This window comes from Amphibalanus amphitrite, unplaced genomic scaffold (assembly GCF_019059575.1).
Source record: "Amphibalanus amphitrite isolate SeventyFive unplaced genomic scaffold, NRLGWU_Aamphi_draft 000828F_arrow, whole genome shotgun sequence".
Classification (NCBI taxonomy): domain Eukaryota; kingdom Metazoa; phylum Arthropoda; class Thecostraca; order Balanomorpha; family Balanidae; genus Amphibalanus; species Amphibalanus amphitrite.
The window spans coordinates 58296-130044 of record NW_024882322.1 but is presented as its reverse complement, the minus strand read 5'-3'; the positions used below and the strand labels follow the sequence as shown (position 1 = coordinate 130044).

At 46.8% G+C, this 71749-nt stretch overlaps 3 protein-coding genes and 1 long non-coding RNA gene across 6 annotated transcripts in view; 2 read left to right on the top strand and 2 right to left on the bottom strand.

Annotated features, from left to right (window-relative positions):
* The window catches only part of LOC122366756 (39S ribosomal protein L40, mitochondrial-like), a 4998-nt gene extending 3857 nt beyond the window's left edge, over positions 1–1141 (top strand). The window contains exons 6-7 of the mRNA XM_043339312.1: positions 323–409; positions 829–1141. Coding sequence (XP_043195247.1) covers positions 323–409; positions 829–942 — 201 coding nt within the window. The 3' untranslated portion in view covers positions 943–1141. The remainder of the gene's footprint in view (positions 1–322; positions 410–828) is intronic.
* A 14975-nt stretch (positions 1142–16116) lies between these two features.
* Positions 16117–17959, top strand: LOC122366755 (neuroparsin-A-like). The gene is made up of 3 exons (XM_043339311.1): positions 16117–16304; positions 16554–16656; positions 17149–17959. Exons 1-3 carry the CDS (start codon positions 16246–16248, stop codon positions 17293–17295), a joined length of 309 nt encoding a protein of 102 aa, XP_043195246.1. The 5' UTR covers positions 16117–16245; the 3' UTR covers positions 17296–17959.
* Positions 17960–37726: 19767 nt separating this feature from the next.
* Positions 37727–40513, bottom strand: LOC122366742. The gene is made up of 2 exons (XR_006253938.1): positions 40358–40513; positions 37727–38565 (listed from the first exon to the last, which is right to left on the bottom strand). It is a non-coding gene; the product is annotated as an uncharacterized LOC122366742 (long non-coding RNA).
* A 10904-nt stretch (positions 40514–51417) lies between these two features.
* Positions 51418–71228, bottom strand: LOC122366743. 3 transcript variants are annotated; one of them, XM_043339284.1, is made up of 4 exons: positions 70780–71228; positions 57421–58103; positions 56969–57054; positions 51418–52119 (listed from the first exon to the last, which is right to left on the bottom strand). In XM_043339284.1, the coding sequence occupies exons 2-4, from the start codon at positions 58038–58040 to the stop codon at positions 51812–51814; spliced, it is 1014 nt and encodes a 337-aa protein (XP_043195219.1). In that variant the 5' UTR covers positions 58041–58103; positions 70780–71228; the 3' UTR covers positions 51418–51811. The 3 variants fall into 3 exon arrangements, with proteins under 3 accessions (XP_043195219.1, XP_043195217.1, XP_043195218.1); XM_043339282.1 differs by having other exon boundaries at positions 70995–71043; XM_043339283.1 differs by lacking the exon at positions 70780–71228 and adding an exon at positions 59757–59847.
* Between the last annotated feature and the right edge of the window lie 521 nt (positions 71229–71749).

Below are 71749 nucleotides of genomic sequence, written 5' to 3'. Positions count from 1 at the left end.
AGCGTCATTGTCAATCCAGTGCTGCAATGGAAGCTGGTCGGTGGGATGTGATATTTCAATATGTTTAAGCCACCTGAAGATAATTTAATATCATGTATAACAAGAGCATAAGTTGCTTATTTTCGGAGCTGCATAAAAAATGACTGCTTATGTAGCTTATTTTGACATCAATAAAACAATAAACACATAGAAGACGTTTGGTACCATCCTCTTCTTTCCCTAAAGAATATAATAGTTAGATACTTAGCAGTAAATCTACAAGCTAGGTATAGGTATGTTTAACGTTGGTGTGCCCTAACCTATTGGCCTTGTGTCTCTGCAGGTGTTACGGCGGATCCAGGAATCCCGAGCCAAGGCGCTCAGGGAACTCCGAGCAGAGTCGTTCCAGCTCTACTGCGCTGCCATCGAGGTCAGTGCGCTTGGACCTCCTGTCCCGCCGTGATTGCAGCCTCGAACGGCCCGCTCCGGACCCTGTATCTTTGTGTATGTGTCTGTATAGTGTGTAGCCTATGTCCATTGTTCATGTGCCAATGTTGTCTGTGTCTATGCCCCCTGGCTGTGTGTCTGTGTCCGTGTATCTTTGTTCGGTATGTCCGTGTCCATGTTGCCGCTGCCGCTACCAGCTCATCAACCTGTCGGTGTTCGATTTATTGTACACATGCGCCCGCGTTCTAAGCCCGTGTGTCTGTGTTGGTGCATCTCTGTCTTTGTGTGCCTGTTTCCGACCTTGCATGTGTTCCTATGTCCGTATCCTTCGTATGTGTGTTTCTAAGCGTTTGTTTCGTTCACGTGTACCCGTCTGGTAACCTCCCCGCTATCCGTCCCCAGGAGGACCCTGGGCTGGTGCCGTGGGCACACAGCGGACCCACGCTGACGCCACCGATCGACGGCTACGACGCGCCCGACGGCGACTATGTGGACACGACTCGACGCTGGGAGTGACCGTCGACTCAGGCTAGTTCGGGGAGCCAGCGGGACCGTCGACTCAGGCTAGTTCGGGGAGAGAGGGGGACCGTCGACTCAGGCTAGTTCGGGAGAGAGGGGGAGCGGCGGCCCCGCGGAGCCGACCGGGCCGTGCTGTACCGTGTGCCGTGAGCGGTGGTGTGACATTATGATTGTGAATACAGTGGAATGTGGATCATTGTGGTGTCTTGGGGAACATTGTGGACCAATGAAATGTCGCGATGGACATAATGTGGATGAGCAGGGGACATATCTTCATGTGAAGAATTTCAAACATTAGCTACTCCACGTTTTTTGTGCTAGATTCTTGTTCTGAAACTACCACAGGGTAAAATATTGGAATTATTTGAACGGTGAATCTTGGTTTTCGTAAATAAGAAACGCCATGTATCTATTTTGAACAGGCCCCAGCAATCCCTAAGGTTAGCTTGCATTCATTCCGGCCTTCATTTTGGTATGGACCAGGAAGTAAACATCGTACATCACTTCGTAAACCGTATTCAATCACCCAGGAAGTTAAAGGAAGACTGCCACCTTCAAAAAGTTTTCTCAGATCGGCCTATGATTTATTCCCTGGACAAAACAAAATTTTAGAATTCACCTGACAAAGTATCATCACGTGAATCGCGAAAAAATTGTCGATTTTCATACAATTATCAATCGGTTAATGTCTAGCGACAATGTTTACACATCACTAGACTTCAAGGTCATAAGATTATTAAGGCCTGGCTACACTATGCGTTTTCTTCGTGCGTTTTTTGCGTGTTTGCGTGTTTTGCGTGATATCGTTCTAGAAAAAAGAACGATATTACGTGTTTGTGACGTTTTTCACCTTAAATTTTAGTTACATAAGAGTTATATTAGCTTTTGTATATAACCAAAGTAAAAATTATATTGTTTATAACTTTTTTCCTAGAACGATATTACGCAAAACACGCAAACCTGCAAAAACGCACGCAGAAAACGCATAGTGTAGCCAGGCCTTTACATTTTATTTGAAAAAGTAAGGTATTTTATAATTTACTAATATATGATTTCATGAGAAATTGGCCATGTTTAATTTATTTTGCATTTAAGTACGTAAAACATTAAAAAAATCATGGCTCATTTGGAATGGGTCTGGCCCATGTTAAACCCCATTTCCCACACTTTTTTGGAAAAATGAACTACTGAATATATAAGTTTAACTTTTATTTTGACACTCCAAAATTCTTCTCTGATCTCGAAACAATCAAAGTTTTGGCATATATTTACCAAAAGATAAGAAAATTCATGTTTCAAAGTTATCGATAAACAGTAGAGATGTCGGTTTTCTTGGACTAAAAAAATGGCATCAAACTGAACTTTGGTCTCCGATTTCTCACAAACGGGTTCGAATTTCGGAAAACCGACTTCAGTCTGGGACATAGGTGGCTCAGCTATAGTGAAAGCCGTTTTGTGGAAAAAAGGTGGCAGTCTACCTTTAACCTTCCAGGCGGTGGGGGGGGGGCAATTTTTTGCCCCCCCTTTAGTTTTTTCGATATATCTCGAGAACCGCTGCGCCGATCGTCACCAAACTTTCAGTACCCTCCCGGGAGCAGCTAGCGCACATGGTGACCAAAAATTTTTCCAAAGGCTATGATAGGTTGGCCGCTAATGACGTCAGAGTGACGTCATTTTTGCCATTTTCAACCCAAAAAAAGGTTTCGCGGGAAGAGCTGTCAGGCCTACAGCTTTAGAAATACAGAAAAATGTTTCAGACATAAAAGGTGTAAAATTAAAAGGTCTACAAAACTGCTATTTCGGTTTTTCGAATTTTTTGGATTTTGACCCCCAAAAATAAAAAAATATATTTTTTGAATATAATAGCCAAAAAATCCAAAAAGTTTTTTGAATTTCGAAAAAAACCGGAATATATGTGATAGCCCCTACCGCCTTCTATCTACATACCAAATTTGAGATCGATACCTCTTTTTTTGGCCAAGTTATAGCGAAAAAACTGTTCAAAATTGATGACGTCAAATTTTCAAACTCAATTTTTAGCAATTCTAGACCTCGTAGCGCAAAACAAAGACCACCATTAGACTCCCCGTGACGAGCTGCATCGAATCGATACCCATTTTATGCATAAATATCAACTTTGAAATTTGACCTTTTTTGACCTGACCTTGACCTGACCTCCACCAGAAAGTGACCCAAACCGTACCTGATGGTCTTATAACCAACACCATTGAGTTGGAAATGAAAAACTGGTCATAAAACATGCATCGCATAACCTTAGTAAAGTTGGGCTCATGTGGTGACCCTTGGTGACCTTTGGTGACCTGACCTGTGACCTGACCTGGTATGACCAGTGACCTCTAATAGCAACATATGTACTAGACAACTGACGCCTTATCGCTGATTTTCGACAAAATGCGTTTTACTCGGTGTTATGGCGCTTTCCCTAGAAGCCCCGTGAACGGTGAAACATTTTATCTTTGACCTGACCTGTGACGTCATCGGTGACCCCGAGGTCAATGAAATTTGGTTTCCCTCGACAAATTTGACAGGGCTATCGAACGTCGTTTGAATTTTCCGGATCCGTCCAGTAGTTTCGGAGATACGGGGGAGGGGCAAAAAAGTGCCCCCCCCCCCACCGCGCGGAAGGTGGCTGGTAGGCCCACCGCCTGCCGGGTTAACGTTGCTCAAACAGCATTGACTGATAGGGTAACCTGCTGCTTAGTTGTGTGCTGATTGTTCCGTTGATATTGTAGTGCAAGCGTAGCCCTCCACGCGCCACGAAAGCTTACTAAGCCGAAATCTTTTTATTCATCCCGCTGCCTGGTTTCTCAAGTTTGCGGTGTCGTCCAAGGCTAAAACTTGCACCTCTGATCTTGACCGACATTGCCTTCTCGCTGGTTGCATCCGCTTGGTGACAGCGCTAGCAGTTCGTAAACGTCATAAACATCCGCGTGAGAAGTTTTTGAGCTCCTGTAAGCAAATATGCGCCTAAATCCAGGATTTTCTTGCTGGCTGGCTAAGCAAAACCACTCCTGCTGGCTGTGAGGATACTTGCCGACGCTGATGTCTCGATGCGAGGCACTACGTTCATAGAGGTCGCGCACATCGCGAAATGCTGAAAAACAACCCCGGTATCCGAGACCACGGACAATTACCTATCACCGAGGTAGGTACCGTATCCTTCGTCTGCCGTGCCGTCATATAATTACTTTTGCGCTGGCGGTGGTTTGTAGTAGTTATAGCGCTGTATTGAATCGACGGCTGGTTTAACCCTCGCCCGTATTGGTGTTTTTCCAGCCGCGAACGTGTAACGTGTCCGTTGGACCCCCCCCTTGCCGTTTCGCCCCTGCTCGAGCTAGAGCTTCGCGGAAAAAAACGAGCGTGTTGCCCGTGACGAGAGGAAGCCGATGGTACCCAATTTTAAGGTCCTAGGTCATTGGTTGACCTTGCAGGTCAGGTCAATGACCCAAAGGTCGGGAAAATCGGGACCTGTTAGAACGTCGTAAAGTGTGGCTGCTATGGGGTTTTCGGGGTGCTGATCACGAATATCATGTTAGTTTTGATCAAGATGATGTCTTCATGCATTTAGGCCAGGTCGGGTCAGGTCAGGTCAGGTCAACCAGTAAGGGTATTCGTAGTAGGTGGCAACCGCCTCTAACAGCTTCGTAACATGTTACGAAGGCACCAAAACTACTTCGTAAATGTTCATATGGTTGCTAAATTCGAATTCAGCTCCAAAAATTGGTCTAGAAACATGTAAAACTCGAAAAAGTGAACCGAGGTCATCAAAGGTCAATGACCTAACCTGACCTTCAGGTGACCTTGACACCCACCCTAATGCATGGGGGCAACATCTTATCACATGTTTGAACGCTTGAAACCACGAAAAGACTGAAAACGCGCGGCTAATGCGAGCCGACATACGCCGAATCGCGATTCCGGCCAAACATGGTCTCGAAAAGTAGGTCACAGGTCAAAGGTCATTAGGGTCAGGGTCATGAAGTTTTCAGGGTAGGTGTAAAATTGATGAACGCGAGGGTACTGAAAGTTTCGTCGCGATCGGCCGCTTTTTACGCGAGTTATTTGCGAAAAACCATGGGGGGGGTCCGTTCGACCCCCCCCCCCCCCCTATACGGGCGAGGGTAAACCATCGCATATATCGGGGTCGGGGTGTGTGGGTCGGTAAACCCCCCTCACGTTTTCGCAAATAGCTCGCAAAAAACGGCCTATTACGACGAAACTTTAGTGACCTCCAGTTAAAGGTAGTGTGCCAGCTTTCCTGGACCATATGGAGTTAATGACCCGGATAAGGAGAACCGGATTTTTAGAACTTATCCATACCTTCAAAACTTATGGAAACGTCTTAAATTCTTCAAATTTTGAGTACCCCAGTGCGAAATTCGCCCCGACGGGTTGTCGGTCGTACCCCAACCACATTTCACACCACTATGAACAATAAATGCACACACTAAAATCGCTATTACCGATAGGCTCATCCAATCAAGTTTCGATAAACCCGTTCATCATCATCTCCTGCGGTTTCGAACACGCCTGTTAGGTGGCTTCTGATGCTCGTCGAGGTCGGAATTTCCAAATACGCGTGGTGCGTCGGGCCGCGCGCTCTGACTTCGGCCAAGAAAAATGCGTCAGCTGATCATTGTCATTTCTGCCACTTGCGTGTGGTGTAATGGGGTCATAACTTAAGAGACGGCTGTTTCATATCAATTATTTTACATAAAATCATATTTCAAACCACAAATTAATGTTCGACAGCCAAATTTAAGAAACAATACCAATACAGGCTTACAGTTTAAGGCTCGACATTGTGTTGTCTACAATTAGACAGCTGATAACTCATTCCCGTACGTCGTATGGTCGTAACACTATAATGACCTTTGCTTATTGTCACAAGTGCGCCGCATTCGCGATTGTTGCCCGACGCCTGTTTGCAGGTGAGCCCACTACAGTTGTTATACATATCTAAAAACCGATAAACTTTTAGGCGAAAAAGGCACTATTCCAGGCCCATTTTTGATTTTTTTTTGCGATATTAGGTAAAAACAGAAGCTTCTTATCCTAGGAAAAATAAAACGGGAAATCTTTCAAAGGTGGCACACTACCTTTAATGAATTTTAAACATGCTCTAAATATTTATGACTGACCCCAATGACCTTTCACCCTCGCCGGACCTATTGGTTTTCTGCATATGCCGGCCGAGGGGGTAGACCCACCCCCTCCCTTCTAATTGAACTAGAGCCTCGCGAAAAAGCGAGCGTGTGTGCCGTTACGAGTCGCAGCGATCGGTACCTGATTTTAACCCTCCCCGGCATAGGCCATCTTGCGTCCTTCGACAAGCACAAAGGGTGATACGACAAAGGGTGATACGACCCGTCGACCCCCCTCGCGTTTGACCCCTAATTGAGCTAGAGCCTCGCGGAAAAACCCATCGTGTAGGTCGTCACGAGACGAAGCAAACAGTACCCGGTTTTAACGTCATAGGTCACATGGTGAACTCTGAGGTCAGGTCAATGACCCAAAAGTCGGGAAAATTGGGACCTGTTAGAACGTCGTAAAGTGTGGTTGCCATGGGTTTTTCGGGGTGCTGATACGCATATTATGTTAGTTTTGATCACAGATGATGTCTTCATGCATTTAGGCCAGGTCGGGTCACGTCAGGTCAGGTCAACCAGTAGAGGTCCTGCCGGGTACGGTACCTATTCGTAGTAGATGTCAACCGCTTCTGACAGCTTCGTAGCATGTTACGAAGGCACCAAAACTACTTCGTAAATGTTCAAATGGTTGCTCCAAAAACTAGCCTAGAAACATGTTGAAAAACTCGAAAAAGTGAACCGAGGTCATCAAAGGTCAATGACCTGACCTGACCTGACCTGACCTTCAGGTGACCTTGACCTCACCCTAATGCAGGGGACCAATATCATATTACGCATATTTGAACACTTGAAACCACGAAAAGACTGCAAACGCTCGGCTAATGCGAGCCGACATACGCCGAATCGCGGTTCCGGCCAAACATGGTCCCGAAAAGTAGGTCACAGGTCAAAGGTCATTTGGGCCAGGGTCATGACATTTTCAGGGTAGGTTTCAAATTGATCATCGCGAGAATACTGAAAGTTTCGTCGCGATCGGTCGCTTTTTACGCGAGTTATTTGCGAAAAATCTTTGTGGGATTGCGATTCGGCATGTCAGCGCACATTATCCGTGCGTTTCTAGACTTTTTGTGATTATAATCGTGCCAGTACCTATTTGAAATGCTGTTTGTCCCAAGCATTATAGTGACTATCAAGGTCACTTGAAGCTTAGGTCAAAGCATTGACCTTTGGTGACCTCGGGTGACTGTTTCGAATTTTATGACTTTTGAGGGTAGGTCTTCTAGCTGATTTTAAATTAAGCGTCCATTTGAATATTTGAGGATTAGTTTTGGTGCATTTGCAGCATATTAGGAAGCTGTCAGTAGTGCAGGCGGACACCTACTTTTTGATGGGACGCCTACCGGTTGACCTGTCCTTAGACCTGACTCTCGAAATTACCAGAAGTTTAGTCTTTTCATGATTATCGGCGCTCTTCCGAACGCCATTTACCGCGTATATTTGTCGCTATATGTCCTAGAAGCCTATTAGGTGTTCAAACACCCCTCGAGCGGCGAGCTCCTGTTGAACGGCAGGGGTAAGCTACTATTGATCCCGTCAATGAAATGGCACTGGAGCTGTCTCGTAATGGTTTAAGATATTGACGATCTTTCCAGCGCCGATTGTCGATTGTTGCAATGCAAGGTGGTCCCGGGGCAGAGTTGATATAGGGGTGATTACGCCCCCCCCCCCCCCCAACACACACACACCACTTGATGTGTTCATATCTTCGGACCTGCGCTGGTCAGGTCATCTCCCAACATACATGGCTGGGCTCAATCACACCGCTACAGCTCCTGACGGGTTCGATTTTGGACGCAGTACATTGTTCGCGTGCCATCCATTGACGTCACCGATCAGAATATTTATTTGAAGAAATGCTCTCACATGTTCACCTCGCGGCACCGCTCGTACCCAGCTGTTGCCAATGTTTTCCGCGCAGGGTTGCGGGGCTGGCCCGCTGCGTGGGTGATCGCGCGGCCGTCGCCGAGGGTAAACCATCGATAGGAATGTCCAGCGAGGCCCGTTTTACAAGATAGAGATGATCTTATCGCTACCGCGAAGGAGCCCTGGTATCTCTTAGTGGTTCAGCAACTATTATAGGCATCAATATTTAGTTAATGTCAGTGGGGCAGGACTGGCCTTCAGCGAATCCGAAATCGAAATGCCAATGCATTTATTCTTCATCAAATGTTGTGTTGAATGCATACATTTACTGCTAGACTTTAACTGATTACGTGCGACAATAATTCATGCTATTGTCGCCCACTCATCCGAATTTTTCGTCCAAGGACGCACATGGAGGTTGTCGGTTTACCGTCAAGAAAAACAGGACTTTGCATTAAAGACCAGAATATTTTTTTTTTGCGGGAGACCCGTTCTGTCCCACGGTGACATACCCTGACCCACCGTGCACCACCCTGTCCCTCAGTGACCGGTCTGTCCCACGGTACCTTACCCTATCCCACGGTGACCCGTTCTGTCCCACGGTACCTTACCCTGTCCCATGGTGACCCGTTCTGTCCCACGATGACCCGTTCTGTCCCACGGTACCCTACGCTGTCCCACGTTGACCCGTTCTATCCTCTACTAATGACCACCGGCTTGGTTGGCGGCGGCGCGGCCAGGGCCGTTGTCGGGCCGGGTGACCTGTTACCAGCCAGCCGACAACCGCTGTGGCGGCGCGGGTCTGGCGGTGACGCCGCCGGCCGCCACAGGCGCCCCTTCGAGATGGATAGCCGCTGACGACTATTCCCGTATCTCCCAGCGAGCCAAACATACAACCCGCACGCACACTGCACGTGAGACGAGCTGGCGAGGGTCGGGAGGGCTCTTTTTCACATAGCCTGTTATTGAAATTTCTCTATAATTTGTCTGTGTTTTAAATGTTTTTGATATCAGTTTTGGTTGTTTGGTTGGGAGACACTAGCCATCGGATATAAAATGCCTGTGTCAGATGGAAATGTGTCTTACTTCTCATGGACGTACCTATACCAACTCATTCCTTTTACTCTGTTTTCCAGAAATTTGGAATGGGAGACAAATGCTATAAATGGACAAAAGACAAGTCATGGAAACAGAATTCGATCTGTCGATTTGTAGAAAAAAAAAAATGCATATGGATCACTTATTTTACCTGCCCAAGAGATTTAGGTACTGGGACCCGCAGTTGCTTCTGTACACGAACCCCAACTCTAGCCGTCTGTCCTGTCCAGTAACAACCGAAAGCATTGATATCGACTGCCGGTCCCTGTACAACAGCTGCTGAGGTTTTCTGTGCGTGCCCTGTGGCAGCTTATCGTTGTTCCCTGTGAGGGTGCTGGGACAATTTACTCAGGGTCGCTGTACAGTAGCAACTGCGGGTCCCCGTACCTGCTCTTGGTCAGGAAAAACTGAATTATCCTATGTCTTTTTCTACAAATTTTAAGAAGTTGACCAGCGAATAATGCCATAGTTGAAGTTTTTTCTGTCGTCTCCCGACAGTATAAATTAAAACACCGTTTACCTTTAAACCTTCTCTCATCTTAACGCCGCACCGCTCTGTCCCCTGCCCCACCGGTTCGGCCGCGGCCGCGGCCGAGACCCCGATGTTCTGATGATCGTGCAGGCTGGATGGCGCCCATCCTGTTCTCGCCCCTGCTCGCCTCCCGAGAAGTGTTTGTCGGGGAGTTGCCACCCCAGTGGCTCCATCACCCTCCGCCTGATGCAACAGCAGAATCACGATCACGAAAAATAAACGACCATTTCTCAGAGAGATATTGAGCTCATCCCCATGATCGCCATCATCCAGCATTCCTATTGCTACCAGCGCCATGAAATCACGATAAACCTGCGTCCTATTGGGGCCGCCTGGACGCCCAACAGCCGCCCCCTCACCCCTTTAGGTTAGTTTGACGTGTCTTGAGAGAAGCGCAATGGTAGTGCACTGACATTCAGGGTGATTGTGTCAAACTTCATTGGAGGAAAACGGTTCTCGCAAAACTACTCTATATTTTGCTAGATTTTCCCCTCTGGAGTTCGAACCCTTTTAGGTCTAATCTGAGCGCATCTTAACCCGCGCCGGGCCGGTGCTCTGAGATTCCGCGCCGGGCCGGGGGGTGTCTGAACACCCCCCCCCCTTCTAACTCGGCTCCTGGGCCACGTAGCGACACGCGGTAAGCGGCAATCGAAAGAACGTCCAAAATAAGGACGAAAACACTTCGGTCATTTTTTTGGTCAGGTCAAAGGTCAGGTCACCAGATGTCACCAAAGGTCAAATGTCCACTATTTCAACATTTCAGAAACTGCCAACGGCTATCTCGGGAACCGATAGAGCTACAGCGCCGCGGAAAAGCGCATTCGATAGCCCTTTTACAGACCTTTCTGAGTTATGTTCTCAGATTTGACCTCAGGTCAACGGTTTAGCCTTCAGAGGGCAAAAACTCCAAAAATAGCCGTTTTTACGAAAAACGTTTTTTCGACAATAACTTTTGACTCAAAAGAGTCATGACATTACTGTTGCCACCATCGTGTTCCTCTCGTCGAGACGCGTCGAATGAACTATAATTTGACCTTGAAAGGTCAACTTGAAAATTTGACCTTAGGTCAAGGTCATGACCTGCCCGGAAAAGGTCATGTTGCATATCAGTCGATCCGCAACGTCGAGCCGAACACATCTAAGGCGTTTTCAGCGCTCTAGCACGTCTCTAGCAGAAGTTATTAGCGAAAAACTGTTAGATTCTGTTCGTGACCTGAGATGACCTCGGGGACATAACGAGGGGTCACAGTTGCCATTTTCCGGTTCAGTGTGTCCATTTTACCTACATCTCGATGTTTGAGAGTGTCTAGAATAGCGTTCGTGCAAAACAGACGATTTTCAATTTTCTCCCATTGACTTATAATGGAAAGGTCGCAAAATTGACCTGACCTTAGGTCACCGATATCAAAATTCTGAGATATACACTTTATAGATAATGTTGCTCTTATGTTTCAAGGCAATCGATCAATCGGTGTAGCTATGACGAGCATTCTTATTTTTTCTGAGGTTAGGTCACTTGGCGTGACCTGGTGACCTGACCTAAGGTGACCCAGGTCTGAAATTTTCACAACATGTGCGGAAAAGATGCACAAACAGGTGTGCCAAAAACGGCGGCGCTCCGCGCCGCCGTTTTTGAGATATCTGCGAAAAACCGCAGGGGGGGTGTGTTCAAACACCCCCGGCCCGGCGCGGGTTAAGTGAAAGAGACGCAACAATTGCCGTTCTTCACTGCGCTATTATGTCCATTACGGCCAAAGAGTTTTATGCCGTTTCGTCTAGATGTCGAAATCGGGAAAACTTGACCTTTGATAAGCGCTGGTGACCTGACGTTTGTCCTGACATCCCCCAGTAGGGCCTAGGAAGAGGGTAAGACAGTCTATCTCGAGGTAAAACGGTGTTTAGATGGAACTTTTGAAATTAACTGATTACGGAGCGAGCGAAGCGAGCGGAGTCTTTCCTTAGATTAACGGAAATTTCTGAGTATGAGCGGCCGGCCGGCCGTGCGGACGCTTTTGCGAGGCTTATATCTCAGCAACCACTTGACCGATTTACACGCGGTAATTTTTGTAGGGTAGCTTCATTCCTTCTACCAAGTATTGGACTATTCCCGATGCATGTGGGTGACCCCTTATGCACGTGCCACGTGCAAAACGAAGAGGTGTCAGTTTTGTAATTGTTGCAATATCTCGGTAACTACTTGGCCGATTGCGCTGAAAGTTGGCATGTAGGTAGGCACCCACTAGGCACTGCATATCCATGTGCCAGAGTTGGGGTGCTGCTGCACGTGCGCACGTGCAGGGGTCGTTTCCAGATCTCGAGAACGGCTGGACCGATGGCGCTCAAATTTGGTACACGGTTAGGGACCAGTTAGTAGGGTGCCGTGCACAAGTCAGTTGGGACCCATTTTGCACGTGCGCACGTGCAGGGTGCCGCTCCCAGATCTCGAGAACGGCTGGGCCGATTGTGCTCAAATTTGGCACATCGCTAGAAACCGGTCAGTAGGGTGCCGTGCACAAGTCAGTTGGAGGTACCCCCTCGAAATTTCGCACGTGCAAGACTCACCCCCTCGCTCGCTCCGTTAGTCGCCCCAAAAGGCGCTATACTGGTATTTATGTTGTGTGCATACTGCATACCTACCTTTATGTTGCATACCTAACTAAAGCTTTCTGACTGACATAGAATTGGACATCTTGACTGATTATTGAACCGACATACCAATTAATTGCATAATTAATCAATCAGGCTATATATTAGTCCTATGCGATTCAAACTGAGTTTTAAAAGGACCCTCCCACCTTCAAAAAAGTTAATGAATTGGCAGAAAAGTGGTGTCCAGTGGTTCAGAAAGATCCAACATGAATATCTACCAAGTTTCACCGAAAAATGTTCGCTGGCTTTCAAGATATTAGACTTTTACTTTTGTTTACTCTTTGGGACCTCCGCAGTTCCTACGACGTCCTCCAGAGGCGGATCCAGCTCAGAGTTTTTTTTTTTGGGGGGTGAGGGGGCAAACCATAACAATTTATCGATTCTTTCCATGCATCGTCCATAGGCGTAATGTTAAAATTATGCCGTTTTGGAGGGGCAAATGCCCATTTTGCCCCCCCCCCCCTGGATCCGCCACTGACGTCCTCTATGATTTGGAAGCAATAATTGACATCCAGTGCGGCAGATGTTGCGCGCAAAGCAGCATATACCGCCAGCAGGGACTATCACATATATTCCGGTTTTTTCGAAATTCTTTTTTGGAAATTTTTTTAGGTTTTCTAAAAAGATCTTTTTTTTTACTTTGGGGGGTTAAACTCTCAAAATTTCGAAAATCCGAGATAGCAGTTTTGTAGCGCCGACTTTTCGCTACACAGCCTCATAAAGAACTTTAAAATTGCTTGTTAACTGTAGAATTGGTGAGCGTTTCAAGATGTCATGTTTTTTGCTCATTTTTACTCGAACATGACCTCAGTTTGACCTCAATAACTCCTGACCTGAGGTGACCTGTGACTTGAAATTTTGTGTGAAGGTGTCAAATTGATGCCCGGTAAGGTAACCAAAATTTGGCGGCGCTGCGCGCCGCCGTTTTCTCGCTATTTAAGAAAAACCATAGGGGGGGGGGCCAAAATGGCCCCCCATCAGGGCGTGGGCTTATGTTAAGCTGAGATGGCCTCTGTAAACGATCAAATAGATTTGAAAATAGGTGCCAATATTTTATGGAAAATATTAGTTTTAAGTCCGCAGTGACGAGTCAAGTATTCAGGACTGGCGCAAGCATGTAGAACTTCGTTTTTTAACCCGCGCCCGTCTGGGGGTCCTGGATTTCCACGCCCTGCTGGGGGGGGGGGTGTTTGAACACCCCCCTTCTAACTCGGCTCTTGGGCCACGTAGCGATACGCGGAAGGCGGCGTTCGAAAGAGCGCCAAAAATAATGACGAAATCACTTCGGTCACTTTTTGGTCAGGTTGAGAGGTCATTGAAGGCAAAATTTCGCCGATTTTCAGGTCGAATGTCGACAATTTCCAGGAAGCCAACGCATAACTCGAGAACCAATAGAGCTAAAGCGCCGCGGAAAAGTGCATTCGATAGCCCTATTAACGCCCTTTCTAAGTAATTTTCTCAGATTTGACCTAACGTCAACGGTTTTGCCTGCAGGGGGCAAAAACTGCAAAAATAGCCGATTTTTTTAAACAGTTTTTCTGCAATAATTTTTGACCGAAGCCTTGTACAAGCTTACTTTTACCGGCATCGTGTTCCTCTCGTCAAGACGCATCGAATGAACTATAACTTGACCTTGAAAGGTCAACTTGAAAAATTGACCTCAGGTCAAGGTCATGACCTGACCGGAATAGGTCATGTTGCATATCAGTCGATCCGTATCGTCGAGCTGAACACATCTAAGGCGTTTTCATCGCTCTAGCGTGCCTCTATCAAAAGTTATTTGCGAAAAACTGTTAGACACATTCGTGACCTGAGATGACCTCAGGGGCATAAATAGGGGCCACGGACACCATTTTCATGTTCAGTGTGTTTAAACCACTTGTAATTCAGTGTTTGGGAGTGTTTATAATGTCTTTCGTCCAAAAGAGGCGCATTTCAATTTTTTTCCCATTGACTTACCTATAACCCGCGCCCTGCTGGGGGGGTGTTTGAACACCCCCCCTTGTGGTTTTTCGCGAATATCTCAAAAACGGCGGCGCGGAGCGCCGCCGTTTTTGGTACACCTTATCATACATCAATTCTACACATGTTGTGAAAATTTCAGACCAAGGTCATTCAAGGTCAGGTCACCAGGTCACTTGAAGTGACCTCACCTCATAAAAACTTTCAATGTCTGTCATAGCTACACCGAGTGACCGATCGCTTTGAAACTTTCAGCGATTGCTAAGAGCGATAGCATGTACAAAATGTATATCTCAGAATTTTGATATCGATGACCTAAGGTCAGGTCAATTTTGCGACCTCCCCATTATAAGTCAATGTGAGAAAATTGAAATGCGCCTCTTTTGGATGAAAGACATTATAAACACTCCCAAACACCGAATTACAAGTGGTTTAGACACACTGAACTTGAAAATGGTGTCCGTGACCCTTGTTTATGCCCTGAGGTCATCTTAGGTCACGAATGGTATCTAACAGTTTTTCGCAAATAACTTTTGATAGAGGCATGCTAGAGCGATGAAAACGCCTTAGATGTGTTCAGCTCGACGATACGGATCGACTGATATGCAACATGACCCTTTCCGGTCAGGTCATGACCTTGACCTGAGGTCAAATTTTCAAGTTGACCTTTCAAGGTCAAGTTATGGTTCATTCGATGCGTCTTGACGAGAGGAACACGATGCCGGTAAAAGTAAGCTCGTAAAATGCTTGGGTCAAAAGTTATTGCAGAAAAACTGTTTCCGAAAAAATCAGCTATTTTTGCAGTTTTTGCCCCCTGCAGGCAAAACCGTTGACGTTAGGTCAAATCTGAGAGAATTACTCAGAAAGGGCGTTAATAGGGCTATCGAATGCGCTTTTCCGCGGCGCTGTAGCTCTATTGGTTCTCGAGTTATGCGTTGGCTTCTTGGAAATTTTCGACATTCGACCTGGAAATCGGCGAAATTTTGCCTTCAATGACCTCTGGTGACCTGACCTTTGACCTGACCAAAAAATTGACCGAAGTGATTTCGTCATTATTTTTTACGCTCTTTCGAACGCCGCCTTCCGCGTATCGCTACGTGGCCCAGGAGCCGAGTTACAAGGGGGGGGGGTGTTCAAACACCCCCCCCCAGCAGGGCGTGGAAATCCAGGACCCCCAGCAGGGCGCGGGATAATATGGGGAGGTCGCAAAATTGACCTGACCTTAGGTCACCGATATGAAAATTCTGAGATAAACATTTTATAGATACTGTTACCCATATCAATCGCTGAAAGTGTCAAAGCGATCGGTCACTCAGTGTAGCTATGACAGACATTGAAACTTTTTATGAGGTGAGGTCACTTCAAGTGACCTGGTGACCTGACCTTGAATGACCTTGGTCTGAAATTTTCACAACATGTGTAGAATTGATGTATGAGCGCCGCCGTTTTTGAGACATTCGCGAAAAACCACAAAGGGGGTGTTCAAACACCCCCTCCCCCCCCCCAGCAGGGCGCGGGTTAATGCATATAACTCAGAGGTATAAACATAGGTATTGTCAGTTCCATGGTCTGTCATCATCAACAAAGCGCAGTACTATTGCAGGGCATTGGAGCACCGCATGTTCTCTAGGAAGAGCGAAAAGTCCCGCTGGTTTTTTCCGTCGCTTCAACTCAACAGTTTGCCATGAATGACGCTTTTGCCAAAGCCACCTTGGACTCACCCCTGGCCGGCGCGAGCAAAACATGTTTGCGGCGGCGCGGGGCTGTCGGTCGGGCCCACAAATTCTGTGGCCGTGTAATCTGAGTGGTCATCTGCAGCGGCCGGCGCGCGCCGTCACCGCGCGAACTTTGCCCCGTGCCGCTCCGAGCGGTCACCAATGGGAGCCGGCCGGCGGTGGGGGCGCGGGCGGGGGCGGGGGCGGGCCGCGGCCGCGCAGGTTAAAACGGACCGGCCACTGGCCACTGTATCAGTTGTCCTGTGCTGCGTGCGTCGGCTCGTGAGAACGATCGGTCCGTGAATCCAAAATGCAGATCTCCACTAAGTACCTGTTTGCCTGCTTGCTGGCCCTGGTTTTCCTCTGCAGGTAAGCACATCTCAAAGCCATCGATCATGTTTAGTTTTCTCATTGGCAATTTCATGGACTGCGCTGGAATTTTATTGTATCACGGACTCCTTGAAGCAGCGTAATTGTAATTTATCCGTAATCGGCGCAGTCCTTCCCTCGCATCTGAAGAGTGCTGGAGGTTTCACGCCTTGTGCTGGCCACCCTCTGTCATACGTGGCCGCCGAGCTCTCCGCCAGTCGTCAGCATGGTGTACTGTCTCTGCTTCAGGGCGTCATCGGCAGCCTCCGCCTGTTACGGCATTAGAAACGTCAACCCCAAAGACTGTTCGTACGGCGTTATCGAGTACTGCGGGAAATACATCTGCGCAAAGGTAAGCGACGGCAACGTGCTCCACCAACTCTTTGGGGTGAAAAGACGTGCTTAGTTTCTTTTACCATAATGTAATTTACCATCGTAGACTCATCATGCTACAAGGGAATAATCAGAAAAGTTTTGCGTCTGCCTATCCTAGATCTGGCGCCGATCTAGAATGTTCCTCAGTCTGGGCCGTGTTACAAAACCGGGCCGGCGGCTGGACAGTTGCACACATCGCGTGCTGCACGGCGCGCCTGGCTTTCCACTGTTGATACGCTGGGTTCACACCGTGGCTGTCAGGGTCGGCGTCCGTCCAGCCCCGAAATTCTGAGCGGAGTCCGCCGTGGCAGGGATACTCTAGGGCCGTGGTATTCCGCGGCCGTTAAATATTGACTGGGGTGACGCTGGAGCTGGAGTATTTCCACCAGTGACCCTCGTTAGCAGCTCGACCAACCGAGCCTTGAGCCCTGAAACTCAGCGACTGACGTTCGCCTTCCTCCACCCACAGGGTACCGGCGCAAAGTGCAGCAACAACCGCAACAGCCCGTTCCGCTGTGGCACCGGCAACTTCTGCTTGTGCGGCCGCTGTCAGGGCTGCTCACTTCACAACGTGAGCGACTGCTACCAGGAGACAACCAACTGCTTCAGCAAGTGATGCAGCCGACTGGTGGAAAATCTCCGGTCGGCGCGGCGGCGAGGCGGGGTAGCAGGCAGCCAGCGCGGGACAAGATGAGCTCGCGCCTTTACTGATCTCAGCACGGCGGCAGACCGCTGCCGGCAACTGCAGCGGCGGCGGCCGCAGCACACGGGCCGACCCGGATGACCAAAGCGCGGCGCAGGTGTTCGCCGTGTCGGTACTGGCCCACCGGCCAGCTGGCAGCCTTAAAGACGACTGTGTCTCTGTGGAATGTCTTATTGGTGCGTCGACTACATTCCACTGTTTTTCTGTGGTATTTTGTCCTTTATTGTACTTCTCTAGCGCTCATAAGCCATTGAGCGCAGAGAACGTCGGGACAGCCCCGTCCCGTGGACGAGAATATCTTTATTTATTTGTGATATTGTTGGTCTAGCTGTTGCACAACAAAGATGCTGTTGACATGACAAATATACAAATGAAATCGTTTTAATTGACGTTGTATTCTCTCTCACCGAAAATAGGGCAAAAGCGGATGTAAGAAAAATGCAAGGTTCGGGATCTGGACCTCTATAGACTTCGGTGTTGCTGTATAGGTACCCGCTACTTACGAGTATACATAAACCGTATTCGCTCTACACGCACATTGTGCATAACATCGATACAGAAATATACTCAATACACAGACGTCTGTGGCTTAGAATTATTTACCCAGTCTATTCAATATAACGTTTAGTGTCTATTAATTCGCACGGGGACCGTAAGGCAAGTTGCAGCCTTGGCGATGGCTACATTCATTTTTTTTGCATTCATGCCCGACTCAACGCTGATAACTTACCTGCAGCAAATGAATGATACTGCAGTACCTATAGAACGGATGGAATTAAGTATGAAAGATAGGCATGTCAACTCAGATGTGTACAGGACGCTTCAAGGGCAATGTCAGCTATCGTTAGCATACAGATGCAACAGACAAAGCAGACACAGGTCTCGCACATTAGGTTAAACAGAAAATGCAGAGTTCAAAAGTGCACCAGCATGCAGTCACCGATGCGATCTCACATTTCATGACATTTCACCTATGACATTTTGCCGATGTTTGGTGAAGCGCTTGGAGACTTCCGACCAGCAACAGTGCAGCGCGTCATTGCAGAAGATGGCTGTTAGTGCAGCGGCGGCTATATCGTAGCTGCAACCGCGGCTGACGCAACCGTGCTAAACATGGCGCGACACACGCACCCACGGCATGTGCGGCGTACATACATACACTCGCCCTCACAGTGCCATCACAGTACTGAAGATCTCGGGCTTGCGGTCTCAGCTGTACTTATGAATATGGTTCAACTGTAGATGGTGCAGTGTTTCCCACGGTTCGCTTCTTTTCAGTGCTTGAAGGCGTCACCCTAACTGTCCGTGTCGAAATAACCCGTTACGCCAGGCGAGTGCGCGGCCATAATGTGCGGCTATAGCACACACTGGCATGACGTTAAATGGAATCATAAGCGTGCATCGTCTGCAGGGGAATTAGCGGTCATACATATGGAATAGCCACAAATAAGAGAACGGCTAAAAACTTTTCCGATTTGTTGCGAATAGTAGCCGGAGGCTGGCTGTTTCGCATGGCTCGGAAATTTGTCAAGGCTGATTGAGCCGGCATGTAATGGGCTAATCGGAAAACATTAATTACGGAGCGAGCGAAGCGAGCGTAGTCTTTCCTTAGATTAACGGAAATTTCTGAGTATGAGCGGCCGGCCGGCCGGCCGTACGGACGCTTTTGCGAGGCTTATATCTCAGCAACCACTTGACCGATTTACACGCGGTAATTTTTGTAGGGTAGCTTCATTCCTTCTACCAAGTATTGGACTATTCCCGATGCATGTGGGTGACCCCTTATGCACGTGCCACGTGCAAAACGAAGAGGTGTCAGTTTTGTAATTGTTGCAATACCTCGGTAACTACTTGGCCGATTGCGCTGAAAGTTGGCATGTAGGTAGGCACCCACTAGGCACTGCATATCCATGTGCCAGAGTTGGGGTGCTGCTGCACGTGCGCACGTGCAGGGGTCGTTTCCAGATCTCGAGAACTGCTGGACCGATGACGCTCAAATTTGGTACACAGTTAGGGACCAGTTAGTAGGGTGCCGTGCACAAGTCAGTTGGGACCCATTTTGCACGTGCGCACGTGCAGGGTGCCGCTCCCAGATCTCGAGAACGGCTGTGCCGATTGCGCTCAAATTTGGCACATCGCTAGAGACCGGTTAGTAGGGTGCCGTGCACAAGTCAGTTGGAGGTACCCCCTCGAAATTTCGCACGTGCAAGACTCACCCCCTCACTCGCTCCGTTAGTCGCCCCAACAGGCGCTATACTGGTGAGGAAAAGTTAAAGGCTTTATCATCGTTTGTTTTCACCATAAAGCTTGAATAAAACTTACTTTCATGTCTTTAAAACATCATCATTTATTTCACGATTCACAGCCTTTGGACTTTCTTCCAAAGGACGGCTTCCCACTCCAGTGGCGTAGACCCAACTGAAGGAGAAATCACTGAGTTGAGCGAACAAAGCGTGCTATTATCAACCCAATCACATGGATTTGAAGGGTTCTGACGTGCTGATAAAGACGAATGCTCAGGATGGGGATGTCGAAGGCACATTCAGTGAATCTTCACCAATGAGGATATAATGTGCTTTCAGAGTTACGGCATTTGTAGATATGTTCACTATTCTAGGGATTAACATATTTGACCAGAAGCAGTTACAGCTTACGTGTATAGTTCACTCACAAGTCACAGTTTGTCATTTATGAGGAAATGATTCAGTAGAGCTAAGTTGGGTAGTACTTCGTAACTGCTGTTCAAAAGTAGCTCAACTCCAGGCTCAACTCATCTATATCTGGGCTTATCTTTGAACCAATAATTCAACTACTTCCATAGTGAGGACGGTCGACGGACATGCGACCTTGTTTGCAGTTTCACCTGCAGTAGGTACCGTAATACCCTCCCGGCTCGGGGTGACCGATCGGAGATCCTTGTGACCCACAAGGTCCGATTAAATGCAAAGTCCCTTTATCAGCACACATATCAAAACCCTGCAGTGGTGGAGGTCACGCGTCAAGCGATCATTCGGTCTCGTCTTTCTGAACCGGGATTTTGACATCACCGTTTCATGTCCAATGTACGTTTGACGGCGCTACCGCGAAGCGTCCTCGAATGCAGCGAGATATGGGTAACGTTCCCGTCGTGATTTAGTTCGGTGCCCTGCCGCCGCTGTCATCTCCCCCGCGCGTGACCGGGGCGCGGGTTCGCGGCACGGACCGCTGGTTTTTCCTTCTCGCTGTTACCAGGCGGCTGCTGCCGGCCACCACGGGCAGCTGCCGCCACCGGCCACGTCAAACGACCCTGTTGGCATGGGGTGTAAATCCTCTGTCCCTGACTGTGGGGGCCGACCTTAGGCTGACCTCTGCCGCGGCGACAACAGGCACGAAACAGGCCAACGAGCTCGGTCCTTCAGAGAGCGGCGCCCGTCCCGCCCCTGGCAGAACAATGTGTATATCATTTTCTGACTGCAGCACCCCCTAATGACCATGTTTTGGGGGCTCTACGGATCGTATCGACCGACCTCTGTACTCATTTCCGTCAATTAGCCTGACTTACGTCGAGAAAAACATGTGCAGCGTATGGGAGAACGCTGCAACCAACATGAAATCATCGCACGATGGATTCGTCATTGATTACCATTGGTTTTCTCCTCAGTGAGCGCATGGATGAACTGTCAGTGGAATACACAAAAACAATCTACCATAAACCAGTGCAGGCATGTAATTTAAGATCTAAAACGAATCAAGAGATAGTCAATGCAATGAAAGGATGGTGAGCGTAATATACGTTTTGACCAGGCGCGGGTAAATTTCACGCTAGAAGCTTTTTGATGATATACATGCAATAGTACACATTCAGGCTCAAGGCAACAGTGGTCTTCCCTTGAAAAGGCTTAGTGTACCTACATACACGCAGGCGAGAGAAAAGGTTAAAAATGCGTGTGATAAGACATCCATAAGCCTTGAAAGCCATGGAGCTAATATTGCTTTATTCCAACGTGATATTGATACTTTATTTTGTTAGGTTAAATGATTTTTTTATACTGCAAACCAAAGTAATGTAAGCACAGCCGGCTTGTTCAGGAATCCGCCGGCGGAGCGCATTTAGACCGGCTCTGTTTGGCCACTGTCCCGCAGCACATGGCTGCCTTGCGGTACAGCCTACCTAGCAAGGTGCCATTGCCAGCGCGGCGGCTGCTCGATGGCTGGCAAACAACGCCGCGCTATTATATAGAATCAATGAAGGCATGATTGGGAAACGAGTTTTTTTAATTTTATAATTAATTCATTTAATGTATTCTCCAATGGCAGCGTTACACCACATGTGACATATAATTGAAATATTTGGCATCATTGCCAATATGAACAATGAACAATGAACATGGTTTTACTTAGATATATCTAAAGGACGGTTATCTTATATGACATCGGCTACCCATTACCGACACCTATATTTATCTCACATGCGAACACACTTTCGTTGGGCTCACCGAGGCACTAAGAACATCCTGAACACATTGTAGGACTTACAGGTAATAGGTGCTATGTTACTGAAGTGCTACTGTAATCATTGTTAATTATAAATGTTTATTTTTTACAACAGCTGTGAACTCGTTCTGAGAAAAAGACTCCATGCTCCCGGACACTGGTTGGTAGCAGCATATGGTGTCAGAGTATGACAATATGTAAACAATGATACCCGCTGCAGGAAACACATGAGGACACTGTTTAGTGTTTTGCGGTCGAACACGAGCACCAGGGGACCCCAGGCGTGAGTACTGATTCTGATTATGGCCGAGCCACGCGCTTATATCATCACTGTCTCTTCTTTCGCTCCGAACCGACTCCGGGATTTTACCCTTTATGTGAGGGAACCCACAGCGAACCTCGGCCGCGGGCAAAAACACCTCCACTGGCAAACAACGTCACAACGTGCACAGCAGGACGTAAAGGCAGATAATGGACTGACAGTGTCGGCATCGGAGTGGCGCACCAATCAGAGCTGCTTCAGTAGATATGTGAGCTGCGCTCAATAAGTAGTGAGTCCGAGACTGAGCGGCGGTAGTGGTAGTATTATTTCCGTCAGCTCCAGGCGGAGTAGCTCACCTCACCGTCCCACTCCGGTGGTCGATGTCCCGGCGCGGCCCGCCCCGCCAGTGTCTTCAATGAATGGGCCGGCGGCTCGCTGTTTATCCGGCTGTCAATCACCCCCGAACTCGATCACAGAACGTGCCGCCGGCCTTGTGCCAGGTTCAGCGGGACCGAACAATCCCTGTCACCTTCAGAGGACGGCACGGCATGGCACCGCAGCAGTTTGGGATCAGGGGTGGGGGACTTTAATGCAGGAACGACGGTAGCAACTTCTCATGGACGAGCGATACCCGAGGGTGCTCTAAAGTTGTTTGGTGCCAATTTGCAAGAGCTTCTCAATTTCTGTGTTGAAGAATTCAATGGAAAAATATGTCCCTGTAGTATATGAAATGGATCGCTCTCATGTTACATCTCGTACCTGATGGAAAGTATTCCTAAATCACATCTATATTATGTTGTTGACTTGGATGTTATTAACGATGATTAAGGCCCATGCTATATAAACTGTTTCATTCGCTCACAGTCCCCAGCCTCGATTGACCTGCATTCAGTTGCCAGTTGCCCGGTGCCACCACCCCCTCCCCGAGCCCGTTCCTCGGTGGCGGCGGCGGTATCATTAATCCCAACGGTGCCGGCCGGCCCATTCACTCTCTGCAAGGCGCGCAGCCGCTCGGAAAGAAACACAAACATTTCGCCGAAACGTCGGCCCAGCTTGTTATATCAGCGACACCATATTTACCGCAGACCGGCGCTTCGGCCTGTGATGGCCCGCCGGTCCCGGTCCGCACGTTCCTGTTGCCATGGGCGCCGTCCGGCCGGCCGCGCCGCTATGTCGGTCGTTCGGGGGATGTTCGGCCCTTCGAGCCTTGTACAGCACTTAGGGCGATATTCGGTCGTTTAGGCAATGTTCGGCCGTTTGGGCGATATTCGGTAGCTCGCTCTTAGCCGTTTGAGCGCTTTTGGGCCGTGTGAAAACTGTTTGGCTCATACTCGTGCGCTTTTCGTTCGCTTGAGCCGTTTCAGACATGCGCTGTGTGCAGTGTGAGATAAAGTGTGCAATGCGCACTGTGCATACGCACGGCACACTCGGTGTTAGATCATACATATGTAGCATTATGAGGATAATACGCATTGCACCACAATTTCACATTCAATAAATACGCGTTCTAATTCAAAACCAGAAATGCTCTTTCCTCTATGTTTTGGTCATAAATGGCCACTATTTAAATTTTAAATAGCGGCCATTTCAGTTTTGAATTTTTAAATTTTAAATGGCCGCTGTTTTAAAAGTTTTAAAATTTAAATGGCCGCTTAATTAACGTTTACTCATGCCGAAGCATAACTTTGACTGTTCGAACTGGAGGCCATGGCTCGGAGCTCGAACCTTGACGAAGCCGCTCGTTTGAAGTCGTCCTGGCGACACACTTCAACAATTATTTTGCATATAGGCAGTACCTACCTGATAATGAACTTCAAAGGGAACATAAAAAATGACTGTAAAGAGCTAATGATACCATTCGGGCTGTTTCTGTTAACGTGTCTTCAATCATCGAACATGCAAAAGCTAGAATGAAAACAAGGAGCAATGAGCTGTGATATTGCATGGCACGCCACCAATGAACAGTCCTGTAGAGCTAAACCAGATTTTTCCAGATCTGAGGTCCTGCCAAATGTAAGATGTTCGAACCAAACAGTTCTAAATCCTGGACCCTGATCCGAGCTCTGCACGTCGTTCCAGGATTTAATTCCAGAGGAATCCAGTGTTCTGTGACATGTAATCCATGTAACCTGTAAACTAAAGTTGTCGAGCGACGCTATGCGAGAAGGTGGAGGAGACAGGGCACGCAGGCCGATAACACGATGGTGATAACCCTAATGACTGTGCACGGTGCAAGTCGGTAGCTATAAGGTATCGCTAGACGCTAACAGTCACGGGACTTGCAAGTTGAGGCTGCCGAATGAAAATGCAAGTGAAGTAAGAACACATTGGGTATGTAGTATGTACCATCAATGATGAGCATGAGTCGCTAAGTCATGAGTGGAAAGAGTTGTTTGGTAAATAGATGTTCCTATAGTTGAATTCAACATGAAATCAGGTATATTCTATATCATTCATATGGTCATAGCAGAAAGCAAAAATAAATGAGATAGCCACTTGTGCTTGCCTCCTCGCCTGCAAATGTGATTTCCTAATCCCAAAACAAATGATTATGCATACCTAAATACCTAAACAACAATTTCCAAGCTACCCCTCCCCACAATCCAATCACTTCAAATGAGGTAGCTCCCTACATCTAGCCTAAAGCCCTACCTCTTCATATCTGTCGCTATAGTTCGTTTTTTTTTTTTCAAAAGGACGCTGGCTCCAAGTATGTTTTTCCAACAAGCACGTGTTTTAGCCGCCAAAACGAGCAAAAACTGAACCTGAGAAAATCGAACGTCGACTAATTTTAACATGTGATTTCTTCCCGATAATTTCCATATGTGCGTTTTGGAACCAGATATGGGAACAGTGGTGACGTCATGCTGTCGAACATGTATTGCAATGTAACGCATAACTATCATGGACGGACCCGCTTACTCGATTATGCTCGGCAACAGTGAAAAAACTAAGTTTCACCCAAATTCGTTGACACTTGTACCATTGCACGGACATTTAGGTGCCTGCTGCCACCAGTGACGTCATCATAGTATGTTCATTTTTAAGAAACAATTTCCAGCTACTTACCGTGAACAATTTGAAATCGATTATTTTTTCGGTAAGAAATTCTTGGCCAGACACTGAAGCTGCCAAAACTCACGTGAAAGCTTCGATATTACACTTTGAGCCAGCGTCCTTTTGAAAAAAAAAAGCGAACTATAGCTGGATGGATATCTGAGTTTCGGGTCGATGGATAAGCTATGGAGGATGTTTTTACACTCCTAAGATTTTCGAATATGTGTAAACAAATTAGCACTGGAATAAGCATCGTATGGCGTGTAACTTACTACTTTTATTGCAACGAACTTGAATAAAGAGGCAAGTTGAACCTCCGTTATAATTATATTCGGCCCCTCAGTTCGATAAGTTCGTTATTAAAACTTGACTTTTCGGAGCATAGTCTTGAAATTTGTGTTCCAAAAATGTTTCTAAGTGCTTATGGGAATTTCTGAAAGAAAAAGGATTGTTTTGAAATATATTGAACAACACTGAAACATTGAAAAGTAGGAAAATAGTAACTATAACCGTTTACATATATGCTTTAAATATCTCGAGGAAAAGGTCATGCTTATTCGATTTTTGGCAATCCGATGTTGCTTATACTTTGCTAGAGACAGATCCTCATTAAGTCATGCTCTGCCAACAGGTGTTTACATTGTGACGTCAAACGCGGAGATTCCAGCCTCAAAACACGGGCATAACTTGTTTCTGCGCCTTGGCTAAAAACAGACATTACCCATGGACTCGCGACTGTCTAAGCAAACCTTCCAGAAATGATGTCCTTCGTAGGGTTTATATTCTGTCGCTGCGCATTTTGTCCTTGCACTTCACTGCCGTCCTTAGTTGGTCCAAAGGGCGGTGATTTCTGCAATCTATGGACATACTTCCCTGGTCCATGTGTCACATAAAAGCTTTCGTTTTTCTAAATGAGTCTGCTCCGCTGCGGGCGCTGCGCTGCATGTTTTATGCGTAGACACTGCTTCATACAATGAATACAACTGAAGTAAATCACAAAGCAATCGCCATCCACAAGAGATATATCCAGAATCAATTTTGTGACAATTTTCGCCTGGTTGCAACATGGATATCCACATCTTAAAATTTCCCTAACGCCAGTGTATCCTTCTCAGGAGTGGCATAATACTTGGATTGAACATGCCCATGCGTTCATAGATCAATAAGACATGAAGGGCAGAGCTTCTGTGTAGTGCGAACAACTACATTTCACTTTCTACGTAATTGATCGTGCAAGGCGTTATTGATACTACCATACCATTCTTACTTTCTTTTAAAATTTGCAGTATTTGTATTATTACCCTTTCCATAATCATAGATGTATAGAATATAGATGTATTCTAAACATCTTAAAGGCATTTACCTACTTGTACTATCATTCAACAATTTTGTACATTCTAGCCTCTGACGCAACATTATGCGCTATGACAAAATCGCAGCTTGCCTCATCGCTCACAATAAATGTGCTCGCTTGCCCCTTACGGCGCAGCTCTCGACTAGAGGATAAATATTTGTCCCCTTTGGTGTTGGAGCTTTCTGGATCACGTGTCTCTGGAATTCCAGACACGTGAGACGGAGAAGCATGGTTTGAGAGGTGCACGAGACGGGGGGGGGGGGGGTCATGTGCCCCGCGAGCTATCTTTGGGGTTCGTTGGGGATGGTTTAGGAGTGGGATGATCGCCTATTTGCTTAAGTGTGGGCCACTTCAGTTTGCTCATTGCTGCGCCGCGCTTTGTCTAACTAGAGCCAGTGGTTTTGTACTTACGAATTCTAAGACTCTGATTTGCGGTGAAGATTCACGTCTTTCCTGAGGAGGCTTTTAAAATGGCTCCCTATCTTGAGCATAGTAGAAGATGCAACTGCAGCTACAGGCCCATTTGCATCTAAAGTCTAAACTCTACTCGTACATATGTCAAGAGACCATAAAAGTCTCTTTTAAAGATAGAGGAAAGATAGAGTCTCTTGGAAAGACCCATATAAAGATCCAATGTGTTGTAGCACATTTTAGAAAACGAGATTGTGGGCCCTAAATAGAGCCCGTCTTCTAACCTGCGAGTTTTGTCCATAAAAAAAAACAGTTTCGTCCGGTCAATGAGGAAGTTCAGTTCATGGATTAAAGGAGACCTCGTGTTCTCCGAACCATTCAAATGGAGGACACAGTCTGCGAGGCCCACCTCCCCCCTGCCCTCGGCCGCTCCCGGTCGGCCGCTGTTGCTAGCCGCGGCATGGGTCTTGCCCAAACCATGCCAGTGACGTCACATACTCACCAGTGACGTCATCGGACACATAGTGTGTGTGACGTCATCAAATTTGCGTCCGTGACGTCACTGGGACACACCCAGCGGCCATTGAGGTCAGGCGGACGGTATATGATGGACAGTTGTCCGGAAGGCCGGAGCGACGACCCTGGGGCGATGATCAAACGGCGTTCCGTGGCCATACATGTAAACGTGGCAGGGACACTTGGCCGCCGATAGATAACCGATTATGTGGGCCACGCGGGTCCATCCGGACTTCACAGGGATCCTCTGAGGATCTGGGAAAGTGAGAAAAGGTGTGCTGGTACTGTAATGAACGGCAATAACTGTGATTTGCAAGCCACAGATGACAGATGGTGTTTCTGCAGGTGCCGTTTGGAGACGGGTCGATAGGACTAACTTGTAGCAGTTGTAACAGTAGTTATGTGTTGAATGTTAGCCAGTTATGCAGGCGACGGTAGTACGGTCGTTCGTTAGTACTTATAAACATTAGGAAAATAAATATAATGCAACTAAATTTAGCTCGTTTCGGAACAGCTCACTCCAAAATCGATTCTTACCATGTATTCTTGACAAGCATTTTTGAAGATGCACTTACTTCTCTATGCCAATTTTACGTCAGCTTCAATGCTTTTTTTTTGTTTTTTTTTAGTGCGATATAGTCGATGTGTAATGGATTATCTTTTTATCGCGATATCGCGCGAATAAGTGATCATTGCCGAATCTGAATAACGATGATATCACTAACGCTGCGCTAGGATTCAAACATGCATTCTATTAACATTGAGATCAGCGCCGATCTATATCGAGAACAGCACCTTCGGTGAGGTCAGCACTTCGAGGCCTGTCTCAATGCTTGTCATCTTGCTGTCATCTTATGAACCACGACTGACAACGTGCTTCGGTGCTCACATATCAGCACGCGATACCATCAATACTATAGTATTGATCCAGTCCTAATAGGACTGGATTTATAACTTTAGCAACATGCGCTGTAAGCTTAGTAGCAGGACCCCGATAGATAAGCTCGTGATTGTGATCTATTTTTCGAGTGCTATTTTATATTTTTGCACAAGCTGCCGGTGACAATTTCTGTCCTCATTTCTGTTTAACACAGTGATCAAGGTATTTTCCACAGTGTATATAAATAGTATTTTCATACCGTAAGCTTTGTGTGTTTAAATATAGGTACATTTGACGTGTTATTGTTATCATTTATCCTAACTGCTTGGATATTCTACAGTTATATCTGTTATAAAAAATCAATGTTAGTTAGCACATTAAGCGAATAGTTAACAGCGCATCGAATACCTACTGTAAAAGCCAAAAGGTGTCATTTTGCAGCAAATTTGGTTGAGTATCACTTCAATAAAAAGGTGTCATTTCTCGCTGATTTATAATGGTTATACAATTTCATTTTATGCATTATAACATGACGAATTGGTGAAGCGGATGCATGGAATGTTTCGTAGCGTTGACTCTTCTGGTTTAGCATATATAGGTACCCCACAGAAAACGATATTTTGGGCCCTAACTGGATCCTGTCTCCTATGTATAGCATACGAGAAATATCCGTCGATGCTGAGCTGACGCTAAAATGCTTTAGTTACCAACATCCTGCAGACATTCACACTGCGCGCTGCGATGTAATAATAGCCGTTTTCACGAAGGCCATCTGGTACACATTTGATTTGGCCACATTTGGTGCATATTTGGTGCAGATTTGGTCAAATTAGGTTCAGTGTGTTTCTTCGTGGCTATTAGCTAGGGTTGCACTTATTGCTTATAATGCCTTCTTTGTCATAGTATCAAAGATTATCATCGATTAAAACACTGAAATGAATCCATAATTTGAAGATATTTGCTGTGAGAAAGAGACTTGGTAAAGATTTGGTCAAATTAGGTGCATTCGCCAGATAGCCCGTCGTGAAAACGGCTAATATGCGCCGCACCCCAGTAGTCGCTTTATATCCATTGACAAGAACAGTAAGGAAAATGTAGGTACGTAGGTATGTAACTACTAATTATTTTGATATCCTAAACATTCAGGCCTGCTCGTTTACCCTAAAAACGGAGCTACCATCACCGGGTAACTGATGTTTTTGTGTGTTTGCGTCCAAACACAGAGCCGCCGGCCGGGACCACCTGTCCCGGCCGCAGGTATGTGACCGCGTGTCACGCACACCGCTCGTGGAACGCTACACCGCGGGTCACCCTCACGGTCAGGCCCGCGCGACCAGGGGCGCCGCGGAATTTCCCTGTTTCAGTTACCCGATGCCGGTCGATCTGAGAGACACCCGACCGTATCCGCCCGCGGCTCGCAGCCTGTTACCAACGCGCGCGGGGCAGCAGGCCGCCCCGCCCCGCCCCCTCCGCGGTACGGCACGTGAACAGTTCGTGCTCCCCACACCCACCCCCGCCGCCTGGTGGTGCGGCCGCTAGGCATGACTTGTTTGCGCCATCCCGGGCAAGGTGGCAGCGATTCATCCTCCCCGGTCCCCGTCCATGGTTCCAGGAACCCTGGACGTGGGAAGGCATCTGGATTTTGTCAACACCCCAGCTGGAAGACGACATCCTAGTGTGATCTTTCATGGCTTTGATTTTTTATCAAACGTAGGTATAAGACAAAGAAGAAAATAAGGAAGTCTACTGCTCAGAAAAGTTATTGTTCTCCATGCATTTAATCTTTAGGTATAGCAGGAGTAACATTTTGCACGTGTTTCTAAGTGATCGCGGTAGATGTTACGGACAAGCTTTGGATGTTGCGAAAGATTCAAATACGAATTTTAACTCCTCAGGAATCCTAAGTTTGACATTCCACCTGGATGAACTGAAAATTATTTTGATTTTCTATATGTATAAGTTTCCTACCAGTAAACGTTTCAGACTTGTAGATAAAATGGGAAGATTGATTACTTCATGATAAAACTTGAAAACATTAACTACTCTAATGTTATTCGTTATAACGGAATATTGAGCGTCTCAATGCACAAATTTTGCCGTTAGGGCACTATTGACCGTTTTCATGACGGGCTGTCTGGCGAATGCACCTAACTTGACCAAATCTGCACCAAATCTCTTTTACAATAAATATCTTCAGATCATGAATTCATTTCAGTGTTTCAATCGAGGATAATGTCTGATGCTTTGAAGAAATAAGGTATATAAGCATCTGTACAACCCAAACTCATAACTTTTAAGAAACACACTGAACCTAATTTGACCAAATCTGCACGAAATCTGCACCAAATGTGTACCAGATGGCCCCCATGAACCCGGCTATTATCTTTCATAGCCGTGGACGCCGGCTGCGACTACATGGATTATATGAACCATTAGACGACCATTGTACATAGGTATCTGTATCTGTGTCTGCGTGAGTGAGTGTATCAGCGGCCGCGGCGGTCGGGTGTTGTGTTTCTCTCTGTGCCCGTCTGCGCGTGTTACAAATGACGGCTCGGCCCGGGCCTGGCCCGTCTCAGAGCCGAGAGCCGGCCAAACGTCAACAGGTTGGCCACGCTTGCGGTCCAGCTCAGTGGCTTTTTACGCTGGCTAAGCTGCAGCAGCTCTCAGTGTCGATATGATAGATCAGCAACGACCTTTTTTAAATTCAAAGGCAAAATCGCAAGATTTTCTCGATATATTAAAGTAATTTACTTGCTTCTAAATTTAGAATGGGAATGGGAGGCCCTGCTATACTTGAATACAGCATCCTATAGGCCAGAGAACGTCCCTGACTGGCATTCATAAGAATATACTGCAGTACAGTAGAATCCACTTAATAAACCCACGCTGGTGACACGGCGCTTTGGATTTATTAAGCGATGGCTTTATTAATTGGAGCCAGTTATGATTCTATGAAGAAATCTGTGAACAGCTAAGTGGCCACAATAAGCGACTGGATTTATTATCCGATGATTTATTAACCCTCGCCCGCACATGCCATTTTCCCATCCTAGAACGCACATGGGGGGGGGGGGGGTGGTTGCCACCCCCCGCGCCATTTCGTTCCTGTTGGAGATAGAGCTTAGCGGTAAAGACCAAAAAGATTTTTTGGGAAGAGACGAATCCAATGATACCCAGTTTTACCTTCTCAGGTCAGTCATTGACCTTCCAGGTCAGGTCAAACTAAAAAATGTTGCTGTTTTGGGTCACCGTTGGATATCAAGTGCGCTGCTTATCATATACCGATAACGATGCTGTTTTCTGGTGCCAAGCCAGCTAGAACCTCTTTCTCACACTACCCGACCAGGTTTTTGCTGCTGAGGTCATTTCAGGTCAAGTTAGGTCAAGGTCAATTATATGTGTTTGTATGTCTGTGTGTGTCTGTGTGTATACTGATGTGTGCACCGATTGTTTATGTGTCCATATTACATGAAATCATGATCTGAGAAGCTTTTACCAAAAATGCAGTCAAAAAACTTCACAAAAAGTAAATTCCGCTTGCCTAAAACGCAATTATCTTAGATGACCTAGGTTGACCTTGACCTTGACCTTGACATCTGTACATCGTCGAACAACATGTTCCATGATGGGTGGGAGGTAAGACTGGTAAAAAAGGCCGAAATCAAGGTGTCAAAAGCTCACAAGGCCCATAGCCAACGCAAGATGTCGAAAATTGGCCATTTGGGTCATGACATGACCTGAAAAACAAGGTCATATCTCCGAAACCAAAGGTCACAGAAACTTGAAATTTTCAGTGAACATCAAGAAAGGATAGAGGAGCAGCTATACGAAAAATCAGCCTTCTATCTCTAAAAATGTTGAGTGCAGAGCAGAAAGACTACCTGGGGGGTGGCAACCACCCCCCCCCATGTGCGGGCGAGGGTTAAGCGGATTCTACTGTACCTAGTGGTTTCTCGGAGTGCGTTACGACATTGCGCAAAGAACTCAACATTTTTATTAGGCCACGCATGGGCGTAGGAACGGCTGGAACATTGTGGGTGCATGGGTGCAGAAATCCAGCCATGGTCGGTGAAGCGGGGGGGGGGGGGGGTAGGGAGCGACACCCGAGCGAAGGATCGTTCGTTACGAGCTTTGAGGGTGTACCATGTCGAAAAAAGGTACCGACCGATAAGTGCATTTGCGAAGCATTGACCCTCGCATGTGTAGGGGGGTCGTTTTTTGTAGGGGGTGTAGTTTTACACCTACTCTGAAAATTTCATGACCCTGACCTAAAAGACCTTTGACCTGTGACCTGATTCTCGAGACCATGTTCGGCCGGAATCGCGATTTGGCGTATGTCAGCTCACATTATCTGCGCGTTTCCAGTCTTTTTGTGATTGTAGACGTCCAAACGTGTGAAATGATGTTCTTCCCATGCATCACGGTGGGTGTGAAGGTCACCTGAAGGTCAGGTCAGGTCATTGATCTTTGATGACCTCGGTTCACTTTTTCGAGTTTTACATGTTACTACGGTAGTTTATCGGGCTGATTTCGAATTTAGCATCCATTTGAACGTTTACGAAGTAGTTTTAGTGCCTTCGTAACATGCTACGACGCCGTCAGTGGTAGTTGACACTTACTATGGATAGCCGGTAGGACGCCTAATGGTTGACCTGACCTGACCTGACCCGATCTGGCCTAAATGCATGAAGAAATCATCTGTGATCAAAACTAACATCAGATATTCGTGATCAGCACCCCGAAAAAAACCGATAACAGCTTCACTTTACGCAGTTCTAGCAGGTCCCGATTTTCCCGACTTTTGGAATATTGACCTGACCTGGAAGGTCAACCAATGACCTAAGACCTTAAAATTGGGTATCATCGGCTTCTTCTCGTCACTGGCAACACCCTCGTTTTTTTCCGCGAAGCTCTAGCCCGATCAGGGGCCGAACGGCAGGGGGGGTCCGACCGACCTCCCCCCCTCCCCCTACACATTAGAAGCTGGAAAACGCCGCACACATGCGAGGGTTAATATTGTCATTTTGTCAATATTGACTACCGCAAAAAGTAAAAGCGCCCAACTTAGCCATTTTCGAAGATATCGGGCTAAAAATTTTGACAGTGGGTCTACAGTAGACCATCACAGTAGAAAATGCTTCGAAAGATGGATAGTAGGCAACATATCCTGAATTTGCCGTGCTGCATGGGAACTTTGGGAAGTAGTGTTGATGAGAAAAGGGGTTTTTGGTTCAGATTATTGTGGGTGCAGAATACATTGTCTGCACCCACTGGAGAAATATTGTGGGTGCAGCTGCACCCTTGCACCCATGGTTCCTACGCTTATGTCCGGTCTACCGTCTAGCGAGGCCTTTTCAGAGCCGGAAGGGTGACAGGAATAAGGGACATTGGTGTGGGCGACCACCCCGATTCATCGCCGGGGTTGATATCGTCACAGTGGACAAGTCGACCAGCCTAGCTAAGCGGTGAACTCACGTGAGGTTGCTCCTGATGAACCATGTTTTTATTAGTGTCGAATGAAAGTGGCCGTTCAGTTCTAATCAGGGGGTTGGAGAGGTGTGGAACAGAAGGCTTTGACCGTCCTGAGGATGAAACAGGACAGTCGAAAAATTGAAACCTATCAAATTTTTAGGGCAGGGCGAATGGCTCATCTTGAGCCCTTTCTTTATCGTGCCATCAGACTTCATAGGTATCTGACCTAAGGTCAATGGCTTTTTCCTCCAGGGGGCAACAACGATCAATATGGACGTTTTCATTTTTAAGTACATTTTTAATTTTGTTTGAATGTGCATTTGCCATCAGCCATGCTAGTTGATCCCAATATGACACTAGTTAGACATTGGTCAATGCATTTTTGTTTTCAGCTCAGCCCCAGTGCAGCGGAAGTGTTGCCGCCGCCGCCCTCAGGCGACTCTAACACTGCATAGTGCTGCCATCTGCTCGCCTCTGGACAGTAGCTAGTTATCCATACCGTCACGTAGTGGTCGCTGTAATCGGCTTCTGTTCTAGCATCTCTTCCTTATGGGATAAGCTAGTGGAGTATAAAACTTATGCCCTCAATGCCGAGCCTGAGAGACTAGTCCGAGCCTCATTGGACCATTTCCGGACCCCACCCGCCGTTGGGGGACAAAAGTGGCGTAATTAACCCGCACCGTGCTGGGGAAGGGACGTATTACGCCCCTCCCCCTCGGGGTTTTCGCAAATACCTACATACATCTGTTCTTACACATCCTTTCTGCACAATGCACATTGCACATGTTGTGAAAATTTCAGACCAAGTCACTAGGTCACGTCAAGTGACATTACCTCATAAAAATTCCAATGGTCGCTATGTCTACACCGACAGAATGATCGCTTTGAAACTTTCATAGACTGATAAGAGTAACACTTAATAGTACCTATGTATAAAATGTATATTTCGAAATTGTGACATCTGTGACCTAAGGTCAGGTTAATTTTGCGACGTCTCCGTTATAAGTCAATGGAAGAGAATTGAAATAGGTACGCCTCTTTTGGATGAACGTCGTTCTAAAACTTAAAAACATCGGCTCATAGGTAAACATGACACACTGAATCGGAAAAATGCACCTGTGACCCCTCTGTGTGCCCCTGAGGTCATCTCAGGTCATGAACGGTCACCAGCAGTTTTTTTTTGGCTATAACTTTTGATCAAGACGTGCTAGAGCGATGAAAACACGTCAGACGTATTCAGCTCGACGATACGGATCGACTGATGTGCAACATGACCCTTTCCGGTCAGGTCATGACCTTGACCTTAGGTCAAATTTTGAAAATGACCATTCAAGGCCAACATATAGTTCATTCGACGCGTTTCGACGAGAGGAACACGATGCTGCCAAAAGTAATGTCGTGGCTCTCTGAAGTCAAAAGTTATTGACGAAAAACCATTTTCATCAAAACTGCTATTTTTACAGTTTTTGCCCTCTGGAGGCTAAACCGTTGACCTGAGGTCAAATCTGAGAGCAATACTCAGAAAGGTCTGTAATCGGGCTATCGAATGCGCTTTTTCGCGGCGCTGTAGCTCTATTGGTTCCCGAGTTAGCCGTTGGCAGTTTCCAAAACTGTTGAAATGGACTACAATTGACCTTTGATGACCTCTGGCGACCTGACCTTTGACCTGACCCCAAAAAACGACCGAAGTATTTCCGTCATTATTTTTGACGCTCTTTCGAATGCCGCTTACCGCGTGTCGCTACGTAGCCCAGGAGCCGAGTTAGATGGGGGTGTTCAGACATCCCCGGCCCGGCGCGGAAGTCGCGGAGCACCGGCCCGGCGCGGGTTAAAGTGTTTTCTTCATTATTTTTGGCGCTCTTTTGACTGCCGCTTACCGCGCGTGTCGCTACGTGGAACAGGAGCTAAGTTAGACGGGGGGGGGGGGCGTGAAAACGCCCCCCCCCACGACATGAAAACTCACACCACCAGCATGGCGCGGGTTAATAATATAGCATGTTTGTCGGAAGTCTCCCAAAGGTATAGCAAGATCCATTTTGACCTGACCCGTGACATCATCGGCATTCGGCGGCACCTGGGTCAATGAAACTGGGACACCTTTAGATCCTTGGCTGGTATATCGAATATCGATGGCCGCTTGAATTTTGAAACCATCCAAATGAACAGCCACTTAATCATTGTCTATCGGCAGTGAACTCTCGCTTTAGCTGCTGTGTATTGTTTTGTGACATTACTGCTACCAGGTCAGGTGGTCAAGCAACCTTCATATCTATACATTGAGGTCGTGTGACGCATGTATGGGGAGCCAGCACACCTATACAGCACCACCGGTCCACGGGCAGCTGAGACTCACCAGCACGACACGCGCCGCGCTGGAAACCGCATGCTGCCGCGCATACGCACAGTCTGGCCGGCGAAGGCTGTGTTGCTGTGGCGTCAGACTGATGAACGGTCACCGCCGGGATCCCACCGCTGCCAAACTCCGCTCAGCGATGCGGGCGGCCGTTAGAGCCAATGAGTGAGTGCTTGTGCTCTTCCCTAGAAATGAATGTATGCGTTTACATGTGCAGTTATATGTTATGTGTGCATGAGGTGCTATTGTGAGCTGCGTTAGTGATTGCTTGTCCAGCACTTTTATTCCTGTCGTTTTATTGAATGACGTGAAAGAGTTAAAAGCCTCGTTTTGCGTGGAGCTTTGAAATAAACTGAAGCTGACACTGGAACTATTTTGTGGCAATTTTCGCAGTCCAAATTCATCGACAACTTCTGGCCACTACGGCCACTACTTGGACCATTTCAATCAAGTCCACATCGAGGTCCGGTCAAGATAATGTCAAAAGACATTTTATTTTAAAGCCGTTATTTTTGAAAACAGGTATTAGTTCGCAACAGCTGGCCACTAGAAATCTGGTGGTTGTCTAATTTTTGCTTGCGATGTATGGCTCGGAACGACTGCAGGCCGAGTTGGAAAATAATTCATCACTCTCGGGCCCAAGAGTTATCATCATTCGAGGGTCCTTTTTATGGTTCAGAATTAAGTGTGCTGATTCACGTTTTTATCCGCCGATTTTAGTTTAAAAAACATTTAGTGTTTGTCATTTTCTAAGAAAATTAAGTGCCAAAATTTTTGACGCTCAAAGTTAAATCAGGGTGTCCAGAAAAAAAAGATACTACGGAAATTAAGTCGCATTCATTAACGCACGTGCCGATTTTGTTCCAAATTCATGTGCTTATAGTGCAAGATTTGGCAAAACTCATGAGCACTGTAATGCGTCGTTGGAAAGTTGTCTGCTTGCCCTCCGAGATGGTCAACATGACCATCAGTCACCTGCAGACTGTGCTAGTGCTGGAGCTGGTCCGCCGTAAGGCCGCTCACATTGAGTATCTGCTTTGAGGAGCTGCCGCAACTAACCAAAGAGTTTACATGCCATGTGGCACCTGCTGTCTGTTTTGCCATATTTTGGCGAATACAAGCATGTGCCATTTTAAAATGTAAGGTGTTTATTTTCGGAATTACAGCAAAAAATAATAGTATCCGTTTTTTCTGGACACCCTGTACTTGGGGAATCGGAGCCATGGCCGTTTTGTAATAACATCTCTTCAGCGTTATTTATGGCGAACGCCACTCCAACGTTTCTTTTTTGCAGCCGACGTATCATAATATTTTAATTGTTGTTTTTTTTACAGCATGTGGAAGGATACCGAAATTTGGAGTGGTTTCTTCGGAAAATATCGAGAGAATGAGCCAGGAAGGTCCGTTTCGGCCATCCACCTCAACGGGGCGCCGCGCCGGTTAAGGGATTTGTCCTGCTCCGTGTTACCATGTATTCTAGAAAATATGTATTCATATTATATTGATATATCAGCCACCAGTGAATACGGATATTAATGAAACGGTTTAGAAAAGAAAACATATTTTGCATGAGTGATTCATTAAAAGTTAATAACGACCGCGTCCCAAGTCTGCCATTGCTCACAGAACAAAACCTGAATACAAAATGGCATCAAACTGTACTCAATGCACAGCAATAAAGGCTCACGCATGATCCAAGAACCGCACACAACGCACATGTAAGTTCATTCATCGTACAAAGTTCTCCAAGCGTACGCTGTTACTTCAATATTGCTTTGTCGCACCATAATACAAATAAAAAACTTCCTTAATCGCCACCTGGTGCCTGCCTTTGCTGCTTAACATGATGACGTCACAACATTATTGACGACAAAACATTATTGACGACACAACACATGTACGCCATTGAACTAACTACGCAGTAGGTACGCATTGAATGGCACCAATCATTTTTCCAGGGAGCTACAAAATTGAGATTGAAGTCTTTGTAAAACGGCAAAATCACGGAACTTTATAATCAATCTTGACAATAGATTTGTCACGCTTTGCTCACTGAGTGCGTTTGGGAGTTCGTGTTCCTTGCGCGATAATAATTGAGCTCCACATTAGTTTCACATATTCTCCGCGCTCGTTCTCAGCTGTGTGCTTCGTTCGTCATTATCACTGAGCAGAGTCCGACACAATGTCCTCGCTGTTCTCGTCTCATCTGCGCGGGTCTTGGGCAGAGGATCAGAATCAGGAGCTCTCCTGGATCTCCCTCTGTCGAATGGCCTCAGGCAGTTCCTCCAGGGGCGGTGGCACTGCGTGCCCCTCAGCGTCTGTCCCCTCAAAGGCTGCCTGAAGTGGCTCCTGAACGGCTGAAGACGCAGTCGCCTCCTGCTCAGTCTTGTCAGAACGCCCTTCTGAAACAGTAAGGTCAGGGGTAGGTAGTTACGAGAAAATATGGGCGCGAGAGAGAGAGAGAGAGAGAGAGAGAGAGAGAGAGAGAGAGAGAGAGAGAGAGAGAGAGAGAGAAAGATAGAGAGAGAGAGAGAGAGAGAGAGAGAGAGAGAGAGAGAGAGAGAGAGAGAGAGAGAGAGAGAGAGAGAGAGAGAGAGAGAGAGAGAGAGAGAGAGAGAGAGAGAGATATCATTTCATACGAAGTATATGTATGTCACTCACATCTGTGCAAACATCTTGATATCAGGACTCATGCATGAATATCATGACAGTAAACAGTTTTTTTTATTTATTTAATCCGAACCTTTTAATTGGAAGGATTAACATGGACAGAGAGCCCGCTAAGCGAAGCTTTCAAGCTTGTTGCGTTGACCTTGCCCTCCACCCTCCGATCGCGCAATGCCGGTTCGATGGCAGAATTTAGAGTCCAAAGTTGAACGTGCGCACTTAGCCGCGCCCGGCTGGTCCCCTCACTGACTTCGCCTGGCATGCTTGCTGTCTCTTAGCTGCTCTGGCTTGCTGTGCCTAAAGTACGGTTGAGGTGTTGTGTGGCTGATGCGGCTGATACTTGCACGTTTTTAGATATGATGACCGTACTATTTTTCAAACGTGTTCACGATGCATGTCATTGTCATTGTTATATGTTTCTTGACAACGACCTCGATGCGAAGGTCGAAAATTCGAAACGAAAACAATAAACGACTAGTAGCCGAAAAACGTACCTACCTTGAATTAAGATGTCTAGTCGTAAAAGCTTGAAATCATATATGATGCGGCAAAGTCCGGCTGTGGTTGCGGGCAAGCTCTGGGATCGTGTGTCAGCTCCAGTAGAGCTCCAGACCTTGCCCGTACTTTGGCCGCAGTAAAGTGCCGGAGGTAGCCAAGTAAAACCATTTACGGGTCAGACCAATTTTGCTGGCTGGGTGTATGCTCGAATTGGTTTTTAGTGTGTAACTAACAACAGTCTGTTTGGCCCTCCTAAAATCCCGGGGTGAAATGACGTCTTCCCTCTCTGAGCGAAGTAGGTATGCAACCAAGGCAATATATATGTAGGAGTACAACAGCTTCCTCTCGCTGTCCCTAGCGTATGGTAAGCAGTAAGCACGCTATGCGGAAGGTCGCGTCAGCTGGGCGCGCGTTTGTTTATGCTGGAGTTTGGAGTCGAGGCCAGCAAAAATAACCCAAGTACAAACAAATGCGAGGGACGCCACGCCAGCTTCAGGCGGCAAACAGCCATACGGGATTCCTAATTCCATTGGATTCTGGGGTATGTATGTGCTCTATCAGGACCCTGTGTTTTCCACAGTAGGTATAATACAAGTTTGGTACTTATAACATAGGCTCGCATCAATTCGAGTCACGCGGGTAGCAAAATTAGCCCTAATTGGATTATTGCCTAGGTTTAATTAAATGCGAGCTTGCAGGGTTTTTGGTACTATTATACGAAACATCAGTTTTGCGTCTACTTCTTGTTTCGGGAATGCCAAAAAAAAAAAAACGCGCGGGAAATGAAAAGACGTAACGCTGAGACATACCATTGCTATTGCAGCTATGATGTGCACAACCTCACGGGTCTACTACCTACCTACTTATATGATTGCATCCGTAGGTATGTTCCAGAATGAGTACATGTAAGAAAAATATTTTATACGATGCACCAATGGCAACATGTTACGCTCTTACATTCTGGTAACGTTTGGGTAGGTTAAGCATGTAAGGTTCTGGTTGGATGGCAAGCAAACGCTACTGTCTTACCTTCAGATATGTTGTAGGTGCCTTGCGAGCAGTATGACGTCACACAGCCCATGCTGACGTCACCACGTCACCATTATCACTACCATCACCACTGATCACCGTTAGCAGTGGAGCGGCGGCGCCGTGCTGGACGGCCGGGCCACGGCGCGCTGCTCTGGCGGCGCGCGCGCACCTCTCCCGGCCCCCGCGCTCTATTTTTAGCGCCGCCCCTACACTGACGTCATAGATGGCTGATGTGACTGGCGGCGTCAGCTGATGTGACAAAACTTTATCGTGGGTTGTTGATGAACTATGATGGTGAGTGCAAATGAATTCCAATTAATGGCATGCGTGTCTGAATCCGTCTATGCTTCACGAAAACGTGTATTTTGTGCTAACGTTGCATATTTTACATTATATGTAATACATCATGTCATAAGACCAGTGTTCGTCATGGGCCGGGCCAGCCCAATGCAGGCAATGCCTGGGCTGGGCTACGGGCTCAAACATGAAGGATCGATGGGCTGTGGATGGGCTGGGCCAAGAACTGTAAAGTGGAGTCAGGGGCTCGCAAGTCGCAACTGAGACAGAAACTATATAACTACATAGCTTATTAGTTATTATTGTGCAATACTTAAAAACAAGTTAATATAGCACGCATGCAATGTGCAATGTGCATTATGCATGCTGCGCTGCTCGCAAAAAATGTTTCTTTGCTACCTTTGGATACCTGTGTAGTATCAATAATTTTCAATCCATTCATTTTTGACGGACTGGGCTGGGCTAGGCTTTACGCTTTTACCACGAATGGGCTCGGGAACCCATGGGCCTGGGCTGGGCTGGACTAGGATTTTGCGGCCCGTGGCGAACACTGCATAAGGCGCATGACATGCCATGACAAAAACTCAAAATATCATCCCAAATTAGCTTACCTAATTGATAATTCTGCCTATGATTTTTGAAATATCCGAAAAACCGAAATATATATATGAAGGCCCATTTTATGAAGAAGGGTCCCCTTAAGTTTCATCAAAATCGATCAGAAAAGAAAGAAGTTATAACATTTTTAGTGATGAGGTGTAAAACGCGATTTTCTGAAAATATTTGCTTCCACGACCCCCAATATTGAACTTTTCTTCCTTTAACCCGAGGGGGGGGCGGGCGCCGCCCCCCCATAAGGTTTTTTTCACGATAGCTCCGAACACGCTGGCGATAGAGAGGTGAAACTTGGCATAGCTGACCTTTGCTTCAAGCCGGATCTTTTGACACCAACCGCATTTTTGGGTCTGGTCAGGTCACTGACCTATGACGTCTTAAGTGAACCTCTGCACAGTCTTCAGATGTCGCAGGTTCGCAACGCCCTCACTGTCAGAGCAAATGTCACAGGGAAATGAAGCTTGCAGGATCTAGTATCCATTATGAGTCTCACAACTTGTATGTCTCGGATTTTTCCTAAAGTTCATATGAGGTCAGGTCATTTTCGTGACCTCATCATTATAAGTCAATGGGGAAAAATGAAAACTGCTATTCTGGCGCCGGGAACGATCTCCAACTATCTCAAGCACACAGAATCGTGATTTGATGCACTCCTTGCAAGGTTAGATGCGTCACTTTTGCAATGTTGACCTTGCGTGACGTCATTTATGACGTCATCAAGGTCATATTAGTTTTTCGTCAATAACTTTTGATCAAATTAAGCTAGCGAGTCGGGAAAGCCACCAATGGACTCAGGAAGACCTGCCGAATCGAATGATTCGGCCGCCCCCACCGGCCCAGCGGCCGGTGGGGGCGGCCAGCCGGGCGGCGGCGGCCCGCGGCGTCTCGGCTCTGGTGTGAACGCACTGGGAACCATCACCTTGTTCAACCAGAATGTTCGAAGCCTGAAGAAACAGCTCGGTGGACTACGACTGCTCGCTCCTACCCTGGAGCGATACGACATAATATCATTCACGGAATCTTGGCTTAACGACACCGTTCAAGTTAGAAGAGTCAGACATTTCGTTTTTCTCACAGTCAATGACAATCCAAAAACAATGTAATAAGACCAGACGTTTCGACAACAAAGTGCCTTCGTCAGTGGAAAAACAAGATATAGGCTTTACATCGATAAAAAATATAGAAGACGACCAGCCTGCACGAAATACAGTTCTACTTTTTTGAAATACAGGTTATATCTAATCTCGCACTAAAATGTTGTATCGTTCTTCTGTCTAAACTATTCTGTAAGTCATAATCACAGCATTGACACATTGACACATTATAACAGAGACACTCCTATAGATATAGCTATTTGTTTTTTAGCACCATTTTCGCACCTATCCTGGACCAGCTGTAGAAGCCTGGTTTTATGTTAACAGTGTCTTCAAGTAAAATATATGCAGCTTCCATGGCTCTCCTAATCGGTTTTGGCATGCCCTTTTCCATCACTGTAGCTGAATCCCAAGCTGGAAGATGATGACACTTTTCTATATGAAGCACCATCGCATTGGATACATTATGATTTCGAACATCACGTTTGTGCTCTTGAAGTCGTGTTTTCAAACCCCTCCCCGTTTCACCGACATATGATTTTGAACATGGTCCAGAACAAGGTATCTTATATATAACACTGTTGTCTGATGTGTTCACCTTCTTCGGTCGCACTAAATCTTGAATCTTGGATCCTGAAACGATGGCTACATTGGTTCCAGCTGATCGTAGACTAGTCGCTATTTCGTTCGCTTGTTTCGAGATGGGAATCGTTATGAATCGTCCTCGTTTCTTTTGTTCTTGTTTTTGTTTCTTCTTTTCTTCTACACTCTTCCTCCTTATTTCCTTCGCCTTGTTTTGGAGCCGAATTAAGTAACCTTTTGGATAATGAAGTCTTGTAAACGTTTCGTATATATGGGCGATCTCTTCGTCGAGGAATTCTTCGCTACAAATCCTGAATGCTCGGAGAAAGAAGCCGATGACTATGCCACTTTTTACGCGATCGCTGTGTCCTGAAAGGAAGTGGACGTAGTCTTCTTTATTTGTAGGCTTTCTGTATACCTTAAATTTTGCTGTACTTCCGCACCTAATAACCAGTGTGTCCAGGAAAGGAATCGTTCCGCTGTTTTCGGTTTCAATTGTGAATTGGATTTTCGGATCGACGGCATTCAGGGCAATAACCTCCTCTTTCAGGTTCATATCGTGTGGAACTATTACGAGCACGTCGTCAACGTAACGAATCCAAGTGCACTCAGGGCCCATGATATGTTTGTACTTTTCTTCCTCCAGGTTTTCCATGTACAAGCAAGCCGCTACTGGACTTAACGGAGATCCCATGGCTAAACCATTTGACTGAACGTATTCAGTGTCACCGAAAGTAAACGTGTTAAACTGCATGCAAAGTGTTACTAGTTCCATATACTGCGCTTTTGGAAGAGGAAGAGATCTTTCATCTATATTATTAACGGCTTTGGCGATCGCCTCTAAAGCTCCTTCTACAGGTACATTCGTGAAAAGGGATTTCACATCAAAACTGGCTAGTTTCTTTCTACAAATAAAGAAGACTACGTCCACTTCCTTTCAGGACACAGCGATCGCGTAAAAAGTGGCATAGTCATCGGCTTCTTTCTCCGAGCATTCAGGATTTGTAGCGAAGAATTCCTCGACGAAGAGATCGCCCATATATACGAAACGTTTACAAGACTTCATTATCCAAATGGTTACTTAATTCGGCTCCAAAACAAGGCGAAGGAAATAAGGAGGAAGAGTGTAGAAGAAAAGAAGAAACAAAAACAAGAACAAAAGAAACGAGGACGATTCATAACGATTCCCATCTCGAAACAAGCGAACGAAATAGCGACTAGTCTACGATCAGCTGGAACCAATGTAGCCATCGTTTCAGGATCCAAGATTCAAGATTTAGTGCGACCGAAGAAGGTGAACACATCAGACAACAGTGTTATATATAAGATACCTTGTTCTGGACCATGTTCAAAATCATATGTCGGTGAAACGGGGAGGGGTTTGAAAACACGACTTCAAGAGCACAAACGTGATGTTCGAAATCATAATGTATCCAATGCGATGGTGCTTCATATAGAAAAGTGTCATCATCTTCCAGCTTGGGATTCAGCTACAGTGATGGAAAAGGGCATGCCAAAACCGATTAGGAGAGCCATGGAAGCTGCATATATTTTACTTGAAGACACTGTTAACATAAAACCAGGCTTCTACAGCTGGTCCAGGATAGGTGCGAAAATGGTGCTAAAAAACAAATAGCTATATCTATAGGAGTGTCTCTGTTATAATGTGTCAATGTGTCAATGCTGTGATTATAACTTACAGAATAGTTTAGACAGAAGAACGATACAACATTTTAGTGCGAGATTAGATATAACCTGTATTTCAAAAAAGTAGAACTGTATTTCGTGCAGGCTGGTCGTCTTCTATATTTTTTATCGATGTAAAGCCTATATCTTGTTTTTCCACTGACGAAGGCACTTTGTTGTCGAAACGTCTGGTCTTATTACATTGTTTTTGGATTGTCATTGACTGTGAGAAAAACGACACCGTTCAAGACTGCGAACTGCAGCTCGGCTACGACGACCACACATGGTTCCGGCGCGATCGGGGGAGTCTCGGTGGCGGCGTGGCCTGCGCGGTACGCTCGTCGCTGCTGCCTGTGCGGCTGCCGGACCCGGCGGGAGCCGAAATACTGCTGCTCAGACTGCAGAGAATCGGCGTTACGCTGGCGGTCTGCTACCGGCCGCCCGGCGACGACGATGCGCTCACAGCCGTCGCCGCAGCACTCTCGTCGGTGGCTCCCGGTGCCCGTCTCATCGTGGTCGGTGATTTTAATCTGCCCGAGGTTGTGTGGACGGTGACCGATGACGGTGTTGTTCCCATGCCGCGGCGAGCGGCCGTCAGAGCTGTCCGCTTTGTCGACGAATGTGGCACTTTGGGACTCAAACAATGGGTTACTGAACCCTCGAGAGGGCTGAATATGCTCGATCTGCTGTTCTCTAGATTCTTAACATGCACATCTATTAACGTAACGGATGGACTTTTCGATAGTGATCACAAAGACATAATCTGCGAATTTCGTGTTCCAAAGTCTTGTTCTGCCGTTGTGTCACGTCGTACCGCATATAACTATAAAGACGCTGATTTTCAGAGCTTGCGTCGTGCTTTATCGCTGATTAACTGGGGTATGCTGGACTGTGTGGATGTGAATGAGGCTGTGGACACATTCTATGAGCTGTTGGAATCCGCTATTGCAGATCACATTCCGACGGTGACGGTCCGGCGCAGGTGTCCCCCCTGGTTTGACGGTTCGGTGCGCGCAGCTCTCAGGGAGAAGGAGGCTGCGTTTAGGAGAATGCGCCGCTGTCCGAGCGATGAAACTACGGCCAGGTTTGCTGAGAAAAGAAAGGCTTTTAAATCTCTAGCGGCCTCAAAATATCGTCAATACTTAGTCAAGCTTACTGATGACTTGAAAACCAATCCAAAAAGATACTGGACTTTTGTCAAGTGCGTAGGCAAAACATCTAAAATGTCATCTGTTCTTTATCGAGATGACGGTTCATTGGCTTCCGATGACACTGAGCGGGCTGAGATATTCAACAAAGCTTTCGCCAGGAAATTTTCAAAGCCGTCTCCCAGCATTATCCCACATGCTAAGTCATATCCCATTGACTCACTGTCTCACTTTTATGTCACCGAATCATCAATCCGTGCGGCTCTTAATCAACTGACTCAGAACAAAGCATGTGGGCCAGATAACATTAGCGCCAGAATAATCTTAGAATGCCGCGAGGAACTTGTTGTTCCGCTTACAAAGATCTGTTCCATGTCAGTCGCCTCTGGAGTTTTCCCCGAACGCTGGAAACGCGCTAACATAGTGCCGATATTCAAAAAAGGAGACAAAAAGTCGGCCGAAAACTACAGAAGTGTTAGCTTGCTGCCTCTCTTCGCAAAGATTTTAGAAAAAGTGGTTTATGACCAGCTTTACCGGCACGTGGCACCGGCACTCTGCAACGAGCAGCACGGCTTTGTGCCGGGTAGATCATGTACCAGCAACTTGGCCGTCTTTCTGACCTCGGCGTGGGAGGCCATATCGGAGGGGTACCAGACAGACACGATATACACCGACTTCACAGCGACCTTTCAAAGTGTAAATCATGGTTACTTGATCCACAAACTAAAAAATTTGTTCCACGTCCACGGCTCGGCTCTCATGTGGTTTGTCTCGTACCTCTCCGATAGGCGCCAAAGAGTCACACTGAACGGCAAAACGTCGGAATGGACTAGTGTCATTTCGGGAACTCCAGAGGGGTCATTGATTGCTCCGATCCTATTTTCTATTTTTATCAATGACCTCCCTTCCGATCTAGACTCAGAATGTTTACTCTACGCAGACGATGCCAAAATCTTCAGGAAAATCACGACGCGCCAGGATGCTGCCACTCTGCAGACGGACATCGACCGGCTGAGATCCTGGTCGGCCACATGGGGTCTGTCTCTAAACCCAGCCAAATGTAAAGCATTCAGTGTGACTCTGCGGCGCGCTCCCGTTCGGACCACCTACCGTATTGGCAGCGCTGTTCTGGAGAGCGTAGACGAGATCAAAGATCTGGCGTCACAATTGACAGCAAGCTGTCATTTTCGGCGCACGTGTCCCGGATTGTATGCCAGGCAAACAGGGCCCTAGGCCTGATGATCAGAACCTTTCAGGCCGGGACTAAGAGATCGAAATTTAACAAACATACGTTACTCGTTACTTACTATGCCAATGTTCGTTCAATTTTGGAATACGGTTGCGTGGTCTGGGCGGGAGCGGCCAAATCCCACACAGAGCGGGTTGATCGTGTGCAGCACAAATTCTTGTTGTGGTTGAATAGCCACACATCCTCGCCATGTTCCTCTCTGTCCTATCCTTCTCTTCTGCATCATTTTGGTATTACATCACTGTCTGTCCGTAGAAACCAACACGACCTGCTCTTCCTGAGGAATATCCTGGCCGGTAAAATCCGTTCTTCTAACCTCCTTGGTAGATTTCCGCTCCATGTGCCGCCGCGATCAACCCGCTCACAGCGGCTCTTCGCCGAGCTTCCCTGGCGCGTACGGACCGTCGGGGATGGTTTTCTGCGCCGACTACCGAGGGCCATGAACGTGTTTTTAACTAGAAGTCCCGCTGATGTTTTTAGCGATAGTTTCTACACTTTTAGAGGACACGTTTTAACCCGCGCCCCACTGGGGGGGGGCTATTTATAGCCCCCCCTCCCGTTTTTCTGCAATAACTTCCAAACCGCTTGACGTATCGACGCCAAACTTTCAGTACCTTCGGCTGCATCAATTTGACACCTTGTGTCAAAATTTGAACTTCGTAGCTACCATAGGTCGGCCGGAAATGACGTCAGAGTGACGTCATGTTCGGCCGATTTCGACGCAAAACATCGAACCACGGCAATCGCTCCCAAGGGCTCAGTTTTTAAGCTAGATCCAATTTCTTTGCATGAGAGGACTCAGAATTGACGGCGCTATCAAACTGCTATCTCGGATTTTCGAAATTTTGAAAATTTCGAAAATTTTATAAAATAAAATTCAAAATTTACATTTTTACATTTTTTCAAAAGGTTTTTGACTTTTCGAAAAAAAAACCGGAATATATGTGATAGAACGTGTTATTATGACTAGCTCTAGCAAGTTTTAGCTAAATATCTTCAAAAATGGCCAAGTTATACGCATTATTGCAAAACAATTCACAACTATTAATTTTTCAAATCAATTTTTCACCACGTATTTGACATCGTACGCCCAATATAAATAGCACCATCGTGTTCCTGAGCTCAAACTGCATCCAATAGACACCTTTTCTGTTGAAAAATTATAACTTCAAAATTTGACCTTTTTGACCTGAAAGTGACCTGACCTAAGCTAAATTTGACTCAAAATGACCTCGAATGACACAGACGACATCAAATTCGAAATCTTTGGCCTAAATGGACCATAAAACATGTGTCACGTGACCGACGCATGATATAATATTTTCGTGACCTGTGATGACCTGACCTTGACCTGAAAATCAAAGTACAAGTTTGGTACCCTCAGGGTATCTAGAGCATCTGTTCACGAGTGTGTGAACCAAAAATGAGCCTGATCTGACTTGTACGACGGCGGCCAGAGCCCAAAACGTGAACAAACCAAAATGCTAATAATTTTTATTTTGACCTGACCTGTGACGTCATCGGTGACCTCGAGGTCAATGAAATTAGGTTTCGCTCGACAGTTTTTCCGGGGCTATCAGACGCCGTTTGAATTTTGACGATCGGCCCAGTAGTTTCGGAGTTAGGAGGGGGGGGGCTATGAATAGCCCCCCCCCCCCCAGTAGGGCGTGTTATACGCAGACCCCAGTGGGGCGCGGGTTAAACTATGTGAAAGGGCTGGAAGCGGCGTGATCGCATCCGCTGTGCTTTTAGTGTTTCTTGTTTACTAGGCTTTTTAGGCTATTATTTATTTATTTACATCTCCTGTGTTTATAACCCTACGTGTTTTTATCTTCAGTGTGTGTGTGTGTATGTAGGTGTGTGTGTGTTGTGTGTGTGGGTGTGTGCTGTTTTACTGTCTCTTTGACTTCGCCTTTTAAGTGGACTTATTGTCTGTTGGCGATTTTAAATATACAAATACAAATGATATGCGACATGACCTCTTCCGATCAACTTCGTGACCTAGGGGTGCTGACCTGACCTTGACCTGAGGTTAGCACCCTAAGTTGACCTGACCCGAACAAAAAGTATATAATTCGACGCGCCTGAGCGAGGCGAACACGATGCTTCCAAAATCGCGGCTCTGCGGCTGTTTTTTGCGAAGTTATTCACCAAAAACGGAACCGTACCTTGGGGCACTTGACCTGACCTCAGAGGTCACCGGTTGACCTAGGACCTTAAACTCGGTACCAATCTCTGCGTCTCGTAACGGCGCACACGCTCGTTTTTTCCGCGACGCGCTAGCTCCACCAGGGGCGAAACGGCGAGGGGGGGGGTCGTACCCACCTCCCCCTTGGCCGGCGCGTAAACCAATAGGTCCGGCGAGGGTTAACCCGCACCCCGTAGGGCTATCGGCGGATCCTACCACCCGTAGGGGGGGGGGGGCGTTTCGCCTCCCCTAAGATCTCGGAAATTTACCGGCCGATTTTCAAAATTCAAACGGCGTTCGATAGCCCCACCAGGGAACTACCTTGTGACCAAATTTCATTGACCTAGGTCAATCCGATGACGTCATAGGTCAGGTCAAAGGTCGGATTTTCACCGTTCACAGGCATTTCAAGAAATGTGTTGTGAAATCGAGTAAATTGGTAAGTTATTGAAAACCATCGATGGTACATTGTTCGTCAAACACATACTTTGCTATCTGAGGTCACTGATACCAGGTCAGGTCACAGAGGTCAGGTCACTGGGGGGTCACAATATTAAAGTGTCGTGTAATGCATGTTTTATGGTCCATTTTACATGACAAAAGCGATTATGTGGTTCAGGCAGCCTTTGGTGCCAGCTTAGGTCACGTTTTGGTCAAGGTCAGGTCAAGATCAGGTTAAATTAGGTCAAATTTCAAAGTTGATATTTTTGCATAAGATGGATATCAATTCGATGCAGCTCGTCACGGAGAGTCTAATGATGGTCTTTGTTTTGCTCTACGTGGTCTAGAATTGCCAAAAATTGAGTTTGAAAAATTTCCGTCATCATTTTTTAACAGTTTTTTTCCGCTATAACTTGGCCAAAAAACGAGATATTGATCTGAAATTTGGTATGTAGATAGAAGACCGTGGTTACTATCACATGTGTTCCGTTTTTTCGAAACTCAAATTTTGTTTTGGATTTTTAGGCTAATATATTCAAAAAATTGCTTATTTGATTTTTTGGGGTCAAAACTCAAAAATTTCAATAATCCGAGATAACAGTTTTGTAGTTCTGTCCATTCTACACCTTTTATGTATTGATCATTTTTCTGTATCTTCAAAGCTGTAGGCCTGACAGCTCTTCTCGCGAAGGTCTTTTGTCCGTCGAAAATGGCAGAACATGACGTCATTCTGACGTCATTTGTGGCCAACCTATCATAGCCTCTGGATTTTTTTTTTGTCAGAATGTGTAAAATTGATGGCCGGAGGGGTTCTGAAAGTTTGGTGGCGATATCTCCAGCCGTTTAGGAGATATCGACGGAAAAGAACAGGGGGGGACGTTTCGCCCCCCCCCCTACGGGGCGCGGGTTAAACAGTCAATCCGAGAGTTCACGATACGAGCAATCGAATGGTGTTCGTCTCATTGATCGGACTTTTCGAGATAGCAAGGGGGGCCGATTCCCCTCTATCAGTTAACGTATTCCAGAAAGCCCGGTAAAACCTTCCTAGAATTCTTGGACAAATTACCTCATTTCTCGTGAACATAGAAAGCATAGCTAAAGCATCGCCGGCAACAGTTATCGAAAGCACTTTGGCCACTTTTTTTGTCGACTGTCGTTATGCATTTGAAGTTGATGAACGGCTAATTTGAGGGCAAAAGTCCGGCAAATTTGCTGTTTTTGTTCGAGCAGCTCTTTCTGCTCTGTAGTAACTTTCGACAAAGGCTTTGCAGGTATAGGACCTATGTATGTGACAGTGCGTGATTTCTATAAAAAAAAAAAACAATTATTCCTTTGTTAAGCTTTCTTCCTTTTACTTTCACTTACCTATCACTTTGAATCTCGTTAGTTAGCGGATGGTGAAGATGTCGCAAAATTGACTCGACTTTTGATCAATGATATAATAATCAGAGATGTAGGTTCCATACATCCGCGCACACCTATCAGTGAATAAATCTCAGAGATTGTTCTTTTGGTTTAGCTAAGGCAGCCGCTCACAATATAAGGCTAAGTCACTTAGCGTGACCAATTACCTGACCTTTAATGACAACGGTCTAAAAGTTTGATAAAATGCGCGAACAGACGTATGGGAGGTAGTGGTTACCTAAACATAATTCGGTTACCTCTACATGATACGGAGGGAGTTGTTACCTCAGTTACCCACAAATATTTGGTGATTACTTCCACTGATCGAACTCTCGGCAAGTTCAACGTCAGTCAAGGTTGGTAAAGCGTGTATTAATGTGCGAGACTGCTGGATTTGGCAGCTTTGGAGAAAGCAAAAGATGGGCAGATGGCAGCACGTAAAGAGATAAGCGTACAGAGATGGCAGCACCAAGTCCCCAACTGTCCGACAAGTGACGGCACCAGATGCCTCTCAACATAATGCGGTGCAGTTGCGCCCTTAGCTGAAAGGCTAATCCCCCCCCCCCGGCCGCGCTATGGGGACGGGGACATGTGAGACTGAACACTCTTGTCCCTCAAGTTAGAAAATGTTCGTCTGGCTCACATACCTTCATTGTGCACGCGGTCGCTTAACAAGTGTCTAGAGATCGCTGTAAATAAATATTGCCCGTGGGAGGCGGCCTGACTATCTCTCCGTACTTCGACTGTTCACTCGCGGATGTAGATGTAGACATCGTCTGGATAATCGGCCGGCGGCGACCAGCGGATGGGTCCGCCGGTGCGGATCAGCCCGCCGAACGGCGACGCGGCGTCCGTGTTAGCGTGCATCAGGATCGGCGAGCCGTTGTCCTGAAGGTACGGAAACGACACCTGACCGATGCCGTCGCTGTACTGGAAGCTCTCCGAATCCTCGACGGTGTAGGGCAGCGACAGCGGCACGCCGCCCAGCAGGCTGACGTCCTTCGTGGGAGTGAAGAAGATGCCCCGGTAGTTGAAGGTCCAGTCCCGCCAGTTGTCTACAAAGAATAGGGAAACACAGTCAGAAACGCATTCCTACTTTACACTGATGGGCCTGGGAGAACAATTTTACCCTTCCCCCTTGACGAATATTTGCGATGGCTCCCGAACTTCTTTAACCCGCGCCCTGATGGGGTCTGCCGAGCAACGCGGTCTGATGGGGGGGGGGGGCATTTTGCCCCCCCCCTAAGATCTCGAGAACCACGCAACATAGCGACAAGCGGCAAACGGTGTTGGATAGCCCCAATGGGGAACTACCTTGTGACCGAATTTCATTGACCTAGGTCAGACCGATGACGTCACAAGTCAGGTCAAAGGTCGAATTTTCACCGTTTACAGGCATTTCAAGAAATGCGTTGTAAAATCGAGTGAAATGCATTTCATTGAAAATCATCGATGGGGAAATGTTCGTCAAACACATATTTTGCTATTTGAGGTCACTGATACCAGGTCAGGTCAAAGGGGTCAGGTCACTGAGGGTCACAAATTAAAAATATCATGTGATGCATGTTTTATGGTCCATTTCATATGCCAAATGCGATTATGTGGGATAGACAGCCCTTGAGGTCGGTTCAGATTATGTTTTGGTGAAGGTCAGGTCAAGGTCAGGTCAAGGTCAGGTCAAATGAGGTCAAATTTCAAAGTTGATATTTTTGCATAAAATGGGTATTGATTCGATGCAGCTTGTCACGGGGAGTTCAATTGTGGTCTCCGTTTTGCGCTACATGGTCTAGAATTGCTAAAAATTGAGTTCAAAAATTTGACGTCATCAATTTTAACAGTTTTTTCGCTATAACTTGGCAAAAAAAAGAGATATCGATCTGAAATTTGGTATGTATATCGAAGAGCAAAGGGACTATAGTCTGTTTTTCGTATCTTCTACCTTCACTCAAAGATGTTTTGCCCGTCCAGCACGTTTTTAGGGTATAGTTTTCAAATCTTGACCGCATGGCCCACCACTCATTGCAGGAGTTTGTTGCTCGTGTTGGAGTTCGCCTTCGCTGCGCAGATAAAATCGGAAAAGAAACCTTTAAGCTAGAGTATCGCTTGTATTATCGTTACCACGGTTTAGTGGTACACTGACTACCGACCTATACACAAGGACGTTTTGCTGTTCATAGGTACTTGCATTGTGCGAAGCGCTCTTGCTAAGAACATTTAAATAAAAGTTTAAAGCTTGCACCTTTTCATTGGGTAAAAGAAACTAAATGTGCTATATGTTCTGCCATATTTTTTTCACATGCTTTATTTATGTTTTGCTTTATTTACGTTGTGCTAAATTTTACACCGACGAATAACAAAATTGTCTTAGCCCACGCCCGCTTGGGGGTCCCCAGGCAGATTTGCTTCATCTTATATGTAGTTTTCCTATCTGCCTCACGCGATCATCCCGAAAAGTAAGAAAGATGCGAAGACGCGGGCAAGAATCGATAGCTCTCAACAATTACTTTAGTAGTATACGTATATAGTATAGGTATACCGCATTTTGCTTAGGTCAGTAGTGAAGGCCACTGAAGGTCATAAATTTAAAAAAATCCCGAGCTCAACATGTTTGGACAAATCTGACCAAACCTTGTCAACCGATTGAACTACAGCGCCGTCGAAACATTTTTAGTTCTAGCAGCTATTAGGTATTGTCGAAAGCTGCTGCAGTGATCTTTATCATCTGACATGACTTTTTGACCGCTGGCAATCACCAACGCCTTAGGGCTTATATTATGATACACAAATGCAGGTAATAACAACAATAACACCCACGTATGCATTTTTCGTATTATATTGCGCTGAAAGCATGACGGAGTTGAACTGTGCCACCACCGTCGGTGTTTCTCCGCGCCTTTAACACTTTTGTTTCTGGTATCCAATGAAGTAGGCAAGTTCGATGTAAGTTTGTAATGAAGATGTAAGTTCGATTCTGGCGATATTCTTTGGTTGTGCTCCTTCTTCACCGCCTTATTTCAGTAACCTAACCCACATTTCTTTTGCTTTGAAACGTTGAAAGAAAACGTTACGATCATTTTGTCTTGTCTGAGACCAAGGCCATTGCCCTTCTGTTGTTTGAAAACATAATGAAATTAGAAAGGGATAATTTTGCCAGAATGAAAATATGATGACACGTTTTTATGCAAATGCATTTCACTTGACAAAGAACATTGCATTTTGATTAACGGGATAGGCCAAGGGGACAGACGTTCGATCTTGCGTTCGAGATAAAAATTGACTTGGCAGCGGTGTCGATTTAATTAGATGTTCGCTGGAGCACGTGACTAGAGAGTTTACCGTCTTTGAGTGAAGGTAGAAGATACGAAAAACAGACTATACCACATATATTCCGGTTTTCTCAAAATTCGAAAAATTTTGGAATTTTTTTGAGTTTTTTTCTAAAAAATTCATTTTTTTAATTTTTGGGGGTCAAATACCCAAAATTTCAAACATCCAGGATAGCCGTTTTGTAGCGCCGTTTTTTTCTACACAACCACATAAAGAACTTTAAAATTGCTTGTTAACTGTAGAATTGGTGAGCGTTTCAAGATGTCATGTTTTTTGCTCATTTTTACTCGAACATTACCTCAGTTTGACCTCAATAACTCCTGACCCGAGGTGACCTGTGACTTGAAATTTTGTGTGAAGGTGTCAAATTGATGCCCGGTGGCGGCGCTGCGCGCCGCCGTTTTCTCGCTATTTAAGAAAAACCACAGGGGGGCCAAAATGCCCCCCCCCATCAGGGCGCGGGTTAAGTACAATGTACCATAACTCCCCCCCATCAATTCGTCATCCAGTCCCCTTGATGACGTCACAGGGTCGATTTCTGTAGAGCCTTGCACGGCAAATTTCGACGTCACAGACGAAAACCTCAAATAGTCGCCAAAATAGGGTTTTAAAGATAACGTACCTAAGTTACGAGCACGGTTGTGTGGCATGTATCACTTAACCCGCGCCGGGCCGGGGGGGGGGGGGTTGAACAGTGAACACCCCCCCATTGCGGTTTTTCGCAGCTATATATATATATATATATATATATATATATATATATATATATATATATATATATATATATATATATATATATATATATATATATATATATATATATATATATATATATATATATATATATATATCGAAAACGCGCCGGTATTTTTGGCACACTTGTTCATGCATCTTTTCCACACATGTTGTGAAAATTTCAGATCCCGGTCACTCAAGGTCTGGTCACCAGGTCACGTCAAGTGACCTCACTTAAGAAAAAGCTAGAATCCTCGTCATTGCCACACCGACTGAACGATAACCTTGACAAACACTCTCAAGCATCAGGTTACAGGAAAACTCGACAAGCTGAACCGAAAAATGTCACCCGTGACCTCTCATTATGTCCCTGAGGTCGTATCAGGTCATGAAAGGTCCCCAGCAGTTTTTGACAATGACTTTTGATAGACATGCTAGAGCGATAAAAACACCTAAGATGTGTTCAGCTCGACGATACTGATCGACTGATATGCAGCAATGACATTTTTCCGGTCAGGTCATGACGTTGTCAAATTTTCAAAATGACCTTTAAAGGTCAAATTATAGTTCATTCGACGCATCTCTCGAAGAGAGGAACACGATGCTGGCAAAATAAATATCGTCACTTTCTTAAGTCAATAGTTATTGCAGATTTTTTTTTGTCATAAAACGGCTATTTTTGGAGTTTTGCCCGCTGGAGGCTAAGTCGTTGACCTGAGGTCAAATGTGAGGAATACAACAACAAATGTCTTTAACAAATATCTTCATATTATGAAGTTATTTCAGTGTTTAAATCGAAAATGATGTCTGATAATTTGACAAATGAGGTCTACAAGCATCTGTGCAACCCAAGCTAACAGCTTTTAAGAACCAGTAAAACGCCTTTTGGGCGAAGAACGAGCGAGCGAGATAGTGAGCCCTGCACGTGCGGAAGGGCGAGAGGGTATATTCAACGGGCTTGTGCAAAACACTCTTCTACAATCTACCGGTCGGTAGCGGTGTGCCAACTTTGAACGCAATCGGCCCAGCTGTTCCTGAGATCTGGAGGCGGCATTCTGCACGTGCGCACGTGCAAACGGGGTCCAAACTGACTTTTGCGCGACACACTACTAACCGGTCCCCAACCGTGTACCAAAGTTGAGCACAATCGGCCCAGCCGTTCTCGAGATCTGGAAGCGCCCCCTGCACGTGCGCACGTGCAGTAGCACCCTAATCGCAACACATGGGAATGCATTACCTGGTGGGTGCCTACCGGTATGCCAAGTTTCAGTGAAATCGCCCCAGTCATTACCGAGTTATTGAAATGGGAACAAATTTGGCACCTCTTCTTTTTGCATTTTGCACGTGCAGTGGGGGTCACTCACATAGAGCAAGAGTATCCGACCTTTGGTAGAAGGGATCCAACTACCCAACACAAATTACCGCAAGACAATCGCCCAAGCGGCTGCTAAGATATAAGCCTCTCAAAATCACTACTTTTGGACAGCTTGAGCACCCTGGACTTTTCACGTGACACGTGCCACGATGATCACTGAGACACGAAGTAGTCAATTACGGGTTAGAAGGGATGGGGCTACCCAGCAAAAAAGACCGCAGCCCAATCGGTCCAGGGGTTGCTGAGTAATAAGCCTCTCAAAAGCGTTACAGGCCGGGCCAGGCCGCTCATACTGAGATTTTTTCCGTGATATTGAAAAGACTTCGCTTCACTAGTTGCGCTCGCTCGCTCGTCAAAACACAGTGAACCTCATTTGACCAAATCTGCACCTAATCTGCACCAAATGTGTACCAGATGGCCGTCGTGAAAAACGGCAATTGGTATGTAATCGGTTGGCCGTGTCTTACCGGATCCATTATCGTCGACACGCGTTCCGCCGACAAATACCGAGTAGGTGGCATCTGGTGAGGAGTCGCGGATATGATCAGCAGCCCTGGCAAACAAACAACAAACAGCAACAATTCAATCCTCGACGTCATGTGCATTTCGGGCAGCAGGGGGATATCAGTCATCGCAAGGCGATTTAAAACGAGTGAATAACAAATAGATACGGCTTCAATTATCATCATATTTGAGTGATTTGACATTTACCCTACCTGTGACCTCATAAGGCAAACACTAGTGATTTAAAGATTCATTTTGATTTTTCTTGGGTTTTACATATTTGTAATTTCTACCTTTTATCAGATAGACTTGAATTGTGATTTTGATTGTGCTCATGCTTGTGCTCGTTGTGTCTTGATAAGTGACCCAGACACGGATCCTTATAACAGCAACTACCAGCGTGTTCCCCACTCACCACAGTATCGAGTAGAGGCCGTCCGTGTCTGGCGTGCCATCCTCTTCGTAAGAGGTGAGGTTGAGCCGCGATTGGACTGTCCATCTGGCGGAAGGAGAGGCATTCAGCAGCAGGGTGTAGCCGCCGCGTCTCATGCTGCACTTCACGAGCATCTCTTTATCGGCGATGTAGGCCCAGTAGCGGTGGTCGGGCAGTTCGCTGTTGATCTGGTGCAGGTCTCGGCAGGTGACCGTCGGGTCGGCGGTGCAGATGCGGCCGCGACACGCGTCGCCCGTAGTCACGCAGTCCCTGTCAGAGCGACAGAACTCCCCGGTCCGAGAGCTGTTGGGCTTGAAGAAGAACTGGTTGTGGTGGTTCCACCGGGAGTCGCGGTTGAACTCGGCCGGGCCGCCGACGGCCGAGTACAGCGTGCACTGGCGACTGTTTTTGTCGAGCGTGAAGCTCAGGCAGGCGGCGTTCTGGCTGCAGAGGCCGCAGCAGTTGCAGGCCGTGGAGCCGTCGCGCAGTGAGAAGCTCTCCAGCTCGAGCGAGGACGTTAGACGGCCGAAGTAGAGCTGGTTGTTCAAACATCCGGTGGCGATGTGTGCCGCCAGGACCAGCAGGAGGCGTCTCAGAGGCATGGTGACGGGTCACGGCGATCTGGAGACCCCGAGCACCGGCCGCTCTCGGCCGCGGCAGATCAGCTGAAACGCGAGGGGTGTGCGGTTCGCAGGGGGTACGGTACTGCGTCAGGTAATGGACCGATGCTTATGCATAATAGCATGGAACTGGACCGGACGTGAAGAGAAGGTAAGGGAGAGCACACTACGTGGCGAGATAACACGGGATGCGAAGGAATGACACGGATAGAACGAGAAGGAATGGAAAAGGGACAAGACGGAACGAGACCGACACAAAATGGATCGTTACGGGTGTAATTGTAAGTACCCTTTGTAGGAAACATTTACATAAGCTTACTCAAGTTTATTGCAATTCTGGCATTGGTTGGCACCACCCGAAATGCACGACCCGACCCGGATGGTCGGGTGTCCATTTCTTTCCATGCACAGCCGTGGTCGCAATGTAAGAAATGTGTCACGGGTCTTACTGGGGCATATTTAGTCCTTAATGTACTCCCCTCTGACTGTAGATTCAGTTTTACTGCTGCAAATGACCTCCCTCGTTTGGAGAAAGTGCATACCTAGTTTACGACGTGCTCGTTCGTAATGATCACTAGCAAAAGTAGCTACATAGGCGAATGAAAACTAGACACTGGTGCAGCTTGAATTTCACCGGCCTTCAGCGTTACTTTGACACGGGGAAGCTGCTGCTAGCAAATGGACTCTGTGATTTGCACACAATATGACTTCTGAATTCGTCACCTATTATATTTACTGACCACGGTTACCGCTAAGGCATGGGTACAGCAATATAGCTTTATTGCCTCTGGCGAATAAAATTGGCTATGGTGACAAAGTGATTCGTAAATCAAACACGTTTTATTGCACAGGTACAGCTGACAGCCAATAAAATATGTTCTTTAAACTGCACATTAGCTTGCGCTCATTTTATTTTAGCTTGAACACTTTATGATTAATGACAAAAGCCACTAAGCTTTCTTTAGTCGTCACCAAATCCCTTTTCTTCGAAATGTGAAAGTGCTGCCGCCTGCCAAGCGATTAAGAAGACATGAGCCGTTTTGTCAAAAAAAGTATTTATATACACTGTGAAAAAAAGAAGAAAGAAAAGGGGAAAAGCCACCTATCGAAATACTTTGAGACATGAAATGAGACAGCTGGAGTGAGTGCAGCGACCTACTTATGTGCTTGTTTTTTTTCGACCTTTCGGATAGATCTTCATACCGCATGCAACTATATATCGACTAGTTTCTGAGGTATAACCGGAAATGTTAAAGTGCAAAATCTACCGCTTAATCTCGCGAGAGCCGTACTCACATGGCCTTGGAGTCGCATTGGAGGAGCATCGGGAGCGTGCAATTATCATGCCTGCATACTAGCACGTTGAGCCCCACGCTTCGATCTAGCCATAGCTCCGTCAGTGCATACGATCGATTAACCAATCAGCTGCTACTTATCTTCGGGAAAGTATTCTCTCTTGTTTGACACAGCGCTCGAGTAATTCAGTGTGACCGCAAAATGTTCATGATGACCGCGCAGCGACGTGCCGCAGTGCCGTGCAGTGCTGTGCTGTGCCTTTTTCAGTGCGCGCAGTACCGTGCTTGGGCACACCGCCTTGCCGTGCTCAGTTCGCGGCATATCGTGCTCAGGAATAGGTACTACATAACTGGAAGTACACTATAATTCGCCGTATTTCCGAACACCGATTTCTCTCCTTACCTGACCGTGTCACTAGACGAGCTGCAGTCAGCACGGCCCACCTCAGAGCCGGCCCCGGGCTCACTGATCAATGAGGAAGGCGGCCTCGCGGTCAACCGGCCCTCGGTGCAGTGGCACCACGGTGACCAAGACCGTCACTCGGTGCTCGGTGACCGGTGACCGTCACTCGGTGCTCGGTGACCGGTGACCGTCACTCGGTGACCAGTGACCGTCAGGTGACCGGTGATCGTCACTCGGTGCTCGGTGACCGACACTCGGTGACCAGTGACCGACACACCTCCCCTGCTGCAGACGCTCGCTGACGTGCAAACGCAGAGCGTGAGCCATGAGGTGGGCCTTGGTCTCCCTTAATGAGGCGGATAGTAGCCACACGCACGTTTTACGGCTGCTGGCCGCATGAGAGGTGCATTAATAATCATTAAATTGATTGATATAATTTAAAATAGCCGATTTCACGACGGGATATTTGGCGACTGCACCAAACTTCACCGAATCTGCACCAGATTCCTTTTACAATAAACATCTTTATACCATGAATTAGTTTCGGTGTTTCAGTAGAAAATAATATCTGATAATTTAACAAATCAGGCATATACGAGTACTTAGGCAACTGCGCAACCCAAAGAATAACTTCTAAGAAACACAATGAACCTTACTTAACGAAATTTGCACCAAAGCTGCACCAAATGTGAACCAAATGTGTACTAGAAAGCCGTCGAAAAACGGCTTTTTAGATGAAGCAATCATTGAACACTTTAACAGGCAGTAGTAAGTCAGCGACAGCCCAGTCGTAGTGGCAGTTAGAACTCTTAAGCTGTTAGCAAATCACGAGCTTGAGTATAGAACAACAGTGAAGTGAAGACGAGGCATCAGGCGAGTTGATGCCATACCAAGCCCCCAATCTGGCTGAGTGCTGTAGACACTATTCTATTCACGGCATTCGGTTACAGGTACATAAGCAGTGCTATCATGGTGGCACTGTTCATGTAAACGGAAATGTTTCGCCGCTAAGCATCGTCAGATGTATCTAACGATGCCTTAGCGGCGAACGCTTATTCTGTGTATCAGTCTTTTTATCTGCTAAAATGATACATTTGTGCCAAGTTAATGATCAATTTCTTTCCTATTATAAATATTTGCATTAATCATGGCTAAAAACACCATCCATTACATCAAATATTGTATTCGTATTGTATTGTATTCACATTGCGCAATCGTTCCATGGACTCATGGCTATTATGATTGACATGTCATAATGACGAGAGAGATGATAAAAACACACGCACGCACATAACATTCCATTCAGTCTGCGTCCGACAGCCAGCTAACCGCTGCTATACTGGTTTGTTATCAGGTGATCTCGGAGGTTTGCTCTAAACTGCCGCGGTCCCATATCTCGGAGACATTGCGGCAGGGTATTATACTCCGCGACGGCGGCGAACAGAAACCGCCGGCGGCCAGACTCAGAGCGTATCGCGGGCATGTGGAGCTGGCCGGCCTGCCTGGTGTCACGGTGGTGAACTTCACCGCGTGTCACCAGACTGCCGTGCAGTTGCTCTGGTTGGCCGGTGGACAGCATCTGCTTCAACAGGGTCATCGAGTGGTACCTGTACATGTTGGCGGCTGACATCCACCTCAGGTCCCTCAGTACGTCACTAATATGGTCGTATTTATTTAAATGAAGTTCAGCCCAAGGTCAGGTCATGTGAGGTCAACATTGGAAGTTGGTTTTTAAGACCAAAAAGGTGTCTTTCTGAAAAAGGTGAAAAAGGTGTCTACCAAAAAGGTGTCTATCTGAAACATTTTTCACGACGAATCGAATGGTGTTATTTCATTCCTGTATCAAAAGAAAAAATGAAAATTTGTGCTTAGCAACATTTTGGTCAGCTTTGTGTTCAAATTAGAACGTAGGCTCTTATCATGCATGGCTCTATGATATATGCTCCGTGTTTTGATAAAGTCAACATTTTTAGATTTCATGACTTTTTTCCTGGAACATCATATTTATTTTTAGAATTATGCGTCCAAATCATTCACATACAATTCAACCTTTTTGTTACGCCATCCATCTTTAAAAGCTGATAAAGATATTTAACGTGTTTTGACTTTTGAGCTTTTAAAGCAACAATTCCGTGACATGCCGTCACTAAGAACTCATTTTATCAAAATCACATCGGATTTCGTTCAATTTTTCAGAGATCTCAGATCACGTCCAATTGACGTATGATACGGTACTGAGACTTTGACGTAGCTGGGCTTACAGCGCTATAAGATATTGGCGAAATACGGAGGAGGGATGATTTGCCGCCCCTTAGCGGGGCGCGGCTTAGCCTTTCAGTACCTGCAATGCCTATGTTTGACTACTTTTTCCGAACTTATTCCCTTTTATTTTTCACGTGTATTATGGTGTACCTATCTAACGTTGGCTCAGTTTCGGTTTTCCAACACCCTCCAACATGGGTGGAGAATGCGGTATGGCATGTATGGCATGCGCCACACCAACTTAAAAAATGGTATGGCAATGCCATACCAACTTTTAGGGTAAAAACTATGAAATTTAAGGATTACAGCTTATAAAAATATAAAATATGAGGTAAAAATGCTTTGTATCATGAACAAGGAGTTTCAGGGAACAAGACAAGTAATCCACTGCATACTTGGTTTAATTAAGGTTGCAATTATTCTCGATGCGTTTTAATAATTTGTCCGGTGTCAATTACACTATTTCATCTCAAATTTGATATACATATACGTTATATGGAACCGTCATGTAATGTACAAAAAGTGCACTGTTATACCTATGTACCCAGATTTTCCTAATGTGTCAACGTTTCTGCTATTAAGCATTGTTTCAAGCAACTGGCGCCATACCAACTTTGAAAACAATTCTCCACCCATGCCCTCCAAATGGCATCACTGCCACTGAACATTTAGAGCTGAGGCGTTTGACGGTGTCGGGCTGGTGGTCTGAAAAACAGGCGCTCGTCGGTAATCGACACCTCTCGGCGCTGCTGCCACCTAGTGGCCAGCGCCGGCAGCACCCGGAAAAGGTCCGATCGGTCGGCGCGCGCCTGGAGGGGGAGTGCAGTGTCTGGAGCCCCCCCCCCCCTCCGGTACCAGATGATTCATCTCACCACACCCTCGCCCGGCCGCGGCCGGTCCGGCACACACTCGGCTCGGTACACCGCCTCCGAGAACCGCCGTCACATGCCCGCGTCTCCGTGATAAACCTGCTGTCCGTAGTCATACTGTCACAATCACCAACATGCTGCTACAAAGTCTCTGTCATACTGTCACAGGTCATCTGTCAGTTGTCACAATCACAAGCTTGCTATTACAAACTCTATCGCACACCCGTTGTCACATGCATGATAGTAACAGAGCCAGTAGCGGCGGAACACCTTCAATTAAAGGGGGGGGGGGGGCACTGCCGACTTTTGGTCCCATTCTTTCAACGCCCATAGAGCTAATGTTAAAATGGCAAAATCAAGGGGGGGCACGGTGCACCGATGCCCCCCCGTTCCACCGCCTATGAACAGACCCACTGTCACAGACCCACTGTCACAGACCTACTATCGCAGAAGATTAGGCTGTATCAGAATGTCCAATGTAGCTGGCTAGTGGCTATTGTTGCAGCTCGTTCGCTCATACCAGTATGTGCTAAAATTTGACGTCCCTCAGGTCAAAGGTTTGGCCTCCAGCTGAAAAACACCGCCAGGAAGACATTTTTGCGCAAAATAGCTTTATGTAGATTCATACAGAAAAAGAAAGATCCGTCGTAAAGCAGGCTGGTTTTCGCTGACGGAATAAAAAGAGTGCAGGTCAGCAGAGGGTTAAAATGAGTATGAAGTAAATGAATCATGGGAGTTTTCATGGACTTACAAATAACAATGCCTATTCACACTAATATTAGTTCAGCATTTGACCCCCGCTGCGTCAGCTGTCAGTGGGCTCCTGGGCGAGCCGCAGACGTTTTGGCGGTGCGGAATTAGTCACTGTACTGGTCAGCTCCGCTAAATTTGGCGCCGGCGAGCCGCGCCACGACAAAAAGACTGGTCGGTAGCCGCCGTGGCGGGTATATTTGGCGCGAGAGGCGGCCAGCGCGGCCGGTGACCTTGGTGAGCTGTTTTCCCGCGTCGCGTGAGACCGCTGGGGCCCCTCCCCTCCGGCGGGATGACCCAACAGAGGTGCGGGAGCTGATGCTTGCCTGCTGTCTCAGTGCGGTCTGTCACTACATATTCGACACTCGGTTGGACAACACCTTCATCACTGGAAAATGGAAATCGCGCTTTGTTGACACACGCGTGACCATCACAGTGCTCTTGTTCCATCCAGCACACACAAACACACTAACCTTGTCACAGTATTCGGCAGGGAGGGCCGATAATCATTCTGATCCTCGGGCATCACTGTCTCATGTCATGAGACAAGGGCTGACCTCTGTTTTTTATGCTTTTTCGAGCACATTTGTTTTTCTTATTGTTATTTTCTTATTAACAATTGCTTATGGAAAGAGGGTAGGGGAGAGCGGGGCCAGTTGAAACACGGGGTCAGATGAAACATGGCTTTATTTTCAACAATATGCAACATATGGCGTTGCCGACACCACTGCGCATCCGCGCTCGATCACTTCCTTTGTCAACGGCGTTTGGGCGGCAAACGGACGGTAATTTTGATTTGACAATTGCTTTTGTGTTTTTGAGGGGCGTTTGGGAGAAATCGTTTTTATGAATATTTTGTGATATCTCATATACCTTTGTTTGCTGAAAGAAGAACTCCTGGCTCCGGAATAACACCTTCTTTGGTCCTTCATTCAGCATGATGCCGTCCCTCCAGCTCGTTTGACATGTGCTTTACGGCGCGTGCGAGATGGCGCGGGAGCGGATGGGGTCAATTGAAACGCTTTTCTGAGGGTCAGTTGAAACAGGGCCACAGGCCGTTTCAATTGACCCCGGTGACCTTTGCAATGGTTATTGTTCAGGGGCTGTAAACATTAAAGGAAATAGTCCACCTTTGAAATGAGCTTTTAAACTGAAATAGTAGTTTAATAGAGCTCAATTTTTGACTCCTTTTTCTCCAGCCTTTTGCTTGAAAGCACACTATAGCCTGAGATATTTCTAATTTTTCTCATCCGCCCATTTTACCATAGTCTATGTGCTTTATGTCACCTATTATGAGGAACTTTGCACTTTTAGCTTTCCAACGACCTATTGAATGTACCATTTGGAAAGTAAACCGGACAAAATATCTCCTTAAGAAAGTGGCCTTAAAGAGGAAAACATCCCATTGTTAAGGATAGGTGCAATTGACCCCATGGGCTGGTTCAATTGACCCTCGCATCGGGGTCATTTGAAACGGGCGTAGAGCTGTTTTATAAGCATGCGTTTGGCAGCAAAATATGTTTGAAACATAATTTTACATATCTTAAAATAAAGCCAAAAGAGCATATTTTTTCATGGCATTGTGCATTTTTCGATATGACAACTAGATCTCGCTGTGCATGTGAATATACAAAAAGTGGTTCAACTGGCCCCGCTCTCCCCTACAAATGGCCAGCCTCATTGCTAATAAGGCTCTCACTTTCACTATTTTGTGTTCGAATGTGCATGCATAAGCCATTGGCGAGCATACCTATGATTAATTACTTATTAGATCTTTGACATTTATGGTAAGTTCTGCGATGTGAAATGCGGAGTTGTGAGCTGTGTTTTTGTGTTGAATAATTTATGTCCGTGCTACTTAGCCAGTAGCAGCACTGAGGGACACCGTAACAGCCAAGAACTCCTGTTCATGCCAAGGCACAATCAAGTATGGGTACCTACATTTGTGCATACATGCATAATGTGTAGCACAAGCTTCACCAATTTTCCAAATTACATGAGGAACTGCTTATTTCCGACCATGGAAAATATACGATGCATGCACGATGCATACATGGCAGTTCACGTGAGTCGATAAGCCAACATCTGATAGTCTCTTGGGAAAGAACATTGCAAGATAGCAGGCAACTCCCAGAGGCTTTGTCAGTCTATTCAATTCCGAAATGTTCCATATATATTGGTGAGTTGAGTGATTTGATTTGTCTATCACTGATAAGTGATAAATACTTAACAATGTCCCTTTGAGACTGTCCGTTGCAGTTTTTTTTTCTCTCTCTGTAAGCCCGAGTTTTTTTATCGAAGGTTGCTGCCTGTTTAACCCATGCTGCAGTCATGTGTGAGAAAGGGAGGGTATTAGAGCTGGGATCGTTGCATGTGCTGTCGCTCTGTGTAAGGCAGGGCTGCTCATGAAAATTGTGTACGGGGTCCAGCAGAGACTGAACTGAATTACACCCGTGGCTCGCACACTGTCCGTCTGGGGACGTCGGCTACCTGGATTTTCCCAAAATGTCAGGTGGCGGCTGACAGAACGGGGGAGCGCGGGGATTGAAGCGGCCCTGGATCCTCTGTGACAGACCGACCTGCTTATTATCACTGCTCTGAGTAAACAGGGGCGTGGGCAGCCGCCGCCGCCACCCGTCGGCCGTCCTACTCCCGAAATAGTGCGCGATGACTCACCGGCCGAGCGGCACACAGGTCGGTGACGAGGCCGAGCCGCTGCCAACCGTCTCCGCAGCGGCCGACACCCCGACCCGACCTGCCAGCGCGCAAACCGGGGCGGGGCGCCGCCGAGACTCGGCGGACGGGTATCACAGACCGCCCCAGTGACCTGCCAGCGCGCAAACCGGGGCGGGGCGCCGAACCCCGGCGGACAGGGTAGCGCCAACCGCCTCAGTGACCTGCCAGCGCGCAAACCGGGGCGCCGCCGAGACCCGGCGGACAGGGTAGCGCAAACCGCCCCAGTGACCTAGACTGGGACCTCCCCACTTCAGAATAGGATACAGTCCAATCCGTCGCCACCTCAGACTTTAACACCACCTGCACCAGGTCACATCAGACTGGGATACCGCACGGCGCACACCAAGTCATGACATCAAACTGCTATCTCCTCCAGCTGAGACTGGGACTCCCTGCCTCACTCCGGAGCATCGTGCCCTCCACTACGTTTGTTTGGGACATGAAAGCCCTGCATAGCTCTCCTTCTCATCTAGTGACTTTCCCAAGTAAAAATCATCGTTGACTTTCTTGTTCTGTAGAAAATGTGATCGCTTTATCACTAGTAATGATCACTAATCATTGTGCATACATATATTACAACAGCCTGCGGAATTAATGAAAAGCAATTAAACAACTTCAATGTAGGTATTTATCTTTTTGATCATTTTTTTTTTTTACAAGTCTTTGAGCTCCTTTTATCGTTTGCGAAGGTGGCCGATAAAAGGTCGACCATATAGCTAGTGAGCTACCCAGGTCACCATTTTCGAACTCAGCGTGCCATGGGCTATCTGTATTCTGTATGCCAATTTTGAGCGAAATCAGTTACTCGAATTGGAATCCGAATACGAATACGACGCTAACTTTATGGACATACCTAAGATGCCAAAGTGTTTTTTTTTTCGGTTCGTTGATCTGAAGGTCGATATTTCAAAATGAAGTTGTCAGTAGTTCGCCAAGTATCCGCATGATAAAAGTAGGGGAGAGTGGGTTACGATGCCCAGGGTGGGAAAGACGCCGCAGCCTCTCTAATGGCGAAACAAGGAATACAATATGGAAAATAATGCTCTTAGCGTAAAGCGGAAGCCTTTATTGTTTACTGCACAAAAAGATTACGCAGCTCAGTTGGGCAATGATGGGCTGGTGGCTGCATGTTTTGTATTTGCTGATTAAAAAAAAATATATATATATATTTTGGTGTCAAAACATTGTGAATATCAAAAAGGTAAACAATTTTTATGCACTTTGTTATTGCCGTGATGCATTCACATGCGTGTACTGAGTCCCAGCCAGTTTGGTTCAGGGTTTAGTTTTAGTACTAACAAATTGTACAAATTGCTATTTGTCAATTCGGTGCCTGGGGAAAGATGCCCCCTGACCTGATGGGGAAAGACGCCACCTAACCCATAGGCTGCCCTTCAAGAAACCTGTCGAATCATTTAGTACATATGTACTTGTGGTGAGAAATAAAAGGCGATTTAGGACTATTGACAGTGCAATATAACGGTCAGGTGCTCCTCATGCCGGTCTCTCGGCCCATACACCGACTTTTTGGGCGATATCTGACTCTGAGAGCCCTCACGACGGCCTCTGTGGAGTGTGGACCCGCGCCCTGCTGGGGGGGGGGGTGTTTGAACACCCCCCTTGTGGTTTTTCGCGAATATCTCAAAAACGGCAGCGCGGAGCGCCGCCGTTTTTGGTACACCTTATTATACATCAATTCTACACATGTTGTGAAAATTTCAGACCAAGGTCATTCAAGGTCAGGTCACCAGGTCACTTGAAGTGACCTCACCTCATAAAAAGTTTCAATGTCTGTCATAGCTACACCGAGTGACCGATCGCTTTGAAATTTTCAGCGATTGCTAAGAGCAATAGCATGTACAAAATGTATATCTCAGAATTTTGATATCGATGACCTAAGGTCAGGTCAATTTTGCGACCTCCCCATTATAAGTCAATGGGAGAAAATTGAAATGCGCCTCTTTTGGACGAAAGACATTATAAACACTCCTAAACACTGAAATACAAGTGGTTTAGACACACTGAACATGAAAATGGTGTCCGTGACCCCTGTTTATGCCCTGAGGTCATCTTAGGTCACGAATGGTATCGAACAGTTTTTCGCAAATAACTTTTGATAGAGGCATGCTAGAGCGATGAAAACACCTTAGATGTGTTCAGCTCGACGATACGGATCGACTGATATGCAACATGACCCTTTCCGGTCAGGTCATGACCTTGACCTGAGGTCAAATTTTCAAGTTGACCTTTCAAGGTCAAGTTATAGTTCATTCGATGCGTCTTGACGAGAGGAACACGATGCCGGTAAAAGTAAGCTCGTACAAGGCTTGGGTCAAAAGTTATTTCAGGAAAACTGTTTCCGAAAAAAATCGGTTATTTTTGCAGTTTTTGCCCCCTGCAGGCAAAACCGTTGACGTTAGGTCAAATCTGAGAGAATTACTCAGAAAGGGCGTTAATAGGGCTATCGAATGCGCTTTTCTGCGGCGCTGTAGCTCTATTGGTTCCCGAGTTATGCGTTGGCTTCTTGGAAATTGTCGACATTCGACCTGGAAATCGGCGAAATTTTGCCTTCAATGACCTCTGGTGACCTGACCTTTGACCTGACCAAAAAATTGTCCGAAGTGATTTCCTCATTATTTTTGACGCTCTTTCGAACGCCGCCTTCCGCGTATCGCTACGTGGCCCAGGAGCCGAGTTAGAAGGGGGGTGTTCAAAGTTCAAACACCCCCCCCCCCCAGCAGGGCGTGGAAATCCAGGACCCCCAGCCGGGCGCGGGTTATTGGCTCCGCGACCCCTCAGAGCATCATTTGGGACCGCCAAAATGGCTCCACGGGCCGCGCTGGCATCTGATGTCCCCACGATGGTCTTGAGGGCTCTCAAGACTCATGAAGACCTATAAGGGCCCCACAACGGTCTTTGAACGCCACCACGAAGGCTTGTTTGACCGCGCTGGACTATGATGGCCCTCACGATGACCTCTGAAGCCCCTCACGGCAACTTTTGAGGGTCCTTACGATGGCGTTTAGGTGCCTACCACAGAATAGAAGGGAACTGATTCGTTCAGGCAATTCACGTGCCCATTTAAGTATACTAAGGATGTATACCTACTAAGGATCTTACCCAACGCCAGGGGGCGTCTTTCCCACCCTCTGGGATAAGATGTCCCCTTGCACTACTTCAGGAAAATAACTAATATCAAAAAAGTTATCATATTTCAAGCACGGAAGTGTAACATTTTGTGGAGAAAAATGATGTCGGCTTACGCTGAAACTCCAAGTTCTTGCTTTGCGGGCGTCATTTTTTTTTTAATGTAACTTTACAAACCCCTTTCCCCACTCTCCCCTATAATTGAAAACAAAACGATATCATGCATCATCTACCTTCAAAGTCGCTGAACGTCTCGAAGTCACCGTTTCACGTTCCAATTGTTAGGTGCGGCCATCGCCCAACCATCCAGGTATCACAGATAAATAACTTTTGACGCCAACAGCCTTGACCTTACCGAGCGGTCCCACCTGGATTGCCCTGTTAACCCACTCCAGCCGCGTGCTATTTGTAGCGTGTGCAAAAGCCAGGTGGCAATGTTTGACTCAGATGCGTCACTGATTGGACAGCTGGCCTCTTACGTCAGCGACCTAGATCCAACCAGCCTGGAGCATCGTGCCACACCTCCCTAACACGTTGTGAAGAGAGAAAGCTCGTGCTATTTGTAGCGTGTGCAAAAGCACGTGATTCAGCGGCGTCGCTGATTGGACGACCAGCCACTGACGTCAGCGACCTGCTCAGCCAGCCGGGCGCTTCGTGCCACACCTCACTAACACATAGTGGAAAGTGGCCAGGATTATTTGTAGCGTGTGCAAAAGTCACATGGCAGTGTGTACCTCAGCAGCGTCGCTGATTGGAAGCTTAGTCTTTGACGTCAGCGTCCTAGACCCAACCAGAGCCGGCGCTTCGTGCCACACCTCCCTAACACGTTGTGCTGAGGAGGACCGCCTTCTATTTGTAGCGTGTGCAAAAGTCACGTGGTCCTGTTTGTCTGGGTAGTGGGTAGTTTCGTCGGTCGGTGCATGACAGCTCGGGTAGAAGGAGTTTAGATGGAGTCCCGCCTTAGATGGAATTTTCGCCCCCAGTTACTGAGCATAAGCCATGATAACCACCAGTTGGTGCAGTGACCACCAATGCATTTGCTAATCTGAAGCATGATTCCTAACATGGACATAATCGCATTTTTTATATTTCGTCCATCCCTGTGATACCTACTACCATTTGAAACACATAAGCGGTGTGGTACACGGTAAGTCGTAATTTCGTCGATCCGCACCGCTTCTAAAAAGTTTTCCATTGAAAGATCGACAGTTACAGCTGATGATTATTTTGAGGCAAGAAAACAAGTGCAGTGTACTTACCTTTCAATGAACAAATTTCCATTTCTTCATTGGTCGGGTGGGCAAAAATATTAAAGCATTTCACACAAAAAAGAAGAAGAAGAAATGCAGGCAGACCAGGTCCTCATTATAAATTACAAACGAAGGTTTCCTTGACCTGACATCATCAGTGATAGCCATCCCACTGTAATTGTTTCCATTTAACCAATTGGTTCCTGAATAGAGTCGCTCTCAACTTTGCTGGGTGCACCATCCGTGCACGTTTTTGCGCTGCAGAAAGTCGCTTGCGTAACAGTTTTCTGACGCCGACCTAGGTACTGCTTGTGTTTCAACGCATCTGATGAGAAACCAAAAAAGCAGGGTAGTGTTCTCCGATTCCAAGTGGGTCGCCCTGGCCGTGAGGGCCGAGTGCAGACTCCGCCCACCGCTCCGCCGCCGCCCACTGCCTTGATCCGCCGCCTCTGCCAGCTGCGGGGCCGGTGGGCGAGGCCCGCAGCGCCGGCCCGGCCCGGCCTGTTGGTTTTGGAGCGTCTTTGTTTGGCTGGCACCGGTCTGGCCGAGCAGCCAGCCCCAAAATACCTGCCACCGGCGGCTGGCGGTGCTGGAAGGTGCGCCGGCGATCCAGCGGAGGGGCTGGCCTGCACCGGCCGGCGCGATCATCAAGGTGGCAGCGGGGCCAGTGGTCGAGCGCGGCTCCCGCCGGCCGACTAATGAAGGTTCGGGGCTCAGGGCGTAGGAGCTGTAGGTTTTAACCCTCGCCCTGGCAGGGCATTTTTCATAACACGGCCTGGCAGGGGGGGGGGGGGGGTCGATGCGACCCCCCCTCGCGATTGGCTCCTATGGCACCTAGAAACACCAAATTTGGTAGGTAGGTGGGCCCCCTGGAGTTCTCGCCCCTGTGCAAATTTGGTTGCTCTAGGTCAATATTTAGGGGGGTTTTGGGGGGTATAAATGTAAAAATTTCGCTAAAAACAGGTCAAAAGTTTTTCGC

Bases quoted from the DNA above. Each gene is read 5' to 3' on its own strand.
- LOC122366755 (XM_043339311.1), top strand. From the start codon at position 16,246: ATGCAGATCTCCACTAAGTACCTGTTTGCCTGCTTGCTGGCCCTGGTT. The intron at 16,305-16,553 runs GTAAGCACATCT...TCTCTGCTTCAG, and splicing joins GCCCTGGTTTTCCTCTGCAG to GGCGTCATCGGCAGCCTCCG. The intron at 16,657-17,148 runs GTAAGCGACGGC...CTCCACCCACAG, and splicing joins GGAAATACATCTGCGCAAAG to GGTACCGGCGCAAAGTGCAG.
- LOC122366743 (XM_043339284.1), bottom strand. From the start codon at position 58,040: ATGCCTCTGAGACGCCTCCTGCTGGTCCTGGCGGCACACATCGCCACC. The intron at 57,055-57,420 runs GTGAGTGGGGAA...TTTGTTTGCCAG, and splicing joins GGCCTCTACTCGATACTGTG to GGCTGCTGATCATATCCGCG. The intron at 52,120-56,968 runs GTAAGACACGGC...TATTCTTTGTAG, and splicing joins TGTCGACGATAATGGATCCG to ACAACTGGCGGGACTGGACC.